Source organism: Cydia strobilella, chromosome Z (assembly GCF_947568885.1).
Source record: "Cydia strobilella chromosome Z, ilCydStro3.1, whole genome shotgun sequence".
Classification (NCBI taxonomy): domain Eukaryota; kingdom Metazoa; phylum Arthropoda; class Insecta; order Lepidoptera; family Tortricidae; genus Cydia; species Cydia strobilella.
This window is the reverse complement of record NC_086068.1, coordinates 54,103,488-54,175,576: the sequence shown is the minus strand read 5'-3', so window position 1 is coordinate 54,175,576 and position 72,089 is coordinate 54,103,488. Positions and strand designations below refer to the sequence as shown.

General features: G+C 36.6%; 2 protein-coding genes across 2 annotated transcripts; both read right to left on the bottom strand.

The window, feature by feature from the left end:
• Nucleotides 1-14,721: 14,721 nt before the first annotated feature.
• On the bottom strand, nt 14,722-16,518 carry LOC134753841 (sodium-dependent noradrenaline transporter-like). The gene has a single exon (XM_063689784.1). It carries the CDS (start codon nt 16,512-16,514, stop codon nt 14,736-14,738), a length of 1,779 nt encoding a protein of 592 aa, XP_063545854.1. The 5' UTR covers nt 16,515-16,518; the 3' UTR covers nt 14,722-14,735.
• Nucleotides 16,519-37,637: 21,119 nt separating this feature from the next.
• On the bottom strand, nt 37,638-48,367 carry LOC134755015 (uncharacterized). Its single transcript, XM_063691493.1, has 13 exons — nt 48,148-48,367; nt 47,670-47,900; nt 45,727-45,743; nt 45,113-45,292; nt 43,901-43,999; nt 42,738-42,811; nt 42,122-42,294; nt 41,626-41,636; nt 41,256-41,374; nt 40,862-40,966; nt 39,294-39,515; nt 38,154-38,281; nt 37,638-37,764 (listed from the first exon to the last, which is right to left on the bottom strand). The coding sequence occupies exons 1-13, from the start codon at nt 48,333-48,335 to the stop codon at nt 37,638-37,640; spliced, it is 1,674 nt and encodes a 557-aa protein (XP_063547563.1). The 5' UTR covers nt 48,336-48,367.
• Nucleotides 48,368-72,089: the final 23,722 nt, after the last annotated feature.

Here is a 72,089-nt window from a genome sequence, read left to right as displayed (position 1 = left end):
ACGTTTTAACATTTCATACAAGTTATATGGGTCGAAATGAAACTTTAATTTACGATTACTCCTGAGATATTCATTTTAATTGTATCTTGTAAGAGACCATTGTAATCTGTATGAAATGCTTAATAGAACTAACGTATTTAATTTGATAATTATTAATACTGTATCCGTGTAAATAGCTTTGCAAATACCACATACTATGAAATCTGTTTCTGTTTGTAGAAGATAAGAATGGGTATACTTAGTAAGTTATCCTTAAAAGATAGACATACATCATCGCGTGCCATCGCGGACTTTTTAGTAGGTAAACCAATGAAAGCTGACTTCATTAGCAAATATCTTCATATTTCAACCAATTTACACAAAACCTTAACAAACTATACGCCTTAACCACCCTTAACTTTCCTCGAGAATCACCCTACTTATTCATAGGTGAAAACCGCATAAAGGCTCCGTCACACACGCGCGTTTTGCGGGCGGAGCGTGAGCGGAGCGCAATGAAAGCGCTCCCGTCGCGCCGGCGTCCGCTCCGTCCGCAAAACGCGCGTGTGTGACGGAGCCTTTATAGTACATTTCGATGCTAGTGCGGAAAGTATGTCATTACGAGTACCGAGATATCTTGCCAAGAGCCGTAGGCGAGTGGCAAGACTCGGGACGAGTGAAGAATGACATTTCCGCACGTGTATCGAACGACGTTTTTAATACAGTTGCGATAAAATGTGACGTTTTCAACTAAAAGGTACCACATTGTCGGTTGTCGATAAGGTTGATTTCAAATTGAAGCTTTATAGGAAGAACCAACGTTATTGACAACCGACAATAACTACCCTTTTGGTTGAAAACGGCGCAAATAAGAAAAACAACAAGTAAGGAATAAAAACAATATCGCATGTTGCCTTTGGAAACAGTAAGAAAAAACGCTTCTTCTTTGACAGGCGTTTCGGCAGCTATTCCTACCTCTACCTTCCAGAGCTATTCCGTTCCATACAGACAACTTATTAAGAACGGTTTTTCAATTTTCAATATTAAAAAATAAACGTGTTATAATGATAAAGAGGTAAGTAATAAAATATGAAATATGTATATTTTTCGTATTCTTACATTAACAGTAGGTTTTTATGTTGGTTACGACGTAGGAAACTAATATTAACACTCATCAATAAGTAGTCATGAATTAAAACAAGTATTAATTTCAAAAATTGGAAAAGTAAAAAGCACTAGTTCGCGAAGCGAATACCAACTTTCCGCACGCTAAACAGCTACGTAAAGTAGCAGTTTTTGAGCAACTGTATTAAAAAATATATTATAGGGGTACGAGCTTAATAGACTGCGATCGGCATAAACTTCTAATGTCAACTCATGGTAGCCGCACTGAATAAGCCACAAAACACGCTTAGGTACCTAGTCCATAAAATCCATAAATCCTAAAAAAAAAAGTTTTCTGCGTTTCATTTTTTAATGCAATCTTAGAGTTACAACCACGCACCCGTTCGTCCAGTCGCCCAGCGAGAGCGAGAGCGGCAAGTGCGGCGAGGCCCGAGGCTAGCACAATATTCTATGGCGCGAGTCACGCTAATTGACTCTCGCGTGTCTACTGCACAAATTAGACGATGAAACGATGGGTAGGTACTAGGTAGTAGGTACCGACACCGACCGATAATTGGGGCATTTTCTATGAAAAGGGACCTTATTGTCGATGGCGCTTACGCCGCACAGCGTTGCGCGGCATTGCATTTATATCGGAGCATCGTTAATAATGGCGTAAGCGCCATCGACAATAAGGTCCCTTTTTATAGAAAATACCACAATTGTAATAGTAGCGAGCGGCCAGACTCACAGACTGCACAGACTATGCTCAGTTTGTTGTGTAAACTTCATGCTCGAATGACATTCACGTCATACGTACGCTCGTCTAACAAAAATTTATACCTAATTAAATTTAAAATGCCATATTGTGCAGTATTAAGCTGCAGAAATCACAGCGGTTTAAAAAAACCTTTCACGAGGAGGTATTTCCTATCACCGGTGGTTATTTCTTTCAATATAATCCGATAAATACGAAAAATCTGTTTATTTTGCATTATTTAAGAATGTTCGTTAAGTAAAACTATATTTTATTTGTTTGAACTTAGAGTTCATAATCCTTTGTCACTATTCTTTACGTTTATCTGGAATATTCGCTATCCTAAATGTCAAATAACTTCGCTACTTAAATGCTGCGCAATGTCGATATTTATATCGATAAAGTTAAAGCTTACTGTTACGATATTTCAAGTTTGATGTTTGGTTAGTAGGTAATAAATTATTATTTGGGATAATCAATGTCTATAAGTAAATATGGCAGCTCTGGTCATCAAGCACTAAGTTAAGTCGGGGTCATTTCATGGCAACCTTTCAAACCTTTGTATTCCTTTACATACATTTATTTGTTCTTGTTTTTTACACCCATCATATTTTCATCGTTAATATAATTAGACTAGGTACTTAATGTACTTATGCGTACAATGCATGCAACGTGCCATGAATAAACGATTTATATTTTCCATTTCTTTAAATGTTTAAATGTTTTAGATTTCCAAAAGATGCCGATATTAAAAATAAATGGATTAATGCTACTGGGCAAGGAAATTAGTTTCCCCAAAAATATAGCACCATTTGCTCGCAGCATTTCTTAGAGAAAGATTTCTGGGGATAAAATTGACACACATCTGATCTCATCTAGCGTCCACACGCCTAAAACTTAATTACTAATTTAGTAATTATTAGTGACATTCGGGCTCACTAAATTAATAAAAAGTGTTTCTTACCACGCAAACTAGCGTCAAATATTGGAATTTTGCAGCGCCCCTTCCTGATTTGATAGGCATGGGATCGATGATCCAGTTTAATGTTTGCTTACACACCATACAATTAATTTGACAATTGAATCAGGTTGTCCCGTCTAGATTGCGCTTAAATGCTGCTACAAATTATTAAAGACGAATACTGACATAGGTAATTGCAGATTTGTGATTACAAAATAACAACAATACCGAGTTAATAGACTTTAAAGAACTATGATTTTACCTATTTAACCTTAAGATATATTTAATGTTTACATTAACAACCTAGTTGGTCAATAAATAAGAAACAAATTTTTAGTTAGATATTTGTTGTACTGTACTACATATTATTTTTCATACAATCACGATTATTACTACCTATATTATAATCATAAATAAAATATAATCTAAATGTTATAAAACATACGGTAATGAAATATCAATTCCTAACCGAACACACAAATATCGATAAAACACTCGGATTACACTGTCCCCTCCCTACATCGAATAAAAGAAGTTCCCAACGGTTAGCTACTCGCAGGCGTGTAGAGATCTCGAAAACACCAGTGTAACGTGACCGTGAGATCCGTAACAAACCATGCGTAATTAGATCTTACTTATACTGGTTTGTTTAGCCCTTTTCTCGCCTATAATAAGTAAGTGATTTTAAAACTATAAAAAAATAGCGCCATCTGGTGTTCAGTAGTTGTATTAGGTGAACGTTGAGCGAGCTTTTGTGAGATGAATGAGATAATTAAAGAGTCGTATGTCTTATAACTTTGACATTATATCTTAGACCGTCGCTCGTGTAGCCTACAGTTGATAACCGTTCGAGAAATGTCAACCGGTAATAACCTATTGGTATGGAAAGTTGCTACGAATCAAAGCAATTTTGTAAGTGTGTAACGTATTTTAACGTGGCTATGAATGTGTGAGTTTAGCGACACTGGTTTTTATACTAAAAGCAGTCATTTCGCATCCACTAGTTTATTAATTAGTGTTTGTAACGAAACTTTGACGCCTTACTAAAGTACCCAATCAAACTTCAAAATCATGCAAATAAATTTTAATTTTGTCGCTGATATCTGAAACGCCATCTAGTAATAATTTACCTTTAAAGTGAATGTGACGTATTGGTTTATTGCGTGGAAGCTACAACAGATGTCGCAAGAGAGGTGTTTCAACGCATGTTAGTCGTAAGAGTTGTATTAGCTCCGTGCGCCATCTAGTTCGTTACTGTGAACTAAAAAATAGCCTACAAGTATATGCTACTTAGGACGGTGCGCTTTTTTAGTATGGGATTGGGTATCTGTACTAGTATAGTATTATATAATCTGTGGTTTCACTAAACACCCACATATTCGAATCCGGTATATTTATGTTTAAAATATATTCAATTTGATTAATTTACTAGCCTTTTAAAATATGTCTAAATACACAATTTTGAATCGTGGGCATTAGTGGCTGAATTCCGGTTTGGTTAGATGGGTGTGTGCCTTTGATGCCCAACTTGTCAGAAAATGACAATATGACGGACGAATGTCTGAAATGTCACCGTATTTAATTAAAAATTATTTTGCTTTTCTTCGTAAGTATGATGAAAAACATTGTGTGTATAACATATTTATACTGTGATTTCCCATTTTGTGAAACGTCCACTAAACTAGTTACTAGAACGTAACAAGTCACTACTAGTAGTGAATAAATGCTTTTTGGGGCGGACTGGAGTGAGGAGTGGACGCAAGGTGTTATTGCCGCGTGGAGTAGGTAGTAGTAATATTTAGTACACAAAATGTTGAATGAATTCATAATTATATGAATGAAAAAATTAACGTATCGATAAATGGTTAAGCAAAAACTTAGATTTACTTAAAAGCTATCGAATGAAGTAGGTTTAATTAATTTTCGTTGTAGCAGGTACTTTTAAAATAATGAAAAAACGACAATTATGCTTAAATAATTAAAAAAAAAAAATATCTACCGAGAAAATAATGAGCCATCGTGTTACTGACAAGTAGAAAACTAGTTCAAGGGGTGAAGTTATACATACTAGAAAATAATGCATGAAATCCTTGTAAAAGCCTGTAAATATGTTTTGAAAATAGCGCATTTTACTATACACCGCGCTCCGGAATTTAACTCCTCAACTTTACTTTATGTCAACTTAGCTCAGTCTTCTCTAACTAAATTTAAATTAAGTAACTTTATACATCATACCTACTCGTCGAGGCAAAGGGAAGGGAAAAAGTCCGTCACTTTAGTTTAAGTTCCCGGAGACTTGATTTTATAGTCTCTTCAAAACTTTAATTACGTTTATTCTGAACGTTACCCCTTTAAAGCGCCAAAGCAAAAAGAAGATAGACGACACGTTCACATTCTATTCAAAATCAAAGCTCGAAGGCATCCTTAAAAAAAGTACCTACACAAAGAAAATAAAATTACTTTATTCATTATATATGAGTTTGGCTGGTTAATGCCTATAAAGATGTATATATTTATCCATACATTGCGTTAGCTTGCAGCTCGCGGGCAAAGTATAGGACAGGCATGGCGTGGTGCCTGTGTCCTCTGTGAAAATAAATTTGAATTTTTGTCTCGCGCTGCCTAAGAGTTTGGGTCGGCAAATTAACGAGGTTTCCGCGTCATTAAGAAGAATCGATGAATACCTCGTTTGTCAAAATCCGGCGCCTGATACTTCCATCTATACGTACTCGTATTTCTCTATCGTTATTCGCTACACAATGAGCTCTTCGCTAGTGTACCTCAACGATAATGATGCATAAATGGAGATCAGCCTATAATAACAACGGTTGCTATGCAATGTGCGAGCTAAGCAATAGTATAAAGCTGAGGTGGATTTTATGGCAGGGGAGCCGGCGATGCTAAGTGTGTAGTTACTCGAGCGACGTAGAGACCTATTGGATTCGAAAGATTAGATGATAGGAAGAGAAAAAGGTTATGTCTATAATATTTTCTTTATTAGTGAGCAGAAAAGCGTCTACATCTACAGACTTTTTAAAAATTTAAAAATAAATCACCATGTGTCGCGCAACATGTCTCTGATAACAACATAACAAGGGTATGTTAACCTGCCGGTTTATGGTCATGTGCATGGTCAGGGACTCAGGGTGGTCATACGGAAGGGTAGAAAATTAGAAAAAAAATAACTCGAGCGCGTTAGAATTAAGCCACCATAAGGACTTTTTTTTAATTAATCCACCATATCTTAATCTGACGCGCTCGAGTATTTCAAGGTGGCGATTTTTTTTTACTATTCTGACGGGCTGTCCTGGACGCTCGGTCCGGTTTTCAGGACTCATACTTGGTGAAGGTACAAAATATCCCCCCTATCTTAATCTGACGTGCTCGATTATATAACTTCAAAAATCCCCTTTTGGGCTCCCCTACCATAATGCTAGGGCAGCTAGCCAATGTACGAAGATTTTGCACTATGGTTAAAAAAAAAAAAATGTTATGTATTAGGATCTTGTTACACCTTCCTAATTCTTAAATTAAGGAACTGACTAGTGGGATGCCGCTATATGTGAGACATGATAAGAGAAATAGATATATCCTATCGTGTGTCACGTATTGCAGCATCCCTCTCGTCAGTTACTAAATTTAGAAAGGTTAATAAGCTAAAACTTGACTCGTTCGACCAATGGGAACCTACGCCCTGACCCTATGGGAACAAATAAAGAACGAAATAGGTTTGTTTGCTTTGACGCACACACGCGCGTATTGTAGGTAAATAAACTAAAATGTACGTCAGGATGGTCACAAGTTTAGTTATTTTATCCACTTAAGACGAAAGGGGAGCGTAGGCCCCATTTCCCTCTATGGATATTAACGTTTTTGAAAATATTTTACACAAATCGATGCATTTTAATCATAGCTATGCCCGACCGTTTTTGTTTTTTTTTTCATTAGTATAAGGAGCATTAAAAAAATTGTATGATACCTGTTTTTAGCTTAATATTTAACATTTTATCGCTTAATATTAATTAATAAAACGAATAAAATGAAACGGCCCGACCGTTTGATTTTATTTATTTTAATAATTATTATATGCATGGTGGTATGTAGCATGTGTGTGACTGTCACTTTATTTATATCTCTTCTATTTTTTAAACAGCTTGGGTACAGTGACATATGTCATCTCCAAACTCTCGCAAAATTGTATTGAGACGACATCTGTCACTATACCCAAGCTGTTTGAAAAATACTATGGGCCACTTGCACGATTCAGTAACCCGGGGTTAACTGGTTAAATCTGAAGTTACCATTGGTTACCAATACAATTTGACTGGGTTACCGGTTTAACCGGTTAACCCCGGGTTACTGGGACGGTGCAAGTGGCGCTAAGTAGGTAATTCCAGGCAGTTAACCCTTTATATGGCACACTTAGATTTTATACGGCAAAAATAACATCCTATAAGTAGAATTTTTAGGATTTTAAAGAGGCAATTTTTTATTTAGGCAGTTGCAATAAGTGCAAACTAGCGACAATACTAAATGATTAAGTAGGAATACAATAAGCAAAGCAAACATAACGTTCGATAGAAAATAATCGAGAATACCACAACACAATTCGGTCTAAGCATATTGCATATTACCCCTTGTGTTGTGCCTTGGTGCTTCTTCTAAACACCAACGTATTTAGTCTTACTTATTTAAATAAAATATTGTGGTCTAGCTAACCAAACGTTCACACCCACATGATTATATTGCGATCAATTGCTCCCAGGGATTTCGTTTCAGTAAATAGTAAGATGTTGGCATTTCTGATATGCTGCAGTATTCGTTAAGCCGTCGTTATTGTCGTTTCGTATATTAACTCTGGTGCAGATCGAGGGTATATTATGACGTTTGTACAGTCACCATCAGATATATCGGAGCGGCCAAGGTGCTCACAAATATCTGAACACGCCTCTATTGTCAAGGCGTTAGAGTGAGTGTTCACATATTTTATATCACCTTGGCCGCTCCAATATATCTGATGGCGACTGTATCAGCGTGCTCGCCTGTACCGACTAGGCTAAGAAGGAGGCCGCTTGACAAGCATAATTTGATAAAAAAACCGGCCAAGTGTGAGTCGGAATCGCGCACCGACGGTTCCGTACTTTTTAGTATTTGTTTGTTATAGCGGCAACAGAAATACATCATCTGTGAAAATTTCAACTGTCTAGCTATCACGGATCATGAGTTACAGCCTGTTGACAGACAGACAGACAGACAGACAGACGGACAGACGGACAGCGGAGTCTTAGTAATAGGGTCCTGTTTTTACCCTTTGGGTACGGAACCCTAAAAAGAGTAGGTAACAATTAGGAATAATTAAATACGTTTTAAGCAAAGTTAAAACAATTCTTTTACTTAACTAAAATCTGTTTTCAAACATCACCAGGTAGGTAACCTGTATGAATTTCGATACACGGTACAATGCATTTCGCGGCTTGGCTTGTGATATTTTTAAATAAGCAGGAATTTTATTGTAAATCTTAATATCTCTGTAATAGAGGCGGTTTTAAATCTCCAGAGTTGATTCCGACAGTTCAAAATAAATACAGTTGACGTCTGGCATTTTGGCAAAATTTAAACAGATTTAGGTATATTTTAATAGTCATACGAATACGAATATCGTTTACGTTTGTATCGTAACGTAACGTAATTTGGTTGCGACGTTGGAGGAAAATAATATGTAAGTAATAACAAAACGCGTCAGAACCAAATCAACTTTCTGCAGTTATTTAGTCTTCGGCCACGTTAATTTATTGCACTTGGGCTCAGCACAACCATACAGAGTACAAGGAAGGCACGGAGCGACGAGCGACACAGCCTCCTCGTCTCATCGCTGGCACACGACTGCCGGCCACGAGGACGCTTTTTTCGAGCTACATAGGCCAAATGTTGAATAATATTCGATTTCTTAAAAAATATATATATTTTTTAATATTATGAAACGTTGCATTTGTAGTGCCTGTTAAAACATTTATGACAGTTTAAAAATAAATCTAATCGAAAAAACCGTTTAGCAGATATAAGCAGTTAGTCGCAAAACGGCCTGTCCTAATGTTCCTTTATGGAGAAACTATAAGTCACAGGGAAAAAGTCAAACGTTAGGAATGTTAAACATAAAATGTAGATTCATATATATTTTTTTCGTAATTTTTTGTTGAACCGTTAAGAAGATATATACTCTAGAAAGTAAGTTTACGGCCAAAAATAGCGACTTAGGGCCACTTGCACCAATCACTAACCCGGGGTTAACCGGTTAAACCTGGAGTTACCATGGTTACCAGTACAATTTGACATTGGGTTAACGGTTTAACCGGTTAACCCCGAGTTAGTGGGATGGTGCAAGTGACGCTTATTCTTTGCACGAGTTCCTATTCTGCATAAAAAAAGGCTAAGTAACTAAAAACAACTTCTAATATTATAAATATATAATTGAATCAGATTAGAGTCTGTGCAGAAAGAGAGGAGTCGTTGGAATATAAGGGAAAGGGAACTCCGCACAGACAGGCCCTTACTTAGAGTTCTGACCTAGGCTGACTATGTATATCCGCCCCCCGCTTGTCTCAACTCAGAACCGCCGCCGCGCCCCCTTGCGCGCCCCTTACGCCCTAGGCTTTAGCCTTAATATTAGCCCGTGGGTAAATCAGGCTCTGCGCACAGACTACCTGTTTAACATTCTAAGCTTCGCGCGCCGTATTTTAATTAGATCGCTATAGATGCACTTTGATGCACAATATGTACATCCTATTAAGGCTTTAAAGCAATCAGGCGGCAACGCTATTAGGTCTCGTCTCCGTCTTGAGTCAAATGAGAGAGAATTTATTCTGAGGCGAGATATATTATCATCGTTTATTTGATTAGAGCCGATGTACCTACATAGGTACTCTGCCTAACAAAAAAGTACGTAAAAACTAAAAAGAATATACGTTGTGTCGTTTTTATTTTACCGGACTATATGGTCTATCCAAGTTACTACTTCCTTCAATAACGTTTCTTGTTGCGACGAAAGTGTCGAAACCAATTTTGATAAACGAAGTCTCATTTTTTAGCTCTATTGACATGGACTACGTTTTACATACATCGAAAATATCTTAAACTTGATACTTGAACTTTTAATAAGTACTTTTACTATGGTTTGAAAGAGTTCAGACGGAGGAAACAATCTGGGTAAACCCGAATCGCAGAAGCGATCGGCATCTAACATAAATAAATATCATCTAACATTTTTAGAGAAAAAAAAAGACCTATGTCCATCAGTGGACGTCCTCTGGCTGATATGATGATGATATGTAGATATGACTATGTAGAATATCTAGATTATTCGATGTAATTAAGCTAATCGTAAGCATCTCGATTAGCGTTAGTGCCTAACCAAAAATGGATTATTGTATTTCAAGCTACATCAATTTTCAGATAGCCGGATGGCATAGATAAAAAAAAACAGAATCCAATACTTAACGCTAGTCTTTGAGCTCTTAATAAAAAAATATTTGGACACTTTTTTTCTCCTAGTACAACCGATAAGGCCAATGCCATTTTTATTTATATTATAATAACTTAATAAGGGATAGCAATAAAAAATGCTATAGTTAATTAATACGAGTATCAGAATTGAGATATGTACTTACCTGTCTAACTAGTAGGTATGTGTAGATATAACCTGGATAGTTCAATGAATAAATGAATAAAGGAACGTAAATTTACCTACTTATCTACTTTTTGCGTACTGAAAAAAGATGTGTGTGCAGTGTGTGGAAATTACAGTAGCGGCAAATAATCTATCATATTTTTCAGATATATTCCTTAACAATTTCTCAAAACTGCTCCAGCGATTTCGAAAAAATTTACAATATAAGGGCGTATGAAAACGACAACTCGATTAAGCTAGGGTTCACTTTGAAAATAATTAGTTGGCCCGAGATTTCGCGGTAACCCGGTGGGTACTAAAATGTAATGATGCGATTTAATTTTTAAACCAGAGGCTAACGAGGCAGAAAAATCGATCCATCTAAGTTTTATTATTGGTGAGATTCAATTTTAAGTGTTTTAAATAAAAAATACAATATCAATAAGTTTTATAACATACATCATACATTAATTGGGATGTGTGAAGTCCCCAATCCGCATTGTGCTAACGTGGTTGCCTACGTTGCCACGTGCAGTGGGACGTAAGTATGTATGTACTCGTATGGTCGTGATGATTATACACTCATTGTATACATGATATATAATAGTCTTATTTTCATGAATTTTCGAGTGAAAGCCTATAAAAAATAGCAATTATGATAGATTTTTGTCACTTCTGTAAGTAACATGTTTGGAATCAGTTTATTTCCGAGACAAGGAGTCTTTTAAATACATATTTTCATGTTCACACAGGTAACTTGTTATATTGAGAAAAACTTACAAGTAGGATGATACTTCTCATATTTTTGTATGGGAATCGAAATTTTCCTTTTGCAAAATTAAAGTTCATATGTTGTTAAATTCGGTTAAATTTTTTGTTAGACTACACTTAACATTAATAATAGTGTATGAAACAATCCGCCAAAATTGTTTGCCAACCTCGAATACTTTTCAAATAGAGATAGGTATATCTAATGCTTAAAAGAAGATCCCATCCCATGCTGTAAACTACTTGTAAAGAACCAATAAATATTTTTCCCCTCACTAGCTCGGAAAGCCGTCTTTTATCCTTTAAAACAAGCGGGGAAAAACGCATTTTATCCACTAGTGGGGAAAGTAACTTGACCTTGGATGGAGCGTGTTTAAGTAGCTTGACAAAAATAAAACGTAAAACGCTCATAATAATGGTTCGTTCGATATTAATTATCATTAAATAAATGGTTTGAGAATCTAATAAAAAATACCAGATTTAGCTTTATTTAATGATTTTAAGTCATAAACCTTAAAATTCCATAATAAACGTTTGTTTTTTAATAATTATGTTAAATATAATTCTGAACGCACAAGTTGTCGATGCAATTTCAAAACGCATCATTGACATTTCATACGTCAGAAATGTCAACATTGTCAACAAAATTTTTACTTAAAAACTTCTCACGTAAAAGTACAGAATTTCCAGAGTTTTTTGTTATAGTATCGTAAAAAAAAAGTGATACCAGTTGATGAAGATGATCTAACGCCTGTGGATGTTGCACTTTCCTCGCTATAGTGAGGGGAAAAGTTTTGTGTTACACACGGGTGCAAATGTATTTCACTTCTCGTGTGTTAAAACACTCGCTACGCTCAGGATTCTATTTTAGAACCACTCGCTTCGCTCGTGGTTCAACTATAGAATCCTTTCGCTTGCTCGTGTTTCAATTCTACACTCGCGGGTAAAATACAACTTTGCACCCTTGTATAACAAATAACTATTTTCATTTTCATTTATCATATAGGTATTCCGACGGTTCGCGTCCAAAAGTATCTACAACTGTTTAATAGAATAAAACAGTTTAAATAATAAATAGAGATATAATATACCTAATATATGTTCTTAAGCTATCAGGGAATGGTAGATACTTTTGACGCATAGAAGTGTACTGATTGTACACATATACCTATATACACATATGTACACCTACGTATTTTATTAAACAATGAACTTCAGGTTGTAAGACCTCCAGAAAACGAAACGATTTTGGAAAAACGATTGACGTCTTAACTTGGCTCCTAGGTTACGAGACCCTGGTTTGCTAAATAAATGACTCGCCTAAGTAATGAATACAAAGCCCTGTTCGTTACTCGGAAACTGCATATGGCAAAACAATATCGCAGTCAAAGGAAAAGCGAACTGACCTGTTTGAAGCAGACATCCTTTTAATATTCCTTTGGAACAAAGAGATTTTCAGATTTACCTGCGCTAGTTAACATAGCTTCGATAGCATATAAAAACCATTAACATTGGCTGAGCGAATATAAACCTTATGACGATAGCCTCTAGATTTTGTATGCATCTGTACCTGAAGGAGTATTGTGGTCCCGCTTAGAGCGCATGATAGGTATTGATATAGTGGTGATCTCATTCTAAATAAAAAAAACCGGCTAAGTGCGAGTCGGACTCGCGCACGAAGGGTTCCCGAAGCCCCCCTTAAATATTTATTTTATTCTGTTTTTTGTATTTCTTGTTATAGCGGCAACAGAAATACATCATGTGTGAAAATTTCAACAGTCTAGCTATCACGATTCATTAAAGTGCGTAGCTGCGTACGTATAACATAACAGTTATAATATTAACCTATGTAACTTGAAATCATGAAGGTTACAATGATAGCGTATGCCATAAGTAACACTTAATAACGTTCTTGGCGCTGTGGGTACGACTCGCGACGACTGCCTACAGTCGTCGTTTCTTATAAGCGTCCAAAGAGTTAAGCTTAAAACATTTTTAAATACAAAATGAATAAACGCAGCTGTTATAGTGTATAGTTAGGTAAAATCCATGGTATAGTACAGACGTTTGTAATGACTGGCTCGTAGATGCTTAAAGACAGGGGCGGTACCGTGCACTAACGCGTGAGCCTTAGGAAATCAGCCCCACCCCCACCATGTCACTGTATTAACTATAAAGCCCGTAAAAGAAATTGGAAAAATTCCTTACTCGTATATAGGTATATTATATACTCGTGCAATTATTTCCTAAATTAAACAAATTTTCTAATTGATGATGTTATGGCTGTTGCTATTATTAGGAGACGTAAGGTAGAATATAAGTATTTTCTATATACTTTGTTGACTTGGTAAGAATTTTATAACTGAACTAGCGACGCGCCTCGGCTTCGCACGGGTTACACAAAACCTTTACAATACACTAAGACCTTCCTCAAGAATTACTATTGATAGGTGAAAACCGCATCAAAATCCGTTGCGTAATAGTTTTAAGGATCTAAGCATACATAGGGACAAACCGTTAACTCAGTACTATTAGTTATTCTGTGACCCAGTGTCAAATTGTACTGATAACCATGGTAACTCCAGGTTTAACCGCTTAACCCCGGGTTAGTGGGATCGTGCAAGTGGCCCTAAGAATTTTTCATAGAGCGTGCTCGTGTCGCCGCCGGTACGATGTTACAAGAAGTTTTGTTTTATATCAGACTGCGGCGATTAAAAGTAATACAGTATTTCTTAGTTCAGAAATAACTCTCAACTCGTACCTATATTAGGTCAGCAAATTCTTCTCTATTGGTTTGATAGTGGCTACTGTATGAAGTGTACTAGGTACTACGTACTACCCATCTCCAGGGTCCATCATCAAATTATACCTGTTGCGTCGAATGATGGCCCCCTATGACCTAGGAGGATATAACCAGACGGAGTAGCTATTAACAGGCATTCCCCTCAGTCGAAAATAGTCGGCCAACGGGCATACACAATGTATGGACTGACGTTTATCTGACATGGCTATTTTGACGTTATGTATACATTTGACGTTCCCCTCCCGCGCAAAAATTGGCAGACTTTTGTACAGCAAATTACAGACGTGGCGGCTCCTTTTGGTTATATCCTCCTAGCCTATGACAGTTCCTTCAAGTATATTTTCTTTTGTTTAACTATAATTGAAAAAAATGTGTTTTTATCGCATTTTTATTACTTTGTTACATTAAAAAAAATAACAATATGACAAACTTCCGAAAAATGTCTACAATCATTGTACGTGACAGCTGCATCATATAAAAAAACTGCCATAGGGACCATCATTTTGACGCGAGAGGTATGGTACTATATGTTTCCTATATAAGCTTGGTAATGTAATTAAACACATAATTTTACTTTAATGAAAATGTATAATCTCTTTAGATTATTTTTCATAATGTACCTATTACGACATATTTGAAACAAAAGTGAAGTAAAAAATGTTTAAAGCGTTGAAACATACTAAAATATTATTTTCAGCTGTCAAATTTCAGTGTTAACAATACGTGTCCGGTTGGCTCTCTGCTGGCGAGCGAGGATGCCTGCCTGAAGATGGTACTGGCGGTAGAGGTACTCCTTGGTCATAGCCTGCGCAGTGAACATAGCGCGGCTGCGCTGCAGCAGCTCGCTACGCGGCCGCCACGCCGCGCTCAGCCGCAGCGTCGCACCCGGCTGCTTCCTACACCACCCCACCAAAACATTAACCGCCGCCAGCCCCACACCGTATAAAGCCACCACACCAAATATCGACATCCCTACAATAAACTCCACTGAACTAGCATTACATATAAGATCACGCAGTTCATAGAAGCATACGTACAATAACAGGATACTTGACACGATCCATGATAACTTCATCCAATTACTAGGGCGAAAGCCTTGCATAAAATGCACATCCTCGCAAAATCTTTCTAAACCGTAGCATATAATAAAAACAAAACATTCAATTACAACAACTAGCATAGGTACCAGCTGAATGCAACGCCTGTATGATTTAGACAGAAATATTTTTAACATGTTACCTAAAAAAGGCATCGTTACAAGAAATAAAATAACACCAGCACTAAATGTCACTATGCCGGGATACTTTGCAGCATTGGAGAATTTTTTACTAAAAACTTCTAATAAGTTATAGCAAATTACGATTGAGGTCCTTAATGCCAAACAAGCGTAGGAACTAAACGTTATGATCGTCCAAAAAGAGTTATTGTCGTATTCCCGGAGCATTGCCGGGATTCGTTCAAATATATGTGCTAGTCGAAGGTTTGCTGTTCGTTCCGGAGTCATGGCATGTGCAAAAGAGTAAGGGCAGATCATCAAAGCCATCGTGAGCACTAGAACTATGTGAAAGGCGATGTTAGCAGCCATGGTGATGATCGCATTCGAGTAGCAGGGGGCGCGAAAAGAGCAGCTCGCACCCACGTTCACGACCAGCCCCGTTCCCAACGACATGGTGTAGATCATCATTGTTAAGACATCAATTAAGTTAAATTTAGAGTTAAACTGTTCAAAATTGATATCCATAGCAACTTCATAGTGTAAAAGAATACCCTTCTGCACCATGGAGCCCAGCATGAGTAATACGAAACTAAATCCAGGGTAAAATGTAAGAACTCCTAAAAACCATTGCATAGAATATCTTCTTTTGAAACAGCTAAAGTATATCAATAAGCAGGATATCGCAGACGGCAGGCACAGGCGCCAGTCCACGCGGAGTTGGTTAAAGCCAGATCCAACCATTTTACCGTAATACTGAGTTTCCGGAAACGTCTTATACAGGTCTTCACAATAGCCATATTTGGGGCCCGATCTTATGCAATCTTGATTGATTGTGAAGTTGGTAACCGTGATGCCGCAGCTGCGGTTCGCCCACGGCCCGCAGGTGTAGTACAGCTTAGGATTTTCAAAGGACAAAAACAAATAGTGAATTACGAATGTGCAAGTCATGTGGTTAGTAATTAAAATTAATAATTGCCAAAATATGACTATGTGTCCCATGTGAGAGAGAAAAGGTCGAACGTTCCATATTTCGAGTGAGTTGAGAGCCGTGAATTGGCCGATGATCAATTCCATGTAAAGCAAAGGTATCCCCAGTATTATGCAGGTGAGCACATGACAGATCACGCTGCCCAATGGGCCGCATTTTATAGCGCTTCTTGGAATAATCGATGCCGCTGATAAACCAACACTTTGACTTATTAGTATCATTAAATGAAAGTTTCGTGATTGAAAGTTGGGTTTTTCTCGAGATTCAATTGACATTTTTATCATTTTGGTGAAAATCAAGTTGTCAAGTCGCGACCATATTGATTGTATAAATCTGCGCAATGCTCGGTAAGTTCGATGAGTGTACAACCCGGTCACAATATCTGTGCACCTGACCTCGTGACGTCATATCGGCGGTCTGGGTACGGTGTGAAAAAAAGTTTTTTCGAGAAATGTGGAGGTGTAGCGGCAACGAAGATGCTAACCGTACTGTCGCACCGGGGAGTGCGCGGAGAGGTGACAGGGGAAGCGGGAGAGGCGCCACATTCCAGCGAGGTGCACAGATATTGTGACCGGGTTGTATGTACATCACCATTAATGTTGCCATTGATTACTTATTAAAATCTTTATTTTTTTAATAAAAAAAAATATATATAAATAAATAAATAACCTGGGTTTGAATTAGTAAGTAATACATATTGTCTCCAAAAAGGTGGAGGTTCTTAATTTGTGGGAAGTTTCGATATTTTATGTATGTTTGTGTGACCGATAAAAGTGGCTGTCTTGTGTCGGAGGCCAAGTCTCATTTTGGGTCACTAAGCCAACGAAGTATGTAAGTATGATTTCCTATTTCACGTGGACGGTCGAACCGGTTAGATTTTTTTTTGTTTTCAAGTATACACCTATACTTCAGAGTTGGTGCAATTGCCACGACATTGGCACATCAGGACCTGAATATTCTTCGGGATCCCGGAGTACATACATACATACATACATACATATATAATCACGCCCATTTCCCGGAGGGGTAGGCAGAGACCACGGATTTCCACTTGCTACGATCCTGACATACCTCTTTCGCTTCCTTCACTTTCATAACATTCCTCATACACGCTCGCCGGTTTAGGGTGCTCTTGACCTGGCCTTTCTTCAGGATTTCCCCGATCTGATCAGAGAAAGTCCGCCGAGGTCTGCCCCTTCCAACTCCCGTTTCTACCTCTCCCTTATACACTCTCTTTGTTAGCCTTCTTTCACTCATCCCGGAGTAATTAAGGGAAATCATAAAATATTTTAAGGCCGCTCCACACTCGTGCGCGAATCTCGAACGCGAGTGTTGAGCGGGCGTCGCAGGTCTGCGAAATCGGCTCCAGTCCACACTCGCGTTCGCGGCTTCGCACGAGTGTGGTGGGGGCTATAGGCATAAATATTTGGGTATATTTTAAAGTAACTGGCAAACATAGCTCTCTACGATAATTAGTACCTGTAGATTCCTTGGTTATTGATCGACAAGAATATTCAGCCAATAGATATTCGTGACGTTATTATATTATGGGACGATATTACTGGCCTGAATTAGCTATGAATCGTTTCTTTATCTGTCATTTTGACTTATGTATTTGTAAGAAAGCGATAAAATTAAATTAGGCCCGTAAAGTTTTATGAATAAGGGTGTTACTGTTTACCACTGGACGTATACCGTAAGTTAATAACGACATGACCATTAGTCATCAAACGTGGCACTATAATAATGTAGTCCAGGCAAAACAAATCAGAGCAGCAACGCTCGTAAACGAAACACCATCGCCATAATTATGTACTACGGTACGAAATACGATACATTACATACGAGTAAATATGTGATGCGATGCGGGAACGGTTTATTCTCGCACGAGAAAAAGCGCCTGCGTTGAAAATGCGCCCAGAGAGGACGGGACATATATGACATATAGGACATATATGACACACCAAACATGATATGAATTTTTAGAAATTTACAACCGTCACGGAGTAAATTCAGTGACAATACACATTATTCTACACCCCTATAAGTAAGTTGACGAAGCATGGTTGCAGATTTTACCGCTGTATTGTTTTGTGACGAAGTCTGTAGCTGATCGTGAGTTTGTGTTCACCTGACGAAGCCTGCGTTGCTGCGTGTCTGAATAAATAATAGATTCTACACCTACGAAAGAGAGATGTGAACCGGAAAAAATATTCGTTGTTTAAAGGGGCCCACTGACTACCAGTCCGCCGGACGATATCGGCCTGTCAGTTGTTCGGAACTGTCAAATTTTTGTTCTAACTGACAGGCCGATATCGTCCGGCGGACTGAATAGTCAGTGGGCCCCTTAAATCGCTGAAACTATGTTTCAGGAAATATTGGCGCCTTGTTACAACATTTATAATTATAGCTGACTATAGAGTGTAGACTCTTCTTCTTTGTCGGTCCCTCATTACTGAGGTTCGTGACCACTTGGTTTTGCAGCTCCTGTGATTTTTCTCCATTTGATGGGGGCCATGAGGTGTTAGTGAGGTGGTGGTGAGGTGATTAGGTGGAGGTGAAGTGTAAAGAATACTTAATCCATAATAAACTAAAAATGGATGGATGAATGGATGGGGAAAGCTGGAAGATACTCCACCGATAAGAGAACAACTCTTAAGTTAATGATGATGATGATGAATAGTAGGTAAGTAGTTTGCCCCAAAAAGACCACACATAGACACTGCAATTTAACCCTGCAATTCCGTAACCCTAGCCTAACTAAACTTTTATTGATAAAAAAGTACTTTAGATATCGTCTAAAAACCATGGAACTTACAAACATGAAAAATGCACCCCTGGTTGTTCTGAAAACCTCAATTTCGGTAGAAAATACTTTACAAAACCGTTTGATATTAAGATTGTAACCATTTATGGCCACACACTTGACCAAACACTTGTCAATGTTATGGCTTTAATTTGAAGCCAGTAAAAGAAGAAAATCACTAAAGTTGTAAAGAGACTGATCTCTCCGACCGTTGCTGAGAAACAAAGTGCTTGGGGTTTTTATCATCTTATAGCCCACATGTACTTACAAGTGTAACACTTAAGGGCAATTAACAATGATAAGTGTAATTAATATACGTTTGCAGTCTACATATCATCGCAGGGAAATTACTAAAACATTCATGAAACTGCTTACGTGTCTATGATTGCCAAGAATACTAAGACACAGCCTTTTCAAGGTCGGACAGAATTGACGGATGAACGGATAGACGGTATAGGCTTAGTAATAAAGTTCCTCTGGCACCTGCATAACACCTAAGAAAGACCTTACTTTATTTAAAATTGGTAATAAAACTGTTCGGCATCGTCTTGACCTGTTGCGTTACATTACGAATGCATATTATACTAAGACTTTAAAAAGCATTAATCCTTCTAGTTGTTTTGTTAAACTACTTCTTATCAATGGTAGATAAGAGCTAATATGGTCTGCGTATGCGTTTTATTTACGTGTCATTTTGCTTAGGAAAGGTGAGAAGGAACGGTACACGTTGTGGTTTGTGGTGTTTACACTTGACTCGTGTCGTCGTACGGTGCCTAATGCGTTATTCTGAAAGCCGGGATGTAGTGTTTGCAACTAAGTGTAGTTTTATGTTCCAAGCAGTATCTCTACGACCAGTTCCTATAAATTTTAACCGGATTGCCGAAGTAAGGATTATGTTTTTATGTATTGATTAGTAAATAAATTAATAAAAGGTACGAGAAGTTAATATAAAGCTTTTTTTTAACAAAAGGTGTTTGGAACGAGACTAGATTATTAGCTACAAGCTTGCATGAAGTGGGCCCCTACCACCATTATCTACCATAATGTTATCGGTTGTATAAACTTGAATATAGGCCAAGCAATAAGAAGGTATAGAGGGAAATGCTAGGAACACAATTTTTAACTTCATAGCTTTGTTTGGACTAGTTAGGAGATGAACATATCAAAAGTCCCTGACCGTAACCCTGGTGCTGGGGGGGAGAGGGGGGTTTGAAGATTCGGTTCATTTTTCGGTTTTTCGATTATATCTCGGAAACTATGCGTCTGAGCGACTTGGCCACTTATACAAAATGAGAAGAGATCTAATTTGTTACAAGTTTTATTAGGTAAATTTTTCGATATCTTGTATAGTTTTTGAGATATTCGCTCTTGAAGGTTTATTTAGGGCTCTCATTTTTATCTTGATTATCTACATCAATACAGCTGCTAGGCCGGGTTTGGTAACGTTTTCGTATAAATCGGGGGTGTTAAATTAAATTAACTAAGTATAGTATGGTGAGGTGAGTAGAGGCCGACACACAAACACAATATTCATATTATTGTGTATAAGTATAATATATGGATTTTTAGGGTTCCATGTTTAAATAGGGTTCTAGTTGACCGGTTAGTCAACGATAGACAATGGATACTTATTGAAAATATGACATATCGGCTCGGCCCGTCTCGCCATAATAGAACAAAAGCGTGCTGTGATCACTTTGCATGCCTATAGAACTCGATGCACACTGGCTTGCCTAATTTGGAACAATAGAGTTACTTATGCGTCAAGGCTCTGGACACGCCTGGCGGCTTAAACCGGTAAATTGAAATTGCCTCGAATTACATGGGTTGTTTAATGCTCTCGCTGGTAAAGTGTATTTAAGAAAGTTTCTAATTCGAATTTGTGTCCTGTACATTATCACGAATTGGTGATGCACCATTTTAGTTCAGATTTAGTTTATCTGACTGACTAATATTACCCACCCTGTAGTGTTTATTTGAGTGTACCGTACATGAGTTTAAGTAGGTTTTTTGGGTTAGTTATTAAGTAAGGTATTTTTAGACTTGATTCTTTTAAGTCACATAGGTTACAAAACTTGCAAATTGTTTTATATTTATTTGTTACGAGTAGGGTCCGTTGTCGCTTCGCTAGGCGCGCCGCATATGCATACGTGTATAAAATTATAGATTGTTAATCTAGAGATGAAAGTGATCAAAGGTGCAAGGTGCCCGGCATATTCACGGAGTCAGTCAGCCAGTGTGTTAGAAGCGCAATGCAACTTTCGTCTCTAAGTCAACAATGACTTAATGTTATTCTCTTTGACGAAATCTTCATTTACATAACTACAGTCCGAGAGCTCTGAGGGGTCGTCCTAATACAACGCGACTACGCGATTGTCAATTAGGGCACCTAATAGAGTTCAAAACGTTTGATCGCGCGTTCGCACAAGTAAAATTTGCGCGAATGTGCGATAATCGTGTAGTCGAGTTGTATTAGGAGATAAACTTATGTTTTAATAAAAATAGAATAGAAATATAAATATTTGACTACCTGACCGAAAGGCCGCATTCCTTTAGTAATTTAGCTATATGCAATCAAGTATCATATACATAATAATAATAAGTTCGTGGTCGCGTATAGTACGTCGGTTCTCGGTTCCTTACTCTGCGGCCACCGACAGCTTGGGCTCTGCCCTGCTGCTGGCGACACCCTAGGTTAGGTTTTTTTATGTGTTTATATATTTTTTGCAAGTGTTTTTATATTTTATTTTTATATTTATATTAAAAAATAAGAAGGATGATGAATAAAATAATATAATAATAATAAAAATTATTTATTGTGCATTAGTTATTGTGTGCAAAGAAAAGTTCATAATACAAACAAAGACAGGACTTAAATGACATACACATATGCAATGACAATGCCATATACATATACAGGTATCTAAAGTTACCTACTTACTTGCATATCTTGAAATTAAATTATGCGTAAAAATTATATTTTCCGGCACAGTAAAACTTAGTCTGGAAGTGAGTTTGATAAGTTACGGAATGTAATTAGGTAGGTATTTCTTAGACCAACAACAGAATTGATTTTCTGCAGGTATATCTTTGTTACTGCTGGTATCAGAATTCAAAAGAGGTCAATATGAAGTAGGCATACCTATACGTTAGTACATATCATCTAATTCATAATTTCAAATATAAATTAAATTGGAAAGACTTCTCAAAAGTTTACTGCGGGAAGAATTTAAAACAAAATAAGTCATTTTTAGGGTTCCGCACCCAAAGGGTAAAAGCGGGACCCTATTACTAAGACTTCGCTGTCCGTCTGTCACCAGGCTCATGAACCGTGACAGCTAGACAGTTGAAATTTTCACAGATGATGTATTTCTGTTGTCGCTCGGCTATAACAACAAATACTAAAAACAGAATAAAATAAATATTTAAGTGGGGCTCCCATACAACAAACAAGTTTTTTTTGCCGTTTTTGAAATGAAAAATCTTTATTTCCAGGCAACTATGGGACCTTAAAACTAGCATACATATTATTATAAAATATATCTTAAAACTAAAAACACACAATTATGGCTGCGATGCAGTTCGCAAGTCGCAACCCCGCAGTGTCATGGAGCCGGCCCCGGAACCGCCGGAACTTGACACTCTTCGGCCAAAACTCCTTGCACTCGTGCGCGAGTCCGACTAGCACTTGGCTGGTTTTTACTGCTACTAGCTCGCGCTGGCACTGAATATAGATTTAATGAGCTTACCAGGCCAATTCTAACGTACACTGACAAACGGATCCGTGTTATATATATTAAGAAGTTTTTTGGATCTTAACTTACACTTAATTATGACCCCGTAATTTATTTATTAAAATTTAAATATTCTTTTAAATATTAGCCCGTATTGAATTTACACACTGTATCTTATCTTATCTTATGGTTTCGGGGGCCCTTGCGGATACACTTCGACCCATAGGGATCTTTTGTGCAGTTACCCGCTAGGAAAGACCCGTCCGTTACTCAAGAGCTTTTCCCACCATCTCCATATGCTGGATGATGGATCTCATGGGTAGCGTTTTGAATTCCTTTGGTTCCAGATAGCCTGTTCCAAATACACACAATATAATATACACTGTATACTCGTAACAAGTAGGGAAAAACTATGCTAACGGCTGCATTATACAGGTAGGAGCATATTTATATTTTAGTTTTTAAGTTTGTATTTTAATTATTTTAATTTTTTATGTTTTAGTTTTTCTGAGCCATGTTGTTGCTTGAATTAAAAATTAATACAATACAATACAATTATTTTATTTAGCAGCGTTGAATGAATTAAACGTTTGAAGACACAACTTTGCTACAAAGTGCTACGTCATAGTCCCAATCTCATTACGCTGCGTCTTACGTAAGCGAACTACCAGCGAACGCGAAGCGAAGCGGCGAGGCGCGGCGGGTCCACGGCGCCGACGCGTCGCTTCGCTTCGCGTTCGCGTGTTGTTTGCCTCGGGCAGTGTGAAGTGTTGGCTGTCCTCCAAAAGTAGGGACCAATGAACAGTTTTTTATTCCATTAGTTACGGATACGGGACTAAAACTGAATTATGCGCGTTTAAGTCCCGTTTTCGTAAATAATAATGTATACAAAATCGTGAGTTTAAATCAATCAGTAGTATTAGTTTAGTTTAGTAATCTTACAATGCTAAAACCTTTTTGCTAGGCTCGGTTTTGCGCTAGCCGAGTAAAAATAAAAAAGTAAATCGTGTTACCTAGGTTTTATATTTGCTCTAAGCTTCTCTGCGCTAGAAATTTATTTAAACAGGGAGCTTATCCCGATAGGTAACCTAATATGTGACCGAAAAACCTTTTAGGAGTTGGCTTAAAATTATCAAAAGCAGTTTCATGCAAAAATGAGTAAATCCTGGTCAAACTCCCATCGACAGTAATCATTAATCATGGAGTAATCCGGAGCCCCACCTGGGGCCGAGTTCTGACAGAGAAACGTGTGATATAAAGACAGTTAATGTTCATAAAAAGTTTTGAATAAATTGAAAGAGGTGCACCTTAGACCATAATAACACAATCGGATTAAGTTTAACCTCGAAATCCTTCCAAAGTTATGAAATTTGGTATGTATGTTAATTAAAGGTCTCTTTTTCAAGTCCACACTATTTGACATTTGGGGACCTCGAGGAATCGCAACCATCTTGGAAAATGTGTACCATCCTGGAGAAATTTGCGTTTTACTCTAAATATACGTTCTCTATGAAAATATGGTGTAAGCCAACATTAAAGCTTATTAAATTCTACAAAAAAGTCCTAGATAACTTTGCGGAAAAAATACCTCTTGTTATAGAAAATAATAGCTGAATTCAGATTTAGCGCTTATACTCTTTCAGGGGATATTCTCTTAATATGAAACTTGGAGGAATATGAATTCCATTTTTGTCTATACATTTGTAGACGTTCTACTCCAATATCAACATTTTACTCGACTGCGACAAACAGAAAGTAGGGTTATGGGTTTAAATACTGAAAATCAGTACACCCTGTAGCTCAGGATACTGGACGGATTTTTTAAAATGACATATCGGTAGATTCCTCTTGCCCTTCACAACCTGTTTACACCTGTTTTATTAAAGAAAAATTAGTACAGCCGCCTTGAGAGGACGCCGAATAGTAAATCATATTTTTACTTCTAGCGCCTACACTATTGAGTGGATTTCAATAAAATAGACATCAGTAGATCCACAATTGGTACTACACGAGTGCTATGCAATACAAATTTACTAAAATAAATGGAGGAAAAATGTTTAGGACTTAAAAATGTGACTGCAAAAACAGATTTTAGGTCTTAAGAGCCAACAGGAGCCGAGCTCAAACTCAATTTTGAGATTTGAAAGAGAATATCGTCGTCGCGCTGACGGGGGCGGTACCGCGTACCGAGGGACTATCACAGTGTGTGTGGTGCACGCACACCGACGCGCACGTTATTTGCGCTCCTCGCCGGCCTCAAGCCGCTCGCGTTTTTAGTAACTAAATTCAATATCCTTCTACAACCTGCAATCTAATTAACATTTCGAGTTACAGAATAGTAAAAAAACATAACATAACATGGACATACAAGAAAACATTGTTGTATAAAAACATACAAGATAACGGCTGTTAAATTAATCCAATTAAATATTTTTAAATATGATAAACAAAAATATTAAATTATAGTCGTGAGTATTTTAAAAGTAAAACTCCCTTATACCTTGATTTTAAACAAAGTATTTTACTTATAACTTACTTGGTTCGTATGAATTAGTGACATACCTAATTAAAAAAGAAAGCTATAACTCCCGCGGGAACAATATAGGCCTTTTCCCTTCAGTACACCTGCATGAAATAAGATCTTTTCGAGCAAGCGTCTAGAAAAACAAATTTGCCGCTCTCCGGCTCAGTTGAATAGAAAAAAAGAAAGCCTCAGGTTAGATAAAATTATCATAATAAAGAAACATGTGACATGTGATATTTCTTACTTTGATGTAATTATACAGTTTTATTGATGGTCCGTTTTTTTATTTATGAGTCAGATTTTGATAAAAATAGGTATAAATTGAAGAGCTCCTAATTCTGATCGGAATAAATATGAAACCCAATAAATAAATAAATAATAATAAATATTAAATCAATATTATAGGACATTCTTACACAGATTGACTAAGTCCCACGGTAAGCCCAAGGAGGCTTGTGTTATGGGTACTCAGACAACGATATACATAATATATAAATACTTAAATACAAATAGAAAACACCCAAGACTCGGGAACAAATATCTGTGCTCATCATACAAATAAATGCTCTTACCGGGATTCGAACCCAGGACCATCGGCTTCACAGGCAGGGTCACTACCTCCTAGGCCAGACCGGTCGTCGCCCAATATTTTGGGACAATAGTCTAGTCTACAAAAGGTTCAAGGTGGTGAAAAAAATAGTGTAAGCTGTTCGCATAAAAAAACCGCAAATCGATGTACAGGTTAGCCGTTTGGTACACGTATATACTAGTCAAAACAAAAATTTTGACCCGCAGTTCCTAAAAAAAATTCCCTTAGGAGGGGAGTGCTGAAACCTTTTTTTTGTATAAAAAAAAAAATTTAAACCTATCGTATACTTCTCATCTATCATACGAAAGGGCTTTTTGAAGCGATTCTGAAAATATACCACATCATTGCATTTTAGCCAATTTTAGGGTTCCGTAGCCAAATGGCAAAAAACGGAACCCTTATGGATTCGTCATGTCTGTCTGTCTGTCGTCCGTCCGTATGTCACAGCCACTTCTTTCCGAAACTATAAGAACTGTTGAAACTTAGTAAGTAGATGTATTCTGTGAACCGCATTAAGATTTTCACTCAAAAATAGGAAAAAAAAATTTTTTTTTTTCGTCAAACCCATACGTGTGTGGTATCTATGGATAGGTCTTCAAAAATGATATTGAGGTTTCTAATATATTTTTTTTCTAAACTGAATAGTTTGCGCGAGACCGAGAGACACTTCCAAAGTGGTAAAATGTGTAACCCCCCCTCTAACTTCTAAAATAAGAGAATGATAAAACTGAAAAAATATATGATGTACATTACCTTGCCAACTTTTACCGAGAACTGGTTTGAACGAGATCTAGTTAGTAGTTTTTTTTTAATACGTTATAAATCGTAAACCGCAATTTACCTTTCACTCACGTTTCACATAAAAATACATAAACAATGTATTTTTATGTGAAACGGGTAATTCAAACAGAATTGTGTAATGTACGGAACCCTCGGCGCCCGATTCCGATTCGCACTTGGCCGGTGTTTTCTTAAATTGAAAGAAAAAGAATTTTCAAAACATACCAAGTTTGGGCTCCTCCAGATACGATATGGCTGATTTTTTTTTGTACAAATGATACGTGATATCCTCATATGTAACCCCAAAAAAGCAATAAAAAATTTATTTAGTTTTTTTTTTTCAATACAAAGTGACACAGTTCTACTTCAATACCTATTTAAGAGACTTATGGAACTGTACTGCAGATACGGTACATAATAATCATACAATGATACGTAATATCCATATATCCAACGGGAAATACCTCCTTAACCCTTTAACTTGACCCCAAACTTGGTGTGTTTTGAAAATTCTATTTGTTTTAATTTACAAAAAAAATGGCTAAAATGTAATGATGTGGTATAATTTTAGAATCGCCTCAAAAAGCCCTTTCGTATGATACCACACACGATAGGTTTTTGAAAAAAAAATGTTTTTTTTTTCATACAAAAAAAATGTTTCAGCATACCCCTCCTAAGGGATTTTTTTTAGAAACTGCGGGTCAAAAATTTTGTTTTGACCTCTTAGTATGCGTGTGCCAAACGGCTAACCTGTACATCGATTTGCGGTTTTTCTTTGAAATTGGGCTTGTACGGCTGCCACTAATAGAGATACTAACTCCTAAAAATACGTATAATACCTCATTGGATTCAGAATGATGTCTAGAAAAATGTAGTCGAAGCGTTTATTCCCACATAAAAAAAGTTCAAAAGCTATTAACAAAAAACGGCCAAATGCGAGTCGGTTCCGTACCATTACGCAGAAAACGGCAAAAAATCCCGTTTGTTGTTTGGGAGCCCCACTTAAAAAAATATTTTATTCTGTTTTTAGTATTTGTTGTTATAGCGGCAACAGAAATACATCATCCGTAAATATTGCAACTTTCTAGCTATCACGGTTCACGAGATACAGCCTGGTGACAGACGGACAGGCAGATTGACAGACAGACAGACAGATATTATTTTAAAGGTATTAAATATTCTTTTAAAAATTAGGAAATAATATGGTGTATTTAAAACATATCATGGAATATACTACGGTTATAAATTGATATTATTTAAAGTAATTTTTTCAACAAGTTAGGCAATTATTAAGTAACCATATTTCCAACCATATTTTTCTCGAACTTTCGTCTTTGTTGTAAATTAAAAAAAAAAAGAAAATAATTGGCGTAAAAAGTATTTCGCCTCGTGGAGCCCTTTTCATGTACATACTTAACAAGATCACGTCACAAAAGTTTTAATAAAATTAATACTTTGTTTAAAATAAATTTTTGAATAATAGTGAAAATTGTAAAATATAAAGCAATATAATAATACGTACTTAGAACTGATACTTTTCTAAATAAAGAATGAATAAACTAAATTGTGTAATTAATTTTTAGTGCAAATCACCACAATTTGCTTCTAAAGAGCAAATCTGTGACCAAAAATTATATATAGTTTTAATTTTTCGTTCGTATATTCAGATTTGTGTATGAAAATGTGAAACTATTATTTCTAAAATAAATTATTCGTCCCTAATTTACACAAAAATTATACCAAATTTGATCTCATAGCAACGGATAGGTAGAAATAGAGGCAAACTGGACCGCAGGAGCCAACTTTTCCCCTCCCTTTTTGGGGGGTAGCTAGGACTTAATCTCGTAGCTAGTGTGTCAGCTCAGCTTTGTATGAACCAAGGAATAATAAATAGTGTTACGATATCCCCTGGGGCCAAAGTGCATACTCACTTTACATACTTCGCCTACTAAGAGGAAAATCGCGACTTTGTTATGGTTTATCGATAACTTATCACATCACTAGATTATCGACATTCAATGTCGACTATTGCCCATCACTTTTCTGTCTGTGTACGTATTTAGAAACTTGACCCCGCCCCTAAAATTAGTGCGATAAGACCAACTGCAGCTTAGGCGAAAAATCCTGCGTAAAAATCTCAAAAATCGAGGTTTCGTACTCGACTGTTTCCTCCTCCAAAACTTAACCAATCGTAACCAAATTTGGAAATCTAAATAAGTATGAAATTGTCTGTGTCGGACTGTTTTGATTTTTTGGCTAATTGATATCAGTTTTGAATACCACGCCTATCATTGCGGCATAGTCAGTGAGGCCATTTTTCTCCATGTTTGAAGGGCTCTAGCGCCTTAAAAAAGAAAAATATCAAAAAAAGCAAAACAGTCCGACACAGATATTGACAATATTAATCTGTGTTAAAAAAATCATTCCTCTAGCTTCAAAAACCACGGAGGAAACAGTCGAGTACGTTTGTATGGAGAAATGACCACTCCTGTTGGCTCTTAAATGGGGTTTAAACAATAGTGACAGTAATGAAATTTGACACCTACAATTTCACGGATCCCTGTTTGCCTGTTATAAAATTGGAGCTTCGGGGACCACGGGGATCAAACGCCATCTTGAAAAGTATAAGTCTTTTTTGGTTTTTCTGTTTTTCTCGGAATATCTGTGTTTAATGTGAATACTGTGTATGGCGAAACAAAAGCTTTTTCCATCAAAATTCCATAAATCAAAAGGAATCTAACAATAGGTCATTTGTAGAAATCCCTCCAGTATACTAAGCTACAGGTTGTCCTAAATCATCAGGTCTTAAAATCAGTACCCTTCTTTTTGCTTTAAGCACGGTTAAGGAAAACATTGATATTGGAGTATCTCGTGTTAGAATGCATAAATGTGTGGGTTTCGTGTTCTTCCCACTATCATATTAAGAGAATCCGCCCTGGGCGCGTAGCCAACGTGCCCATCGTTAATGCTACGTAGCGTATCGTAGTCATCTCTAATATCTCTATCAGTCTTCCCCACTAGTGCGACAGTGACAGTTGTGTTTCGTTCGCTACGGAGAAGGGATTGACGAAACAACCTCGCTTGTTTAAAGTTTTCTCTATGAGAGTTTATTTTTTCCAAAAAGGTATGCAGTACTTTTTTGTGTAGTTAATCATAATAATCATAATCATAATCTTTATTGTCTGTGAGAAATGGGTACATTGCACAGTAATTACTAATGTAACAATTTTATGTGGACTCACCAAGACTCTACCTTTACAGGTGTACAAACAAACATTTCCTATGCTACTCTTACATGAATGATGTCAAGCATTAATATTAATACAACCATAAATCATAATCAAAAATCTTACCTAATACATCATGCAGTAACAGAATGAAATAAAATAAAATAATATAAAATCGAAGTCAAACACAATAAAATCCCATTAAATCATTATTTCATTATTTAAAAATTCACTAATACTATAAAAACATCTCTGTATTAACCAAACATGTACTTGTGATTTAAATATATTCAAATTATTATTCTTAAAAATGTCAGGTAATTTATTATAAATACGAATGCACATAATATAAGAGTTTCTCGAGGAAAGTGCCAAATTAACAGAAGGTCTATGTAACGTAAACTTATACTGTGTTCTTGTCGCGCGGGGACCCATTGTTTGGAATTCCACAAACAAGTATTTATATTTGTGTACGAAAACACACACTTCAAAAATGTACATACTAGGGAAAGTGAGTATGTTGTTTTCTATAAAATAAGAGCGACATGAGCCCATATAGTGTAAGGCAAATATGGCTCTGATACAACGCTTCTGTGTTATAAATATTGCGTCTTTGTCAATACAGTTTCCCCAAACTACAAGTCCATATCGCAAGAGAGAATTTACGTAGCCATTATAAGCGAGTAGCGCTGCTTGGGTCGAAACCGTTTGGCTAATTCGTCTTAGTGCAATAATAAGTTTAATAAATAATAAGCTTTAATGTTGCCCTAGACCATATTTTCATACAGTGCGTATATAGATTCATAGTACCTAAAAGGCGAATTTAAAAAGGATGAAACACATTTTAAACAGAATGAGTGAAATTTGAATAATTGATTGATGTATGACGTAAAATTGGCTCTATTAAGAACCATTTTTCATTTAGTACTTATTTGGAATGGAGTACCTACAGTGGGAAATATCCAGTACCTAAACCAAGCGATACGATACTTATGTATTTTTACTTGTATTAAGCACCGGACTATAGTTTACATATCAACCTTCATCCAATTATAAACAAACAAGACCACTATATGACATCTATCCGCCATTAGCGCCTCGCAGGGTCAAACCCGGTGTCAATCGAACTTTACCGATTAAATACCCATCGTAATAAAATGAGACGCTAGTTTTCAAAGAGGTAATTGCATTGGAAACTTGTACTCTAAATTCAACTTTATGTGCATATTAATAACGTTCACTTCCAGAAACTAAAATATGATATTATAAGCTTTTTGGGAACGATGAGTCACAAATGGAAAATGGTCGGCACGCCCGGTGTGCGTCGTGTTGGCTGTTGGCGACTAGTGTTGTGATGAGTATTGGGGGTCATTTCACGTACTGGAATTTTAGTAGAGGTGAAGGGAACGGCACACTTTATTGCTTATTAACTAAGTTAGAGAGTATAATCGAGGCATAATAATTATTGGGGAATAAATTTAGTAGAGTAGGTATGTATAATGAAAGTGGCCAACAATTTAATCATTTGGATTTATTATGTGTTGCTACATAAGTATATTTATAAGTATGAAATTTATATGTATGTTAGTCTATAAGGTATATGTAATATGGGCCTTGTTGCCTAAATTAAATTTTAAAATAAAATAAATAAATAAGTCAATAGGTATACCTTTTTTTTTCAGTCATATACTTATACTTCAAGGTTATGTTATGACTAATGTTTTCTCTCCGTTTTCGAACTTATCAATCACTATGGTGACAAATAAGAATAAATGGTGACGCTATAGCGCTAATTTAGAACGAAATTATAAGTAAGTTACTTATTTTTGCTGTAAGTAACGATAGAATTTGATATCTGAATGCTGTTGCTCTGCTCGCCGCGGCCATCAGTGGACCTTATTAATATTAAGTATATGTAAATGCCAAAGTACCTCTGTCTGTCTGGCCGTTTCCTCTTCACGCTTAAACTGCTGAACTAATTTAGATGACATATGGCATGGAGATAGTTAGAGACCCGGGGAAGGACATAGGACATTTTGTATCAATCAATAACATCATTCCACGCAAGAATAAAGTTGTGTCCAGATTGTTTTAAAAGTCTCGCGCTCTTAGTTTCTGCTGCTGACTATATACTCCATTAACTATGACCTATATTATTTGTGTTATCGATACATCACAATATCGAGTGTTTCAAGGGGTCTATTCGGATGTCGCTCTTCCCTATCCCGACCGGATATGGCGACAGAATTGGGCCTGTCGACTAGCCGCTGTTCGTATATTATAGCCAACTTTTTTTTTCATGGTATCGGAGGCAAACATCATACAGCCCGCTTGATGGTAAGCGGTTTACACACACTTGCAATTTTATTCCGGACGGACGCTTGCAATTCCGCAGATGAATCTCTGATGGGTTAATAGATCTTTGTCAACCGTTTATAAACCTGTTAGTGACTACTACTACCAGGAGACTGCCTATTATTTATTTAATAATCTAATATTGTAATATTGTTATATTGTAGTCTATTGAGAACACCTTCACAAAGCATACAGCTAAACCAGGGGGCCCATTTTTGAATATAGACCTCTCGATTTCGTGTATTTCGTTCAATAAAATCTCCACTATTAGGCATTTAAATTCTACTAATAGAATTGAAAACGATTAGTCAATACCAGTAGATTCCCAATTTCTATCGCTCGTATTTCGAAAATTTGCATTTCGCCGTTTTCCACCGATTTTCAAGTGACGATATCGAGCGATCGAAATGCAAAAATCGCCTCCCAGGTCTTGAATTATTTTCTAAATGGGCATTAACAAAAATATCTACGTCACGTTTTTTTAAATTGGGAAAATTTTATGCTTTTTCTACCTACACAAAATTACATTTTTTTTCGATTTTTAAAGGAAAAACTGAACAGTCGATCATATTATCATAGAGTTAAACCAAGACAAGTCTGCAACGATTTTAATAGCACACGTAGTGCAAGTGTTATTTTAAACGTCAAATTTCTTTGAAATTACGGCGTATTTATAAATATAAATAACACTTACACTGCGTGTGCTATCAAAATCGTTGCAGACTTATCTTGGTCTAACTCTATTAATTTCTCACGGTACGTAAAATCCTTTCATCGGCACGGTCGAATTTTCAGGAGCAAAGAGCAATGTTTGTTTGTTTAGAAAGCTACGAGTAGGCGAGGATGGATTGGTGACATTTCAAATGCGTACGAATGAACCGTTCTATTTAGTTTGAACTTTTTCACGTTTTTGTTTGTAAAGCACTTGTTTGAAAACGTTCGTTCGTCGTCGTCGAATGCCTGAATGTTGTGTGCGTTAGTTATACCTACCATAGTTCCATAATATTAAAATTGCAAGATTGTTTGAAATCATAAAAACCTGCAGTAAAACGGAAAATGTTTTTACATTCTGGAGAAGGTTTTAGTATACACGGATGGTTTAAAAAGTCAATTGCACCTGGTAGGTGGTGCTCCTATCGATATACTTATCGTCAAATTCGATTTGCTGAAACCGATTTAGATGAAATTTTGTGTTTAGATGAAATAGTGGGAGTGGGATTGAGAGTGGGAGTCGGGGTGGGGGTGGGGCTGGGGGTGGGAGTGGAAGTGGGAGTGGCAGTGACAGTGGCAGTGGCAGAATCTATAAAATTATAAGCTCAGTTGCTTCTTAATTGGACCTATCTTGCACTAGCACTTAAAATATCAACACTTTATTGTTCACTATTTTTGAACCGAGTAAGCCACTTAATGTATTTAGAGTCACGTCTTACGTACCGTCGGCGTCGCGTCGTTTGGATGCCGTGGTAGGTTCCCGAAAGTACTCGAGCTTATGCAGCGAAGGTGTGATTAATTGTGGCTTTTCTTGTGCAGTAATTCTATCAGAATTTCTGTTGGAATTTCAGATAAAAACCGGCCAAGTGCGAGTCGGACTCGCGTTCCAAGGGTTCCGTGCATTACACAATTTAAACAATGTATTTTTTATGTGAAATGTCTTCAAAAAACCCGTAGGGGCTACAGTATGGGGTTCTTCAAAAAAGGAGTGTACAGGTTTTTAAAGGGTCGGCAACGCGCGTGTAATATCTCCGGTCTTGCAGGCGTCTATAGGCTACGGTAACTGCTTACCATCAGGCGGGCCGTATGCTTGATTGCCACCGACGTGGTATAAAAAAAAAACAAAAACTAAGTAATTAAGTCCGACTCACGCTTGACTGCACATTTCTAATAGGTTTTCCGGTGATCTTTAGGTAAAGATCTATTTTGTGTATTTTTTTCAAAATTATTGAAGCAGTACTTTCAGATAAAGGGGGGGGGGGGGGTAATGGTCATTTTTTGCCTATTTCCTTGAATATCTTCTAACCTCTCTCTCATTTGATATGTAACACAATATAGTTTAACAAACTTTATTTTTTAATTTTCTCATTTACCCCCCAAAAGTGGCCCCCGTGGGTAAAATTAATTTGTTTACGTTACATGTCCATCTTTGGGTCACAAACTTACATATGTGTACCAAATTTCAACTTAATTGGTCCAGTAGTTTCGGAGAAAATAGGCTGTGACAGACGGACAGACAGACAGACAGACAGACGCACGAGTGATCCTATAAGGGTTCCGTTTTTTCCTTTTGAGGTACGGAACCCTAAAAAGGACCTTATTGCCCTTGAAGCATAAGGACCCTTCTGTAATGGAAAGCCACATTTGATCAAGAGCGGGCCGAGGTGGGGCGGCGGGGCCTTGGCGACGCCCGTGGATGTGATGATGGCGTATGATACCCTTTGTGTTTCACATCTATAAGGGAAAAATAAATAGTAATATTACCTATCTACCAAGAACTTTTATGAATTAACGTTACATTTACATATTTACTTACGTTGGTTTTATGATTTTCCACTTAAATCTGTCTAATTCAAATATGTTCTTTCAACCTACTGTCATTTTACTCTTCTTAATTATGTTAGTAAAGGTTAGGAGAGATACGAGTAGGTAGGTACATAAATAACCCACAAGTTTATTATAGCCATAAATAAACACGAAAGGCTGGTCAAAGGTTTCTGGCTGATCCATGGTGCCCTTCATCTATGTGGATAGATACGTAATAAATAAATATTGCTATTGTATTGGCTATCACCACAAACTTATTATGGCTCAGTTCTACTATTTGTACACCATAAAACTCATTGCAGCTTACTTACTACACATATATTTTCGGCCGATTACACCAAAACCGTTTATCAAAGTCCTTAAAATGTACTTGTGTGAAAAGTTTGACAGTTACTTATGAAATGCAAAGATAGATATAACTCCGTAATAGATGGATACAGTCTAAGGAAAAAACGTGCCTCGAAAATCAAGAAAATTTGATTCTCGATCAGATGGCGCCACTAGTTTTGGCCTACACTCGTATAGAGGGCGTTGACTGTTTTTTTTGTTATTTATAATTTTAACGCATACCAGTGAAAGAACATGGAATAAAACATATAAAAATAATTAATGCAAATAAAAAAATCATTTATCCATATTTAAATAAATTTTATCGTATTTTTATAAATATTTATTTTTAGTTTTAAAGTGTGTCGACAGATGGCAGTGAATTTACTGGGGTTACAAAATTTACTATGACAGTACCGCTCTATCTAATTATATCCTCATTGTGAAATGGGATGAAAGCTGCCGCCGCCATATTTGATGTTGATCAGTTTGTAATACTAGTTTGTAGATTGTGCGTGCTGTAACCCGCTTTTAGTAGATACATAAAGTGTCATACATCAATTATACATATATGTTGTCACTTCCTAGTAGGGGTCCATGTCTGTGCTGACTAAACATAAGAACATCTTGTATATAATACCATAGTTCTAATGAATGATTATGATTACATCAAAATCGCTCGTTATTCATCTCTCTTTTAATTGTTCTTTAGTCTCGTTTCACCCTAAGGCTTAAAAAAATGATTGGCTATTGGCTCTAGTCACACCTGATGGAAAGTGAAGACAGAGCCTAAGATGGAGCTCACCGGTTCAGTAATTACCTAATATAATAATATTAAAATTTCATCTCAATTGAAAATAAGATACCAGACCAAACTGGCAGCCAATGTATATAGGAAAAGTATTAACCAATCTAGTCTAACCGACGTTGTTTTAAATGATAAAGGATCCTCCTTTAAATTAAAGGAATGGTCGGAGGCTGAACCCCCGGATTTGTAGAAGGTAATCCGGATGGGACTCCCGGCTAATTGGTATGTATACACTCAATTTTACTAGATGTCAGGAGCTAGGGATTGCAATCCAGCACCTTTTCAATTCAGCTGGATATTTGCTGGATCGAACCGAATCCATCTGGTTCCAGCATGGATACAACAGTTATCGTTTTGCTATGATTTTTTTAAATAAATAAATTAAATTATTAATGAAATAGTACTATAAAAAAATGGAAAAATTGTATTATTAAGAGTCACTGCCACACATTACTTGGAATAACGGGGGGGGGGGGGGATTTGGACTTGTTTTTAATTTCACGCGCCCTCAGCTACCTCGGTTTTTGGATGTAGCCAAATACAGAGACCCGGCCAGGTAACAAAATATTCAAAAAGACGTGGTTTTTGACATAAAACAACCCATTTAGAATATCGTGATTTGTCACCTAAAAAGAAACGAAATAATGATGTAGGTATTTAGTTCAGGTATATATTCAATTAAGCACTAAATCATTTTTACCTAGAAAAGGTTTAGAATCGGAGGTTTATGCATCATTATTTAACAAACAATATATCTACATGCGGATCCGCAATGCTGGATCCAGCAATTGCGATCCCTAGTCAGGTCGCACTTACAGCAGTTTATCCACTGCTATTCGGGCTCGGGGTTAGAGTCTCACCACATTTATCATTTTAATTAAAATATCACATAATACATTTATACATTTCATAATAACCCCTTTTGAAAAAGTTATAAACTATCAGTTGACAATCGATTTAGCCCACAGTTGCGAGTATACGGAGCTGATGGTCATGGGTTCTAGTGCTAGTAATAGTAAATTATTGCAGAGGCTGGTGAGAATTGACAATTCGTGGATGAGATTCGATTGTCGATTTTTGGACAAAGAAGACGAATTCACGAATTTCTATTCCTGCCAGGGCATATAAGGGTAAAATAAAATCAGTTATGGATTTTCGTACAACTTCCCATCCGCTAAAACAATAGGTAATGATTTTGATTTGTTTTGTGACTTTGACCAAAATGAAGAACTTCCCGTGTTCCCGTACAATTTTGCTATACAAAAAGGTAGGCTAGGCTACGGTAACAGCTTACCATCAGGCGGGCCTTATGCTTGACTCCCACCGACGTGGTATAAAAAAAAAGGTAAGTACTTCCGAGTATAATTATGGAGAAAAGGAAATTTAATTTTCGTTGAATGGCATATCTTTGAGGGTAAGATATCGCAAACCTTGCCCTACCTGCGGGTGTTAATGGATTCATTTTTGCCTCAGTGCTCAAGACTAACCTTATAAAACAAAGTCCCCCGCCGCGTCCGTGTGTTATATGTTCCCGATAAACTCAAAAACCACTGAACGGATTTTCATGCAATTTTCACCTATCGATAGAGTGATATTTGAGGAAGGTTTAAGTGTATAATTTGTTAATCCGTGCGAAGCCGGGCCGGGTAGCTAGTAATACTAAGAAGTGTAAATTTGGACGGTTTTGCAGTAGATAGGTACTTACTCGTCCTAATTATCCTCCGTGGGAGATCCTTCACGGAGGATTAGCTCGTCAATGTGCGTGATCTCTGTGAAGCGCTTGAATGTCTCCTTCTTGATACGGTCGAGCAATGAAGTGTTCAGCTTGGCGAGCTCTCTGAAATGTTGGAAACTATTCACTGCACTTCACACACGTATGTACTTAGATATCCGAATTTTAGATCAGTTTTAGTTAAGTAAGTAAAAATATTTACAGTGGAATCAGAATTAAAATTTGAGTGCTAACGGAAAATAAATCTGTTAAACCTACTAGTAAATTATAACATATTAATTTTGTCTATTTTACATTGATATAAACTAACACGATTTTCACTCATATTTTTTGTCTATTTTGTTATGTTTTAATGTTATGTTATGTATATGTTTTAAATGTATTTGCTTTTCTACATCATAACACAAACCAATTGTTATAGTTTTGGGTATTAGTCATAAATGTCCTAAATAGACTCAAACTACTAATGGAACTATGAGCATTTCAGTAATCACCTCAAATGCTCGAAGCTCAGTCGATAGGTGTGCGTGATTTCAATGGCCACAAGTGTAGTGACGCGTCTGGTGCTCAACGTCAGCAGCGACACCCCGCCGACAAAGTCGCCGTCATCAAAGTGCATTGCCTACACGAATATACGAGTAATTATAAGATATAGCTAACTGCACAAATTGCAGTGACAGACTGTAGATGTTCTACCATTACAATCAAATTCCTATGAAAGTATATTATCTCTCTAGATCATTTATTGATAAAAAATATTTTGACATGTCATTATGCCTTTAATACTTAAAATCAGTACTTAGAGTCTCAGTACTTAAAATCTATTACAATATTCATTATTTGAAAACTATTTGGTTAACTAATCAGTTTCTATTTGTCATAAGGATAAATTTTTATTACTTAGTCTGGCACTCGAAAATAGGCATCCTACGAGTAGTAGGCCTCACCCACTAGTTTATTTTAAGTTTATTTTTAAACGAGCAGTAGCTTGTAGCATTTCTTATCTCGTGTTGCAATGCATTGTATATCTGTGTAGACATTTTCTCGATTTGGCAAGCCGTGTTCGAGGAGGTCGCAGTTCGTCGCACCTCCGCTATTCGCCCCTCGCGTGTCACCACGTGTAGGAAAGTGCGAAAGATTACGTCGCACGTACTTTGCCACCTCGAGAATGTATACACACGGTAAGGTGAGTATTTTTTTGGCTCTTGAGCCGGATGATCCCATGGGACGCCTGATATACAACGGATCGCGCGTTTCTGCATAAGGAATGGTCTCATTCGGTCAGCGGCATCCCCCCACAGGTCAGCACCATATGTAAGTAAGGAATGGGCGTAGCCAAAATAGGCTTTCCTGACATTGGCCGGGTCAAGACTAGGTCGCAGTCTACCTAGTGGGAAGCAGGTAGATGACAGGCGGTCACATAACCAGTCTATGTGTGGACTCCATGATAGTTTGCTATCTATAACAAGACCGAGGTATTTTACTTGATCGACCTGTGGGACAAGCTGGCCGTTGCACGTGATAAGCAGCGGTTGGTCCTTTTTACCACGCAAACAGAAATGAACTACTTATATTCGTTTTATCTACATTATCATACCGTTGACTGAAAACCCAGATGCTACTTGGTTCATTACCTTGGTTAGTTTTGTTCCAAGTAGGTCTTGGCTGTCAGCCGCAAGGATCACACAACCGTCGTCGGCGAACATCACGATCTCGGCATCGTCCGGTCGTGAAATCGCGTTCATTAGTATTGATAACAGATTATTTCCAATCACGTAACCCTGGGGCACCGCAATGTCTACTAACTCGAGAAGGTCGGACTTTGCACCGCGGACAGACGGCTGCTGTTTACGTCCCTTTAAAAAGGAGGCGATTACATATGAGAAGCTGCCGGTGACACCATAGTGTTCAAGCTTGGCTAGAATAAGCTCTCTTTCTTCTTCGTCGGTCCCTCATTACTGAGGATCGTGACCACTTGGTTTTGCAGCTCCTGTGATTTGTCTCCATCGGTCTCGATCTTCCGTAGCCCTCAACGCTTGATGGAGTTTCCCTGTGGTGGCCTTCTTAACTTGGTCGGACCATCTAGTTGGTGGGGGGCTTTGCGATCTTTCGCCTTCCACATTAGTTAGCTTAGACTGACTTTATATCCCTTATTTATAAAACTTAGCAAACCTTTATTACATTTTGTCTCTTTCTAATAACCTCAAATGTCAAAATGACAGATAGGGACCAACGATATCAACAGCTTGTTAGATTTGATAGACGTTTATGAATAACGCCATAGTTTTTGAATAGCCCGAGCCCGAGAAAAAGATTTTAACCACGCATTTCTGAGACAAAGAGAAGGAAACAAAAATGATAAGTATAATATTATGAGTTTAGGTCATCATCATCATCATCTCAGCCGAAAGACGTCCACTGCTGGACAAAGGCCTCCCCCAAGAATCTCCACAACGAAAAGTCATTCGCAGCCCTCAACCAACGGTTTCCCGCGAGTTTAGGTCAATTTCGGCAAAAAAAATTTTTTAAATTGTTGTATGTATTTGTCTTTGTACATAAAATGTAAATTCTATTTGTAAAACTGTCACTCAAAAATAATTTTTACTTTTTTTGTAAAACCTAGTTTATGCAGTGTTACTTGTCACTTTATGACATCTATCAATAACGTTATATGAGTCGCTTAACTTCAAACTCGGGTACATCCATCTGTCAGATTATGCGATTTTGGTATTAAGAAAAGGTAATAGGGTAGATATTTGCTGAGAGGGTCGAATGGATTTACCCGAGTTTGAAGTTACAGCGACACATACATATTTGGACTACTAGGTCACATAGTGGCTACATCACAAAGGCGTTTTACACTAAATTCACAATAAAAAGATGTTTTTTTTTTAAACTGGTTTCAACTCTGAAGCTAGGCAATTTCCAAAAAACTATAGGACATTGTAGTCTTTAAATATGATCAGAAATATACTGTTAAAATCTCTCAAGTTCCTCGTGGGCACGTGGTATATGGGCAAGCTGCCCATAAAGGGCGACTAGTTGCTGTAAGTGTTGAGTTGATATTTTTTCTTGTATTTATATATTTTCAGTAGTTTCAGTTGTTATTTATGATTTATGAAATTATGATATACCTTTTAGCGGCCACATTTTAAAATATTGGACGTATCTCGTAACATTTAATGTATAAGCATGTGTTTACCTCAACTCCTTTCACGGTATAAAGAGCCAGGGTCCCCGTGCAAACGAAGTATACGTGCTTGCATAAGTCACCGACATGGAAGACAAGGTCGTCAGGTAAGAATATCTTTAAAAAAAAAACATAAAATTCTATTAGCGATACTTACACGTAGTAGTGAAACAGGCGTCGGTGAATCGTTAGGGAGCAAAGCGGTGCGAGAAGGAAAATATACCAAGAGAGAGAATCCTCGAACCACTCGGTGATCTCGCTTTTGCTCTGATGGATGCTTACTCTAAAGACAAACTAAACAAAATGCACAAATGCCCTCACTCACGTCTCCCAAATTGCTTCGCTAGGCCGATAAGTTCAACTGAAACTGTTTGTGCTTGGTACGGTGAGTTATTGGAGTACTTACCTCGAGCTCAAGATAGCCCATGACTCTGCCCAAAAATGCCGGCGGCAGATTCTTAAGGACCGCCACTTTGTCTGCCAAAATCTGGTAAGTATTGAGATGGATCTCATCCCGAAGTTGTGCTGGAATTAAAATTTTGGTTGTTTTAGACAAAATAATCGTGTCCGATCTAAGTTTCTAATGCCGACCGACATTGTCTGTTAACTGAACATTCTTAAACCTTGTTGCTATCACATAAGGTCTACCAAAGATAAGTTAATTGATATTTAAAGTAGTCACCGCAATATTGCGGTTCGTACTTTTATAGGTATTGTAAACAATGTGCGTGGTACGGAAACTAAAGCGATTATCATAACGTGACTAAAATATGAACTTTCCACAAATCTACAATGACACATACGCTTAAAGATAATTGAAGTGTGCAAAAGGGAAGCCATCATGAAAGGTAAGGGGGTAAGACTAACATAGTTCATTTTACTCGGGGCAAGACAAACAGTATGATGATTCCATACAAGTGATAGTCTTAGTCCGGTGATAGCCCACTTACCTTATATGTACATTTCATGAGTGCGAAAGAGGCAGACTACAAAAGAAACACGTGACCACTTTTAGGTTGCATAACTAAACGTACCTAAGGTTAGCGGAGTGGAAAATACGAAAAGCTGAATTCAGGAGATACAATAAGTGATTGTATCTTAGAATATACTGTTGCAAAAGCAAATAATTTACGAAATCATGTATTATTTCTGAATTCAATACTTCCAATGGCATTTGACATTCGCTTTTGTTTTGACAGGCAATCTTTAACATAGTACATGGTTGCGCTGTAGCACACATACAATCAATATGCAGTCAACCACTGTAACTACTTAAGTGGACGCTTGTAATAAGGACATTTTCTAGGATCAGTCACGACGGACGCACCTGAGAGGTAGCCGAGAGCTACTGATTCCTTATAATAGTTCTCCTGGAAGCGATATCCGTAGTAGTCACGCAAACGCCTCATTAATGGTCCAGGAAACTGGTGGTGACTCATGAATTTCTGTACAAGATAGTCTAGTTATTATGTAATAATTGTAGGTACGCATTTTTCTTGCTCTTCGTATATATGTAGGTATACAACTGGTTAGGGTCTTATACATAGATATTTTTGTGTAATTAAATGCGTATTCTATAAAGATTATGACTAAGCTAAATGGTTGGCTAACTCAGCTAGCTGTAATTTTATTTTACTTAATGTATCGGGTTTTTCACTTTACCTGTTTAATGTTACATAAACACATTATCCGACGCGAAATTATATGTTTAAAACATTAGCGAGACATACCGTGAGCAAACCCCAACTGCCACTACTAATTAAACAAAAAACACAACAACTATTTAATTGAATTTACATTTATCGCCTCCCATATAAAAGTTGAACAGTGAACACTATCTGCTATTGAACGATTAGCAGATGTTTAAGTGTTTTGTTTTTGGACTAACCTCAACTTGATCCAGTAGCTCCTGGTACCGCAAAGTCGAGTTGTACACGGTCATGTACGTTTGCAGCCAGTACACTACAAAAATATTATATTTACATGTATTAGATTTAGTAGTCAGTCGTCTATACTTGTACCTACTTTAACTAAATACTAAATTTTTTTTTAAAGGTTCTAAAACTATTAGATGTACAGAGACAATTCTAGTCTCGTATTGTTGCAAATTTAGTCTACTTTAAAAACGTCCTGAGAAGGTACTATGAAAAACTAGTCCTTTAAGGTTATAATCGCCAAAATAAAAAAAATAAAAACTGTAAAGCCTTTCAAACGTAAGGTACTAAAGGTAAGGTAAGGTAACAGCAATACACTAAATTTGATTGCCATACAACAAGTTAATTTGGTAAAACATGTATTGTAGCAATCTTGTCAGTCCAATTCACACGAACTATATATTAAAATAAAGATAAACGATCCAGCTTTTGGATTATGCAAGATTCAAGGATGTTAAAAAAGAAAAATAAATAAATATGAACCAATATCACCTTGAACAGGGAGCGTATTTTTTGCATGTTTTTAGGGTTCCGTACCCAAAGGGTAAAAACGGGACCCTATTACTAAGACTCCGCTGTCCGTCTGTCCGTCCGTCTGTCCATATGTCCGTCTGTCTGTCTGTCACCAGGCTGTATCTCATGAACCGTGATAGCTAGACAGTTGAAATTTTCACAGATTATGTATTTCTGTTGCCGCTATAACAACAAATACTAAAGTACGGAACCCTCGGTGCGCGAGTCCGACTCGCACTAGGCCGGTTTTTCACAACATTTATCCGAGTATTAAATAGACTCATGCAAAACTGAGAAAGAAAATTACGTTAAATTACATTGTAGGTAAGTAATTCAGCATTAAATAAGCTTTCAAACCATCTACCTGAATAATAAGGGATCTGTACCTATAACTTCTTTATCAGTAGTAACCTTTGTGACATAACTTATGGCCTAAGTAAAGGGGGCGCAGTCTAGTCATAGTGACTCGTGTTAGGGGCCAAATTTTATTTACGAGTAGGGTTACTGAGCCAATAAAAGAAATGACCTATTAGTATTAATAGGTAATGGTTTTGCCGCACGGGAAAATAAGTGGTAGGATAAAACAGTAAGTAACGTCACTTACCAACTGAGTACATCTTGAACATGGCTCCCAATAACATTATAAATGAGTTGACTACTATCTCGGTCTCATGATAAGTCTTGAACATGTTAAATCCAGTACCTGTAGACGAAATTAGTTTCACAATCTTAAGGACTGACCATACTGGCAGGAGTGGCAGGTGAAAAGCCAGATTTTGGTTCAGGATTTAGAGATGCATTTTGATTCTACATAATTTTGAAATGTGTCGGACGTACGGTCGGAGAAGCATTAAAAATTTTTTATTCACTCATGTTCAGTATGCCATACTCTACCTCAAATTAACACGGAAAATTGGTTTAAAACACATATTTTCTCAGCAAACACGAAAAAATTAAAAAGGCTTGTAAAAATGAACTTACTAAAAAACGCAGAAGCGGCTACAAACATGCCTTTTACGTAGCGTTCCTTGCTCGACACGTCATAAAAAACACGCGAAACGTTTTGTGTATCGAGGAACCCCGTGAATCCAATTGGAACTTTCCCGGTCACTGCCAAGAATGTGTTAAATGAGCTAAACATTTAAACATGTATCTTATTGCTTGGTAACCAAGGATGTCATTAAATAACACCTTACCATAATGTTCCAAACACGAGGGTACATAGAAAAAACAGGTAAAGCAATGTATGGCAAGTATGACAAGAAGTACGTGCCGGATAACTCGGTACCAGAGGTGCGAAGTAGTCAACATCTGCCAAACAAACAGTTTAATTATCTAAAATCATTATGAGTCACTGACTTTTGAGTTGATTCACCAAAGGTAGCGTGAGCAAGTGAGTGAAATAAGTCATAAATATTATAATGTAGTTCATTAAATTGGCAAAAATACTGGAAAAATTGTTTTTATATAGTCTTTGCTACATTGCCGGTTTTGACAAGGTTGATTTGTAAAATAAAACTTCTAGTTAATACCTAAACTTTGTTGGGTAACAACTGTCAATTATTTAAGAACAATACTCCTCGAAAATGACACATATTTATCCTTCAGGAACATAATGTTGGATTCTCGAAATGTTGGATTCTCAAAATGTTGAATCTCAAAATGTTGAATTCTCAAAATGTTGAATTCTCAAAATGTCCGATTCCCAAAATGTTGAATTAGTTAACTAGACGGAGCCCAGCGAAGTTATCTTTATCTTTATAGCGAACCTGTAAGAGAGTCTTAATGTCATCCAGAATAGTAAATATCCTCATGCCGCGAGCTAAAGGCAGGATGTCTGGGATCAACATGTCTTTGCGACTCCTTTCTCCTATCATAAGCAAAACGAAGGATACCGGAGTCGATGATATCAGATCTGGTAAGAAGTAGCTAAAAACGTATGCCCTGTAAAATAGAATAGCGGTCAGCGCACGTATCCTGATGAACGCCGATTCGTCTTAACTTAACTGGAGGTACGAAACACAAAATTGTTGTTTATATATTGTATTTTTCACGTGGTTATCAAGGGCAAATGCAGGGCAGACTCCAACCAAACCCTTAGATTAAAGGTGGATCGATTTTTCGTGTTATAGTTTTATGCGGTGACATGTAGGCCACAAAACGAAGGAAAAATGGAGGAAATAATTCGTGTATATTTTGGCATAGTTGTAGGGAATGGTGTATTAAACAACATACTAAAGGTACCGGAGGGTGGGAGTGAAGCTAACGAGTAGGGGAGGATTTAAAGGCCCTTTTTTATAGTTTTTCGTAAATAACTCGTAAACGGTATCCCATAGCAAAAAATAGTCTTATAGGTACGTAAATAATCTGTATACAATTTCGTACAAAATAGATATACAGGCTGTCCCAAAGATAGCACGTCAAACTGACACTGGAGGTAGGACACCCTAAAAGGATCATCCAAACCAGCTTAACATGACCCCAGTAAAAGCTGCACGGTTTACGAATTATTATAACCGAATTATAATATTAGATGAATACCTGTTAATTATACTTCATGTTTAAGGCAACGATGTATGTGAAGCATAATATCAACATAAAACACTATGTAATCTTAGTTATGTGGCTAAAACTACAGTCAGACGGATGCAAGGCGAAAAAATCAAAGATATATACCAAATATATCTTGAAAATTTATGTAATACATTGATAAACTATATGTGTAAAATATACGACACGTGTGATAAAGATAGGTATGGGTGGTAGTTATATTTTGTGCCTCGTTTACTTTTAGTTTCTTTAGAAATAAAACTTTAATTTCGTGGAGATTTCTTTATTTATTTCATTGCATGTTTAAGAAAAGCACTATACATATATCGGCGTGAAAAGGGGTTGTCGGCCTCATAACTCCGCATTCGGCCGGCAACCCCTTACTTCCCAGCCTCTGTAGTAATGTACTATTAATAAGTATTTTAATATATCATGTATTATGTAACTCTGCATCGGAAGCTTTAATATGCGACAAAGTACTAGAAACAAATCAATGCCCGTATTTTTTGAAAAAATATTGATAACGAGCATTAACTTTTTTGATTTAAAGGGGTGTTTTGCCAATAATAGTGATTATTAATTATTTCTAACCTAGGAGGATATAACCAAACGGAGCCCCCACGTCTGTAATTTGCTGTACAAAAAAGTCTACCAATTTTTGCGGGAGAGGGAAACGTCAAATACGTAACGTCGAAATAGCCATGTCAGATAAACGTCAGTCCATACATTGTGTATGACCATTGACCGACTATTTTCGACAGAGGGGAATGCCTGTTAATGGCTACTCCGTTTGGTTATATCCTCCTAGTTTCTAACACATGTAAAAAAAAAACTTTTATTTGCATAAAATATGGCACAACAAGGTGATATTGGAAAGGTTTTCCCGTACAGTGACATATTTTGCTAGTTAAGCATGCAAGTGTTATCTTAAAGCTATACGTAGGTCTTAATCTATTACATTGTTTACTTAAAACTATAATTTCTATTTAATATTACTATATTTGGAGGAACTCATTTAAAGAGTACAATACCTGTTTTTTGAGCCAAGTATATAGTTGGGCTTTGAATGGATTTAGAGGCAGGGGTTTGATATTTTCAGGAAGGGCATTAAATATTTTCATACATAAATAATAGCTATTTTTCATAAAAAGTGAACTGTTCGGAACGAAGTCTAATATATGTTTGTTAGGATATCTTGTATTTCTATGGTAAACATCTATGGCCTTTTTAAAAAGATCTGGGTATTTTTTTACTAAAACTGCTGCCTCGAAAATGTACATGCATGGTAGTGTCAAAATTTCATGTTTTTCGAATAAAGGTTTACATGAGTCCCGCGGACCAATCCCACACATTAAATACCACACACAGGTATTAAATCACATTTACAACCGGGTCTGTCAGGATCAGAAATCTGGGTGCCGTTTGATGTCACGTTGCATATACGATAATTGTAACTGATTACTTTGATGTTTAGTTGATACAGCAAAAAATAAGCAAAAAAAACTGTGTCAAAGATCAAAAGTTGGGGAATAAGTAGGACAACAATATTAATATACTATTAATTAATATAATATATACTTTATACAGAAATTATTAATTCGTTTATTAGAAAACACAATTACCCTAATAACGAGGGCGCCACTGGACGGTCGACGCAGTCTTAACAACATTAATTATTAAGTAAGTCGAAGGCAAAAATATCGATCCAGACAAGTGACTCAAAAAATTTATTGTCTATAAGGCGTAAGAGCGTACACATATTTATTAAACTTCGGGAATGTATATAAATTTATGCCCTTGACTGTACTTAAGTAAAATCTCACCTTGCAATTCTTCTACGGTCAAGTACTATCAACGCTGATTTGCTCTTCAAAATACCGATGTTAAAACATATTATTATGTCGATAAGGCATATAACTTGGATAACCATGAGAACTATGTCGCAATTTTCGACATATAACATGTTGAAAGCATCTGTTATGATACAAAATCGCAGGGTCGACGCTACTATATGAGCAAGGTTAACGAATACCATTAAGCTTTTCCAAAAAAGACTGCAATGAAAAAAGCGGCATTAAAATTAAAGCTTATTGAGTCGTAATAAAACAGCATATTTATTTCTAAATATAAATAAAATTTTGACAGACAATGCACGGCCTAAACTGTTGAAGGTTGCACCGCTACCAAAGGTTTTGAAAGTGTACCTCCTAGGAGGGTGGAAATGGGGTTAAAATTAAAAGTTTTGACGACTTCCACGCGGAACAATTCTCAAGCGGAGGCTAGTACAGTGTACTTCCAAACCTGAACATGCTAAGCGGATGGATGACACTCCTGCCTTCCAGAAAGTAACGCCGGCGCTCTTCCACCAGAGCGAGGTAGCTCCGTAAATAATCGAAGATAAGAGGGTGGCGTTCGGATATCAAAAACTGCTTGTGAACCTCTCTGCACACGCGACTACACCAGCTCGCGTTCGGTTTTTTGATAAGCATACTCTCGGACCCTGAATATAATTTCAATAGCAATTACATAAAAGGTGCCCATATATTTTCGTATTTTTATTTTATTAGATCGTTTAATAAATTAATATTACCGAGCCCTAAGGCGCACTTGTGATTTCTTTTCAAGGCCATACTTGCTAGAAGAAAATAGACCCGCTGCGCTGTTCTTGAAAAGTTTAGGACGAATGGGAATGTAATGTAACGATGTAACAAATGTCAAGTAACGTCATTATTTTTGCACATTGTCAAAAGAATGTCAAAACTGTCAAAAGCCAGTCCATGGAGAGTCATAGACATAGTATAGTAGTTATAGACATGAAACCGAGCGACCAGGGGTAAGAGAAAGACATATTCATGTATTGACAGGTTAATGTATGGCAGCATAATCCTTTTTCTCTTTCACTCTTATAAATTTCGGTATTTCGCCATCGCCTCCTGCCTATGCTGCCATAACCCGACCATGAAAATAAAGCCGGTCGGTGATAAGGACAAAGCATGGAACTATTTTCTCTTTCCTCTTATATGAATCGCAATAGGACTATCTTTCTCTATCAAAGAGTGTCAGGCCCTTGATGGAGAGTTCATGATAAGCATTTTTTTTATAATAGGTATATTATTGTGACAAGTTATGTTTGCCAGACTACTTTGTTCGTTCGGTGATCACCTCCCTCCAAAGAGTAGTATAATATAATATAGTATAATATATGCCTCCCTCCCATAAATAGGTATCTATGTTTAATGTGTTGGTAATCTGGTTTATGCCGGCTACACACGTAACTATACATGTGTACATGTGTATAAAGCAAGTATAAAGTCTGTCAAGCCTCAAGCCATTTCCGTCAGTGGAAAAAAGCGGCAAAAAATGTTAGCACGAAGGGTAATCGTCCCATAGAAAATTTAAATTTCGCGCCTTTTTCTACTAAAAAAAATGTTCGGCCGGCTATATCAAACGGATTTGCCCAAATTTATCGATCGTGTGTATGACAAATCGTTGTAGATTAGTTCATCGGTGGCAGGTTTTCCCGAGGGGCTACAGTATGGGGTTCTTCAAAAAAGGAGTGTACAGATTTTTAAAGGGTCGGCAACGCGCGTGTAATATCTCCGGTGTTGCAGGCGTCCATAGGCTACGGTAACTGCTTACCATCAGGCGGGCCGTATGCTTGATTGCCACCGACGTGGTGTAAAAAAAAAGTTTCAAATTATATTAAACCCATATTAAATTACATTTACAGTCGGGTCTATCGCGAATTTATGTTAAACCTTCGATTTATCTGCACAGTCTGAAATATATATACTTACTATACTCTTTGCTGAAATCACTAGGATATATCGAGCGATATATAGATAAAGCATAGATAAAGAGAATCTTGAATTGCAAGGACTCGCATCCGTCAATAATGTAAAAAAAGCTCTATGCGCATATGTCAGTGAGTTTGAGAAATATTTTTAGTGATTTCTTATATATTAATAATAACAAAAATCTTCGTTTTAAATGAGTGATTACTACAAAACGGTATAGTATATTTACTTTGTTAGAATAATATGCCATAGGTTTATGCCATTAGGTAGGCTGTTACTAGGCAGATGGTTAAATTGACACGCGAGATTGTTGTACAAACAACAGCACTCCTAACTGTACATTGGTGGACATTATTACAAAAGGCATAAGGTCCACTGATGTACAGTTAACAGTGTGGGCAATTGTACCTGTTGTACCCTTCCTCCAAACTATGACTGTGTAGTCAAGTACATATTACAGATGTAGTGCATAATTGTTTGCCATCGTATTTTCTCGGAAACGTTCGTATTTGTCATGCTACTTCTGTCAACCTCAGTACTTATTGTACTGAGACTGACTTAAATAGCATAACACGCTCCTTTTCTAATAAGTGAAATTAGAAAAGGGATTCCGCTTGTAATATTATAGCACAATCGGATTAAGTCTAACCTCGAAATCTTTCCAAAGATATAAAATTTGGTATGTATGTTAATTAAAGGTCTCTTTTTCATGTCCACACTATTTGACATTTGGGGACCTCGAGGAATCGCAGCCATCTTGGAAAATGTGTACCATCCTGGAGAAATTTGATTCGATTGTGCTATTAGTTCTAGTTTATTATGCAGCACGGCCCTGTACTTGTATGCCATGTTTACATAATATCATTGTAGTTTAATTACATTTAGTACTCGTATCTTATTAAGGGTCCCCGGCAAGCTTGGTTCTCCATACAAACGTAGTTACGCTCTCATTTTAAAACGTGAGGCTAGTTTGCTCTGAAACTTTGTATTTACAATAGGATAAGGTACCTACTGTTCGCGCGTGAATTCCGTGCACGGCTGAGGAATGTTAGGAATGTTTGACGTCATGACAGAGTAGTGTCATTTTGTACGTACGGGCGCGGCGCACTCCCCCCCCACTTCCTCGACCTCCGAATGCACGGAATTGGCGCGCAGACAGTATATATATGTCTGTAATTAGTTTACTTTTACAGACATATATATACTACTTTAGCTTCACATACCATAGTTAAAAAAATACAGCAAATTTGTTTTTCATACAAAACTTGTTTTTGCTCTGGGTTCGTTTGATTTATAAACTGGGGCTATATAAACTAATTATAGACTTAGATATCAGCGGTGAATCAGTTGTTCAGATTATAAAACTCTGTACTTTATCAATCACCATAAATATTCTCCCTTAGAGTCCACATTATGAAGAATACTCGATGAGTAGGTACGTTTTGTGCGAGGTGTTATACGTATATATATATATATATAGAAGTAATACTCCACCTTACCTCCTCACTCCTCACCTCGCGCTTACCGCAGGCAATTCATGGAAAGTTGAAATATTTTCTGTGGCACACAGGTTATATACATTAGCGCAACTAAACTTCAGAATAAGTAATAGTATTTCATACAAATGGCCACGCACAACAAATATGCCACCATCACGGTTAGTGATTTATGATTGACGCACAGGTTTATTCATTTAGGGATTAGATTTCAGACACCGTTTACCGTTTAAGAAGGGTGCTACGTTACTACACCAGCTATGTATACACGCTTGTATACATATGCGTAGTAGGGTGTCACTTTTGTATAAAGAAAAAAAAAACTTTTTACCAAAAGTTGGATTGAGGTTAAAACGAACGAAATTTGTTAAACAAAGTACGGTTCTCACATACTTTTAGGTTGCTCAAACGACATAAAAAATAGTTCATACAAACACTAAATTTTAGTCATTAGTATTGTACTCAATAAGTCATTAAAAAAATATTTGTAAGTACCTATAATAGGTAATGTTATACACCAAAAATTTTAATTTAGTATAAAGTACAAAAATTATTTTTTTCTTTATTTTGGAAAATGCCACACCTAGTGTAGGTACGTTTTTACTTTTGAAATAATACGTCGCGAGTAGCACTATTGTATGTCTGTATTGCAATCTATACCATTTTATACTACAATAGCCCGTTAATGCTTACCCCTAGATCTGTTTTTCATTTCGTGAACTCCTGAGCACCTACGTGTGGTCACCGTGAGTTGATATACTCGTATATGCTACATCCAGTAGGTAACATCCATAATACCATCTGTGTTACAGGTATACCGTGTATATATGGTACTCGCGTGAGAAAGCGCGTTAGCTATGATAATTTGATTGGTGCCTACGATATGATCTGAATGATGATTGATTTTTACATTTATTTTTGCTGTGCTCTTAACTTGCGTCGTGTATAGGTACTTGAATTTGCTGTAAATATTGTGTAACAGTGAGACCTTGAATTTGAATGCGAACTTTGGATTTTTTTTTATTGGAAAAAGGTAATAATAGCACAATCGGAATAGGACAAACCTCGAAATCTCTTGGACAGTTGTGAAGTTTGGTAAATATGTTAACTAAAGGTCCCTTTTTCATGTCCACACCATTTAACATTTGGGGACCTCGAGGAACCACAGGCATCTTGGAAAATGTGTGCCTTCCCTAAAAAATGGCATTTTGCTCTGAATCTACGTATTCTATAGACATATGGTGTAAGGCAAGATTAAAGCTTATTAAATTCTGCACAAAACAATCTTATATACCTTTGCGGAAAAATTAAATATTATTGTAGAAAAAACTTGCTGAATCCAGATTGAGCGCTTATACTTTTCCAGAGGACATTCTCTTGATATGAAACTTGGATGAATGATGAACATTTGTACGTGATTTACCCCAATACATTTTACTCGACTGCGACCTAACCAGAAAGTCGGTTTCAGTACTGATGATTCTCTACACCCTGAAGCCCAGGATACTGGACGGATTTCTTCAAATGACGTATAGATAGATTCTTCTTAAAGTTCACAACCTATTATACTTGTTTTATTAAAGAAAAAACAATACAGCCGACTTGAGAGGATGCTGGAAAGTGAAATCATATTTTTCCTTCAAGTGCTTAAACTATTGAGGAGATTTCATTACGTTACAACAGTAGGTCACTAATTGATACACCAGTGCTATACAATACAAATTTACTAAAATTAAGGGGTAGAAACACCTAGAGCTAAATAACGTGACGGCAAAAACAGATTTTAGGTCTTAAATGGGGTTTAAATAATAACTAAGTATATCAAACAATTGTATAAAACCAATTAGCATAAGTTTTAAATGAATAAATATTATTATTATCTTATCTTATCTTAATTGTTTTTGGAGACCCGTATTAGTTTTGAAAGACCCGTATTCGTTGTGAAAGGCCTATCCAACGATACCCCACACTATTGAAACAAAGCAAAAAAAAAAACATTTTGTATGGAAGGTACCCTAATTTTTTTTATATTATACTTTTAATGTTACCGCAATGCATGATTTATGTATCCATTTTCATAGAGAACGAATATTTAGAGTAAAACGCGAATTTCTCCAGGATGGTACACATTTTCCAAGATGGCTGCGATTTTTCGTAGTTCCCCAAATGTCAAATGGTGTAGACATGAAAAAGGGGCCTATAATTTATATACATACCAAATTTCAGGACTGTTCCAGAGATTTCGAGGTTAGTCCTAATCCGATTGTGCTAATAAGGGTTTGTCCACAATCTCAAGTGATGGTAAGTGCCGATGCAGTCTAGGATGGAACATGCTTACCTAAAAGTTGTCTATTCAGTCTCGATTTAAAAAGGTCAAGTTATAGTGGACCGGGAATAGATTTACAGGAAGTGGATTCCACTCCTTAGCCGTTCGCATGATAAAGCTGGATGCATAGCGTTTAGTGCGAATCAGTAACGACGTAAGGATGAAACGCAAGTCCGCGTCTAGTACCACGGTGGCAGAACGAAGATGGGGGAATTAGATCATGTAATCCCATCGCACATTCCGCAAATTTTTAATCAGTGTGAACGAAATCCCTTCTAATTTAACACGAATTGCAGTGCACCAAAATGCGCGAGCAGTCGTATCATAATCATAACAATATCAAAACAAAACCATAACAGATATGAAATCTGAATACCGCTCCATAGCAGGTGGACTGGACATGTCAGGACGTCACGGAGCTCCCTAGGGCCTATATAATTGACCGAGATTCAGCTTTGATCACACGAACTCACAGCCAGCTGCTGGATTATCTCAGATGAAACGTTGCAATTCCCATGTTGAATATTACATTTCAATATACTTCGGTTGGTCAAAGGCGTAAAGCTTAATCAAATATTAATAAGTAAATTGGATATTGCTACAAAATTACTGACACTAAACGTGGCTATGGATATATCCGTGCATCGTGCATATTCGAGATTTACTAAAGAAAAATTACGAAATTTTTACATAATATTAACAGTATCAAAAATATTGCATGAAAAATCACCTCTCTTTCTCTTAATCTAAAAAGGAGGATGTTTTTCGATTGGCTTGGCTACTACTACTAGCTAGCCTTGGCTATGTAACGTTCAAAGGTTCAACTGCAATAGCAATTAAGCTGGCAAATGTTAATTTTATAGGTGTCATTTATTCGGAGTTTGTAATTGTAACGACGGCGCCCATTATAGAAGTTGGCAGCCGGTAGAAGATACTTGGTTGATTGGCTAGTGCACGCTATCGATACACAGATTACTTCACTCATTCAATTGCCACTTTTTTATACCACGTCATTGGCAAAAAAACATACGGCCCCCCTGATGATAAGCAATCACCTTAGCCCACGGCCGCCTGCAATTTCAGGGGTATTCCATACGAGTTGTCTGGAAAAACCTGTACACTCTATGTTTGAAGCAGCCCATACTATAGTCCCTCAAAAGATCCTCGACATCCCTATCTCATTCGACAGCGCACAGTGCGCGACCATTTAGGTTCCAGGGTATGAGAGTAATAAAATAACATAGGAATCCTGGTATGCATCGAAAATGCTTCGTAGAGGCAAAATGACAATGTGTCATGATTAGCGCTGAATAGGTTAATCTGTTAGCAGGGACGGCTGCAGCCTCAACAGCAGTACCTGTTGATGGAACTGTAAGTGGTACAGGCCTCATAAAATGGATTGCCACTAGGTTTGAAGATTTTTGAGTGTCGACATCACACTCGAAATCATCTCAATAAGGTAGACCGCCGACGATGATGATTGCATCTTTATGTCTAATGCGCCCGATCAGGGGTTGTGTTGTAACATTTGGTTGTTGACATTTTGAGAAACAGCATTAATGGACGTCTTTCGGCGGGTATGAGATTAGATGAGTACTTATACCTAATACTAAATTAGTCCCTAAACAAAAATTTCGTGAGCATTTTACCATGTGGCCAGGCGTGAGCGTATACAGCAAAACTTGTTGACTTAACTAGATGACGAGATGATAGAGTAGATGACGACGATATGACGTGATGAGTGAAGTATCTACTATAGTATCAAGTATCAAGTAATCTATGCTAGAGTGTTGTGATTTTTGTAGTCATAAAGTGTTTAATTTTGAATGAAAGAGAACTTAATGTTTCGGTCTGACTATATAATAGCAGGGTAAAGTCTTGTACAGTCAAGTGTAAAAATATGGGTGTAGACAACTTACTCAAAAATATGTCCCATAGTTCTTAATTCGCTGACATAAAAGCTCGGTGTGCTCAACAGATCGAGACAGTATTTCACGCCGGCCCACCGCCTACAGCTGTATAAAGCGCAGGTTCGCCCACACATGGAATACTGTTCTCATCTATGGGCAGGGGCACCCCAATACCAGCTTCTCCCTCTGGACCGCATCCAGCGAAGAGCGGCTCGAATTGTCGACTGCCAGCGTATTTCGGAAATGCGTAGAGATGTGGCCTCGCTCTGCATTTTCTATCGCGTGTAAATGGGGAGTGCTCCGAGGAATTGTTCGGATTAATCCCTGCCGCTTCTTTTCGCCATTGCCCTACACGACAACATTACCATCCTCACCACTTAGATGGTTGGCAGTCCTCAACTGTGCGTTTCTCTAGAAACTTCCTGCCTCGCACAGCTAAACTGTGGAATGAACTGTCGCCTGCGGTATTTCCGGCCCGATATGACCTTCAAACCTTCAAGAAAAGAGCGTATTCCCATCTTAAAGGCCGGCAACGCACATACAACCCCTCTGGTGTTGCGGGTGTCCATGGGCGGCGGTAATCGCTTACCATCAGGTGATCCGTCTGCTCGTTTGCCTCCTATTTCATAAAAAAAAAAGAGCTATGGGACATATTTTTTAGTATGATTTGTGCACCCATATTTTTACACTTGACTGTACACCTACAAACGAGTATAAATCCGACAAAAATTACAAAAAATCCAAAGTCAAGTTAATTTTAAAGGCACATCGATCTCAAGCTTTTAAAAAGTTTTAAACAACGCGAAGAAAGAGAAAGTGAGGGCGAAGTTATCAGTGGATGGTGCTAATGATCGGAGCGAGCCCACACGCAAAGGCTAGATTAGAATCGCCCCCTCTTGGGGTGCAATTTCCGCCCCATAGCCGATACTGACTTTTTCACCTAGCGACGGTAAAGTTAAAGGCCTTTATTGTTACCAATAGGCATAGCAATTGAGACTACAACCATAGCAAAACTCAAAGCATAACCTAGAATCGGCATTGGTATATAAATAATTATATATCTAATATGATTTAAAAATGTTTGTTGCTCGTAAGTAAATAGTACCTAGTTTGCATGATTAAGAATTATAGCGAAAAATCGGGCTATGATTATTAGCTAACTGGCAATACTTACAAAAAATCCTTTACCAGTACCATTTGAGTTTAACACGCCATTATGTAACGTTTTCAAATAAAAGGTACCACATTGTTGGTTGCCGATTAGATTGATTTAGATTTGAAGCTTTATGGAATAGCGTCTTATTTACAACCGAGAATAAGTACCCATTTGGTTGAAAACGACACATTTATTCTTATTACAACTGTAAATATTCGATATCTGACACTGACTCTCTCAAAAATGTAATAAAATTACATACAATAATAATACAGCTAATTTTGGACAAATAAATGTGATTTTTTAAATTATAGCTGACTCGCTATTAAAATTTCACGGGGCAATTAATGAAAAACAAAACGCGGAACATGTTTAAGCGATAGTGATACACCCATTTCCTCTTATCTTTCTGGTTTTGATCGATGTGCTAAGGTTTATTTTCTGTCGTGTATTATTTAGGGTTGTCACATAAAAAAATTAAATATCTTTGCGAGTCCGGACATCATCCTAAAAATCCCGACATTTCCTCGTCGGTAATTTCTCCAAAAAATCGACCCTCCTTCCTAACAGAGAAACAAGCGTAGGTAGTGACTGGTAGTGAGATAATTTTATTGGGCGCTTTTATACTTAAAAAGTCGCGGTCGTCCACAGCAACGACACAATTTATCGTCACTTCGTCCCTCCGCCTTCTACTATATCCTCTTGAATATATTATATCAGTAAAAGGCTGTCATCTCGATTAAATTTTTAATGTGTGGGGCATCAAAAAACGTGCCCCACCGGTGCCAATGCGGAGTTACTGTGGATAATCTGGGCCACCACGGCCTCTCATGCAGTGAGAATCACTCGGCACGCCAGCATCAACGACGTCATCCAAAGGGCCCTTGTTAGTGCCAAGGTGCCGGCCATCCTCGAGCCCAACGGCCTGGCCAGGGTCGATGGCAAGAGGCCTGACGGAATGACGCTGGTGTCTTGGAGTATGGGTCGGCCGTTTGTGGTGCTTAAGCTACCTGCGTAGACAGCATGTACTGGCGCCGTCCCATATTCCAAGCACCAAAGTTGGCACTGGTGCATCCTCGGCTGAAAACTTCAAATGTCGTATGTCACCCTCGGTATTAGCTACATATTTGCGGCGTTCATCTATCATTTTGGCATTTTCTTTGACGTTGTTCTGATTATGAACAACTAAAAATAAAACAATAATATCGAGAGAACAGCCTTAGTGAACGTACCTAACGTTCAGCATTTTAACAAGTTGTCACCGCAGATCAGCGAGCTAATTACATTTTGAAAGCGAAGCTTAGAAAGCTACACACTGAACCGTATGATTAAGTGAGCTCATGAGACGTAGCGTTTATGCCTTTGGTGCACATCTAGACGTACGGTAAAGTGCTTGCATCAAAGTACGTGGAGTGTTATCCAGAATATTTCGGGCCACTTTCTACCTTTAAAAAAACATATTTTTCTTATAGTAGGAGATACCTTAGATTTAAGAAATATATACCCTCATCTGTTATTTATTTGCGATAAGAAATAAATAATAGATAATATTCACATTGACACATTGCAAATAGGTTGCCTAGTCGTCCAAACTAGTCGATTTACTAAGCGTGGAGGGCGTAGGATGTTAGATATTCTAGTGCCCGGAATTACCCATGTCCGTGTTTATCCCACCTTTCCTTATACGGCATTTCTTTTAATTCTTACTTAAAGAAATACCGATACTATAATATTATGTTATTATGTAACACGGCTCCTCAACTTAAAAATATTATTAGGCCAGACCAAACTTTACCTGAAAATCAATATTAATTTTGCTGACTAAAATATTTCAAATAAGTGAAATAACCTTTACGGTAGGTAATGCATTCGTTGTTCGTGGAATAAATTTATGCAATTAGAGTCAGTTCATGATCGCGTGAGTTCTGTGCGAGTATGAGCACATCATATCATAGTTCCCTTAAATACGCTATTGAAATTCGAAATCTCCTTAGCCTTGTTAAATGACTAATTGCCTTTACAGATTCTCCGAATGCGTGAGTATACATAGCTTCGATAAAGGTCTTAAATTTTGAAATTGGATGTGCTTTTACCGTAGCGCGTTAACAAACCTTTCTCTAGTCGAACTCCCTTGACATGTTGAAATTTTTGCGACTTCCTTGTAAATGAAATTTACCTGGCTTTCGAATGCGGAGAGCGGCTAGTGAAGTAAGCATAGCGGGTAACGACGCCCCTGAGACAGAGACGCGACGAAGCACAGTTTGGGAACTCCTGGTAATACATTGCAAAGAGTAAGAGGTACAAAACAACCTTCAAAATAATTGTTACTAACTTGTTACTACATATTTTTAAAATTACCAATTGCTTTTCGGTTTAGAAAAATATCGTAAGGAAGTTTCTTCTCTTGGCTGAAAGGTCAGATTGCGGTCGCTTTCTGAAAAACTTATGCTTGTGCCAATTCTTGGGGTAGATTGCTTTTAGAATGCAACCCGGAATATGCAAAGATGTGGAGATCAAAAAGTGATTTCGGTGTTAAGGAATTTTTAATACAGCACATATAAAATATACAATTGACACGGACTGATGAACATGTACAACTATTGGTATATTATAAAGATCCAAGTTTACCTTTCATTAATTCGTTCGTTTTAGTATAAATACATTAATTCGCTCACAGTCATTCTGATGTAGATATTCTTGCCTCACTTTAATATAGAGCGTTGACCAGTCAACACGCATTTTAACTTGGCCGACCATAATACCTATACCTGTAATAACGAAAATATAGGGGTTCCGTTCTTGCTAATTCCATTTTAACCTCAGTAGTATTATTCATATTTAGACGTTGACAGCATCGTTCTTTTTAATCATAATAACATACTTACTTACCTACATCGACTTGTAAAGCCTGACAAGATTCTATTTAGCCCTGAGATTGTGTCGCTACAAGCAGCTTACAGATGGCAATAATGTACGACGTACATACATTATTGCCATATGTAAGCTGCTTGGTATGTATGGTCAAGTAAAATGTTAGTACCCGCCATGTCAACGACTAATTTCAAAGCATTATTTTTTAGAATGTTACGCAATTTTCGTCCTTTTATTGATGTAAATGTTATTGTACCTATTCAAAACATTTTTTCTGGCAATTTTGACAATATTTTTTGACATTTTGTGGCCTAGTTTAATGTAGTGTTTAAGATTGGTGACGAAGCTTGCGTTGCTGATCACGAATTATGAATGGACTTGTTTTTTGCTGAACAATTAAAGAATAGTGTGGTAAAATCATTTATGTTTAATTGCAACATCCTTTTTTCCTGTTTACATCGGTGACATTCGAGGACTTTCAACCATGGAGACTATATAAAGGAGCCAAATCTCTATGTATGAAAAGTGTCCATCAAAAAACAGTAATTAGGCGGCGCCACCATACACCGAAATACTACCAAAAACAACCTACGTAATTTGGTCGGGTTATTTGTTGGTTCATGTTATACTCATGTCCCAGAGCCTAACTAGCGCCACCGGAGAGATTAGGAACTATTATTTAAAGCTGAAAGCGGTCACTTTTGCAACAATTCTGCCATAAGAGATTGGCATCCTTTCTATACCATCCATACTTTCAACGTCCGTTGACAAAGAGTCTCCTTGCCAGTAAAATAAATTATCGTGGTATGCAAATCCATTATAAAAACCAGTCGTTCCTTTTTTTCGTCATATAGGTAAGTAGTTAAATACTGACCACATGGACTTTTGAAGCGTAGTGAACACCGTCCGCAACTCCGCAGATTACATCGCAGTGAATGCACCCAGTGTCCATAGTTTTAATCGAAATGAACCATTCGCCATGCACTTTTGCTGCTGGCTGTAGATACAACAGTTTTGTTGTAAAAAAAGTCTGTTTTTTTATTCCGTAGACTAAAATGACAACCACAAATGTCAAATGCAGAAATAATGTGACCAGCTTAAAACAAACAGTGCTGATCTTTGATTTCGGTTTGCGGTTTGGTAACTGATAAATATTAAATTAATTTTAGATTCAAAATAAACAATAAATGAAATCTACTCGCTACATGATAGGAAATAAACAATAAATCAAATGTAGTCACTAATAATCTACTCAAACATTAAAAAAATGATATTGACGTATCGTCGACCTGACGCAACGCCATTTTGGTATTTTTGGTTTACGTATTCGATATTCGTTACTTTACTTGTATAATGATCGGATGTATTCAGTGCATATTCTCTCGTCTTCATGAACCAATATAAGTACCTCCCAATAGTTTATTTTCGTTTAGTACCGGTTGTAGCACATCACTATTTATAAGACGTGAAAAAATAGCAACACATGAAATGTTATTTTAGTCTACGGAATAAAAAAACAGACTATATGTACTCGTAAAGTTTACTATATTCGAGTATAATAAAGAATGAGGCTGCTTGTATGCATTATACTGGTACAAGATCATATTTCCACTCCTCAATTGTTTGTTCTACGCGCAAACTCCAGAGTATATGGAAGTAAGCGACTTCTATCAGCACGATCCGTACTTTATCAGAGAGCGCCCGTAAATGGTACGCATAAGCCAAGACTGCGAAGTATTTAAACGCTATGTTAAATCCTTTAAACTGCGAATACCGGACCTCGCATTCACCGCTTTAACGAGTAGGCTAACGTGATTCATTCCCATCACTGCTATTTATACCTATGCTCTATTGAATTGCGATGCAATATAAAACTAGTCGATGAAAAGGAATTGAAATTACTTTCCAAGAAGGACATTTCGTTCTGAAAAATTAGTACCTAGGTAAGGAGTAGGTAGGTTTTCATTCTGACCATTGTACAGTATCTGTAGATATTGACTGCTTGACTGTCTACATTGTTTCCATTGCTTCCCCACCACGCATAACAGTCATAGGTAAAAGCGAATTGAATCGGAACTTTGCTCGGAAAACATATAACAGCTCAAAAGTGCGCATTTTTCTAGAGATAATACCTACCTACCTAGATCGATTTTTCTACCCCAAAAACCCCCATATAGCAAATTTAATCGAAATTGTTAGATCCCCAAAATATATATATGTACTATCGACCCACCCCGGCTTCGCACGGGTTACACAAATCCTTAACAAAATATACACCTGGAACTTCCTCAAGAATTTCATCTCATTTTATTTCATTTATTCCTTGCCTAATGTGTGTACAAAAGATCTTATGCAGAAATCATTAAATGTCTCAATGGCAATACATTTAAGAGCTAAGGACTAAAGTACCTATACATAATAAATAACATTTAATGTACAAACGTAATAAGTAAGGCATTAGAAAATACATTTTAAATTAATGTAAAAATATGATAAAATATAATTTAAATATTTCTTAGGCAATTGTTAGGCATTAAAATATAATTTCAATTGATTTATAATTATTTTATATAAGAATATAATGCCATTAAGAGAGGCGACAATCTGACAACATCTATGACCAGTTTCAATATCTTGGCTCATCATTTTGTAGATATTCCGCGACGGTATAGTAGGTTTTTTCCACAAGAAATTGTTTTAAAATACGTATAAATTTGTTTAGTCAGGTTCAGTTTTTATGTGGTTCGGTAATTTGTTAAAAATCCTTATTGACGTGGGATAAGGTCCATTTTTATGTATCGCTAAATTAGATGATAATTGTATTAAATTACTTTTGGAACTAGATTCAAAACGACGAGGTGATTTTAGTGACCATTTCTGGGTGACTTTTTACAAATTTACATGATTCTAAAATATAGATACAAGGTAAGGTTAGGATACCAAGGTTTTTAAAATATGCAGCTTTCTGGGTGTTTTCAGATTTTTTGTAAAATGAATAAATCTGGTTCGTCAGTGCCCCATAAGATCATGGCATGGCTAAGCCATGCGTGCGCGAAGGCGTAATACCCCGATAAGGTTGTCTGTAGGTCAGTGGTCCTTTTTTAGTTGTCAATAGAATCACTCTATTGATCGGTGAAACCCGCGTGAAAATCCGTTTAGTAGTTTTTGAGTTTATCGCGAACATACATACACACAAACAGACAGACGCGACGGGGGACTTTATTTTATAAGGTGTAGTGGTACAAGAATTGCTTGCTTAAAAGTATAATAATATCTAGATGGTTTGCTATTTATTTCTGCTTTTTGTTATTTTGAGTTCATGCTTCGTATTTGACACAGTACTATACACTAAATATAACTACGGTGGTGTTGGTCTTGTAAGTTATATTCTATTAAAAGGTATGATCCAGTATTTGTAATTTTCTTTTCATATTGCTTATGACATCTAACGCTATGGGCTATTTGAGCTACACTATGTTGCTTCCATAGTGTAGCTCAAATAGCCTGACAATATTATTTTAGATTGCGTCCACACTTTCGTGCCAACTTCATACGAGTAAGTTCATAACATTAAAGTTGCACTCAGTAGTCGAGAGTCAGTGTGAAGGTAAACAAACTAATTAAACGTCCTCCGGTCTGTGGTTACGGGCGCAGAACCAAAACGCCCCATGTAAACTTACGTTTAAGTAACTTTTATGTCCTTTTTATCTATTAGGCCATGCGGGTTATAATGAGTTTTAAAAAGGGCCCAAGTGCAGCACTTACTTGAAATACTTGTATCCTTTTAAAATAAGCGGAACAAGTAAGTCTCGTTTAAGCTGTAAAAAGCCGAAGGAACAGAGATATTCAGGAAATGAGCTGTACTGTCACTCATTTTAAACTAATTAGGTAATAGTGTTTGAATAAAAGTGGCATGTACTGTAATGCACAATGTTGCAGAACGTGATTATTAGCATAAATAGCTTTAGCCACTTTAAAGTGTTATTCAACGCTCAACACAATGTTATAGGCACAACCACACATTATTAGCTACCGTCAACCGGGATGAATAGGGATGGTGCGATTGGTGGGATGAATAACGGATAAAAACTCGGAGTAACCTGATAATTTATTTAAAATTTATGCAAAATTTGCTATTATTTTTGATCGCATGATACGATTTGTAAAGGTAGTTTTTTTAATTATCAGGAAAATAGCATTCCCTGTTTTCATCCCTATTCACCCCCGTTATCGGCACTGAAAAAGTTGCACACCTCAAATGATTTGGGCAAAGTCTCACGGACTTTCCCTTTTCGTATTTACAGCATAGACATATATATATATGTCGACGCGCAGGTGATATAATTAGTATACATTTAAATAATGGTCGATTATATGACATACTTACTATAATATATCATAAAAACTTGTAGCTGACTCTTATGTTAAGTGCCATAAAGCTGTCGTTCATGTAATATGGGAACGTATTAGATATAAAATAATAACGCCTGAATGTGTTCTCAAAATTGCTCTGTTTGGTAATAAATTAGCTCATGGTGTTTGTAGACGTGAGTGAGGGTGCAGCTCATGGGAGCTGGGACACTCGGTGATTGAACGTGGTTCTGTTCGGACAGTAGCAATAAAGGGACTGCATTACGCCTCGCGTACGAGTTCTCACGTTAAATATCTACGCCTTCGGAATGTACTATATACCTAGTACATCTAGCCATTCCTGAATAGCCTAAAACCTACATTATACTCTGATATATATGTCTATGATTTACTGACATTAAGCCCGCAGCCACTACGGTTGGCAGTGCCACCATATACGATTAAAAGGCCAATTCGAACGTACACTGACGAATGATACTTGAAAAACGGAAGAAAGTACAGTTTTTTTAAAGTTTTAACGCTACAAATCAATGTAGCTCAAGAGAGCTCTGACAATGAAAAACCAACGGATGCCATTTTCCAATGGAAGCACGGTCATTGAAAATGCCCTGCGATTATTTTTGGCGCGTGCGGAAGGGATGGGGCGGAGGGCTGGGCCCGGCCCGCGTTCAGTGTGGGATGCGACCTGTTGAAGGACGGTTGCCAGCGTGGCCCCGCACTATTACTTAAGTTGTACCGAGTCTAACTAGCAAAGAAATAAATCACAATACCAATTAAATCAATATATTAGACAAAAGCATATATAGTCGATATTTATTTTGGAATGTGATTTGTTTCCAAATTCAAACTTGACTCGATGCGCGCGTTGTCTAAAGTATTTAGTATTTTTTTTAGCTAGCACTGCCAAGGAAAGTAATAATTATTTATAGTGTAATTAAATTTAAATTTTCGAGTGTGGAGCGACTTTACAATAATATACGTAAGTTTATCTTGTAATTGAATGTCGCTATGCGTATAGTTATTGTTGTTTTATGTATTACTCTTTTACTGTTTAGAATACCTTAATATACTATACTACAATATCATATATTTTTGAGCATAACTTAAATTTATTTATTATGCTTATATTTTTGTTATTTTTTGTGTATTTATTTAAATATTCAAATTTATAAATAACTATGGAGAAGTATGGAGATAATATTTAAGCTACATACATAAAATGTAGTTAAAAATGGTCTGAAATAGAAAAAAATAAACGAGCATTACATACTTATCCATAATCACCATAAAATAAAATATAAAAAACAAAGAACCACATCTCTGCCGAATTATAAATATAAATTGAAATCACTTTGATTTTATTAATATTTATGGCAATCATGGCAAATATGTATTAGTAAAAAAATGGCAAGTGCCTAGTAAAATTAAAAACACATCTAATATAATACAAGTAGGTATAATTAACAACACAACAAAGGCTAAACTTTTAACTCGGTAAAAAAACAATTTTGTTTTCGTGATGATATAAAAAGAGTTATAGCTTTTTAGTATTGTACCTATTAATATAAAAAAATACATACACCAAAACAACAAAACACTTATGTTAGTATAAAATGGAGCAATAGCGGATTGAATTTTCAAACCAACTAAAAGCATTGTAAATAAAATAAATCTATTGTAGCGCTCGCCGACGGCACTTTGAAAAGTGCTCGCGTTGAAATCTTTTCAAAAGCCAAACTAACCGCTTACACCCAAAATAAAATTTTCGCTATTTTGTCATTATAAGTTAGAACAACAATGCTGCTCTAAAATTTTAATTCTCTTCACAAGACCGTTACAACCGAAAACAAAAGCACTCAATCTCAAGTACGGCTCACGAGAATAAAACGATTTTCATTGAATTTCCCAAAAACGCTGACTTTTTGCAATGAAAATTAACATGGACAAGGCTTTAGAAGGTTCTTGAGAACACGTTGGTGCAACATTTAACAAGCTTTATTGCTTTACAATAAAAGGTGTTTAAAAATGTATGACGCCAGGGATATAAATTTGCATTCAACTCGTTTTCGACGGAACGATATCAAGGAGATAATGCTTCAAGACGTTTTATAATATCGTTGCCTATGTTTGTTCAGAATACGAGTAACGCAGCCTAAACGCAAGTACCTACTGTTTCGTACTGTCGATGTTCGAAATGATATTGATATGTCATAACTAGTTATCAATTGTTTGGTTGATTTTAATATAATGTCTATGTTTTTCAATATAATGCCTGTGTATTTAATTATTTTATACGAAAATCTAGAATAATTATGCGAGCCATACGCCGAAGTTAACGGAAATTTAATAAACACACCGTGTATATTATGCCGCCATGCTTATTTTAGTTTGTTTCTTTAGTTTTTCTTTATAAACTAAAGAAAAACTAGGGTTTCATGTTACGCTGAGCCAGTTTCATGTGGTAGATATAACAAAGAGCGACACCATTTTTAAGAGAGATCTTCGCTGAAAATTAAATTCTGAATTTGTTATCAAATATCCAGTCAATACTTTGTTATTAGCTATCTAGTATAAACTGTATTTTTAAAAGACTTTTCAGATATATAAGTAAAACAAGTCATAATAACTTTTCAGTTTGCTCTATATTCAGTCATTAAATTTTAGTAAGAGTTTAGTTTCTTGATAAAAACACGCGGATATGATTTTATTGTCACAATTTGTGTTATATAAATAAATACTTCAGTAATAATCAAAGAGAAATAATTTTAATATAGTGCTAAAGTCTAAGAAAAAAACGGGCCCCTTAGTTTGATCTGAATTGTCAAACGTCAACTTTTGATAATCAGGTTACCGCAAAATGTATGGACCTGTACAGCGTCATCTCATTTACCTGTCAAATTCGAAGCATGAAATTGTCTTAGATTTTACGCATCTTACTCAATCAATGTATCTTTGGTAATGATTTACGCTAATAGATGCCTCATAGCTCATTCTTATTTTGTAACACAATAAGTAAAATATTATTATGACGACGATATATGCAAAAAAGAATTGGCTTTATCAACTTTAAATTGGCTTTTATTAATTGGTGTATGTTTTAAAGTACTTACTAAAGCGAACTGCCAACCTTTGCAAAGCGAACTGGGACTATTTCGTTGATTTATTACGAAATTTCAAGTAATTGACTGATGACCTAATACTTATACACTCGTAAGCAAGCTACTCGTAGTCTTTGTACCCAAAATATATAAATAAAATACAGCGTTTACAAACTTTGCAATAAAACAAATACATTTATTACCTTCCTACAGTCATTCTCATTTATATCCATAAACATGCCTTAAATTCAGGCAACATTTACGTTGAAATTAAAATGAACTTCCTAGGCACTGACAGTCGCTACCCCATTTACATACTATCACTGTAAGCACTCGAGCGATAGCTTATCGTAGATTAACAGCAAGATTTATTGATATACTTGCGTCATTATTTAACTTTACTGATTGTGGAACAACTGGCAACTAAAATATTCTGTTAGGGGAGAATGTGTTAAAAATTCTGTATTTTTAGTTTGTTTGCCTCCATACGCTAGTCTAGCTAGTCGGCAATGTCCCTGCTTAAGAAGTATGATGGGCAAGGATATTTGTCTATGACTTGCGTCATGTTGAGGTCTTGTGTGTATTTATCTACTAGCTTTTGCCCGCGACTTCGTCTGCGTCGTCGTTGTGTGGACTTTTAAATCCATCCTTTTTTTCACCCCCAAATTGGTCCACTATATAAATTTCCACTCCATTTTTTACACTCTTAAGGGATGATTTCGGCGATAAAAATTATTCTATATCCTTCCATTACGCCATGCTCTCTGGAACCCCACACTGCGTTTTGGCATTTTCTATTATATGCGGATTTATCACATAGGGGTGGCTGGAAGGATGCTCTACAGCAATTTCAACTTCATTTGGCTTGTACTTCCAAACTAAAGAGGTACATTTTTTTTTCAATATAGTACAAGTTAAGTGCCAATTGTGTACTGAATCCTCAGGTAAAAAAAATGCCAAAACGCAATGTGGGGTTGCCATAGAGCATGGCGTCAAAGATTAATAGAATAGTATCCTTTTTTCCGGATAAGAGTTCAATTAGAAAATTAAGCTTTATAGCCCTTAACACATTGCGTATCGGGAACCCGGCATATATATCGGTGGGTTCGCTGTTCGTAGTCGCTTTCCTCTACAAAGCGGGAAAACGCTGGGATCGGCTACGAGCGTAGCGCTACGAAAACGTTGGCAGTGTGTGTGTTAACTTTAGGTGAGTCCTATAGTGTATGGAGAAAAAAACATAAGTGCCACACATTCTGTTGACTCGGATAAAAAGTTTTGCGTGATAATCGTATGCTCAGTGTCCTAGAAAATGTGCAGGTATGTTACTGGGTAGAAAGATGCTTCGCTGCATTTTAAGGGTCCCCGGCAAGCTCGGTTCTCCATACAAACGTAGTTACGCTCTCATTTTAAAACGAGTAGCTAGTTTGCTCTGAAACTTTGTACTTACAATAGGATAAGGTATATCTATGTCTGTAATTAGTTTATGTAGCTTCAGATACCATAGTTAAAAAATACAGCGAATTTAAGTTTTTCATACAAAATTGGATTGTTTTATAAACTGGAGCTACATAAACTAATTACAGACCTAGATATACCTCATGTCATTGTATGTGCAAAGTTTAATTACAATCCAACACGTAGTTTTAAATTGAGAAGAAACTCCGTTTGTATGGGAAGGTGAAATTCGGCCGATCTTGCCGGGGACTCTTAAAAGGTTTTGATAAGGTTATGTCTAGGTAGGTGAATTAAAGTATAAAATATTCTACACTTATTTAAACAATATGCTCCAAGTTACTATCTATAAATAAATAATAAATAAACAAATATTAGGACATCATTACACAAACTGACGTCGATTGAAGTCCCACAGTAAGCTCAATAAGGCTTAAGTTGTGGGTACTTAGACAACGATATATATAATATAAAAAATCTTAAATACATAGAAAACAACCATGACTCCGGAACAAATATCCATGCTCATTATACAAATAAATGCCCTTACCAGGATTTGAACACGGGACCATCGGCTTCATAGGCAGGGTCACTACTCACTAGGCCACATAGGTCGTCGAGTAGTATAAGTAGTTATATAGTCTATATATTCAGAATAACTATATTATAGATAAACCATTTACTTAACATTGTCTAATACCCTCCCTTGTATGGCTAAAATAAAATTGTTAACGAGTCAGTAGAAACCCGATGCCCGAAGGGCCCGCCCGCCCGCGGTAATACCGCCCGCGGTACACACGTTTTTCATCACATTAGTGAAGATTAAATTAAATTGTAATATCATTATAGATTTATATTGATAGCAATAATATAAGATACATTCGATTTTAGTTATAAAAAAAGACGAGAGATAAAAAAATACTAGGACGATTGAATCTTTTTACATATCTTGAATTTTGCCTTTTTTTTTCTTAGCAGTATTATTTACCTTACTAAAAATGCACATTAGTTATAATTACCAATTTTTTTTAAAGTTTATATTAGAAGTTTCAAAAAAACCGTTCATATACGTCTCAATTTGGATTTGGTAAATAATAGAACACCTATACAATACAATTTTTTTTTCAGATACCAAAAAATACGCAAAATTCAAGTACAAAATAGAACATTTTTAACCCTTAAATGCATAATGATGTATATATGCATCGTATATTTGATGGTCCGTGGCTCAATATGCAGCTATCCAAAATATTATTCCCTCAATCTATACAACATGACACATCTATTTCAATTTATTAAAAAGTTATACATAAAATCATGCATTTAAGGGTTAAATTGTAAGTTACACTTCTACGTGTGAAACCAAAAAGCTCCAATCAATTCTGGTTTATTGTCCATACTTCACCGCGCTCGTAACCGATAAGAATATTTAATCGTGTTTTTTCCTCTGGGTCTATTTTGTTCATTATTTTTGCATGAGAGCGTAATTATGTACGTCGTTGTTTGTGATAGAAAATACGGATAAAACGTGAACGTGAACTCGAAAACAAAAAAACCGGCCAAGTGCGAGTCGGACTCGCGCACCGAGGGTTCCGTACATGACATAATTTTAACAATGTATTTTTTATGCGAAACGTGAGTGGATAGTAAATTGCGGTTTACGATTTGACGTATTAAAAAAACTGGTAGTGGTAATGTACATCATATATTTTTTTCATTTTTATCATTCTCTTATTTTAGAAGTTACAGGGGGGGGGGGGCACACATTTTACCACTTTGGAAGTGTCTCTCGCACAAACAATTCAGTTTAGAAAAAAATGATAATAAAAACCTCAATATCATTTTTGAAGACCTGTCCATAGACACGTATGGGTTTGATGAAAAAATAAATTTTGAGATTTTTTTTTTTTTGTGTGAAAATCTTAATGCGGTTCACAGAATACATCTACTTACCAAGTTTCAACAGTATAGTTCTTATAGTTTCAGAGAAAAGTGGCTGTGACATACGGACGGACAGACAGACAGACAGACATGACGAATCTATAAGGGTTCCGTTTTTTGCCATTTGGTTACGGAACCCTAAAAAGGGGCTTGGGAGAGGATTTTAATATTTTAGGTAGATATGTAAATTTAGCTATCTACCCAGATTTCTTATCTTAAGAAATTGACTACCATGATCTTTCAACCCAAATTGGAATAAATGTTTCACTAAGATTCCTTCACCACAGAGCACAATTAGTAATGTCAATCTAAATATATTTCGTAGGTCGCCGGCATTTCGACCTACGACTTGCGGTTTGAATCCTGTTTGGCCTACTGCTCAGCTCCCGCTAAGTTAGGCTAGGCGCTCAGCGAGCTATTTAATTTCTCACATGATCCTACATTATAATAAAACACATTAGACAAACTAATGGAGGTAGGACCCTGTCCGCCGCCGATATGTTCCACACATATTAGTCCTGCGGTCCGTTTATCTGCTAGGGTTGGCCAAGTATTTGTCCCGGTCTGAACCTTCGAAGTTTCTTACTACCACAAATTCCGCTGTGTCGCTTGCATGAGGGCTACATAATGATTAACTGACCCGTAGGACAATGTAGCATGAGCCAGCCGGATTGTAAAATAAACAATTGTCTTTTTTTCGAGGTCTTAATTAATTAAGCACGGGTTTTTATTAAGCTTATAAAATAAACCATTAAAAGAATCCAGTTTCTAAAAGGATAAACTAAAATAATATATTTTCCCTTTTATACGCGCTACCAACTGATATGTTTTATGGTGGTTGCAAGCTAAATCTTAAAAGTGTCAGTACACTGTCAAACCGAATACCGACCCTGTAGTGGTTGGTTAAGAAAAAAAAGGAAGCTGTCCATTAGTTGTCTAGGGTTATTTTATCCAGAAAAATTTGGAGTTTCACTTCGGAATGAGAGTTAATAAGCTGGAAACTCGTATACACCTTCATCATGGTGTTCTAGTTTTCTTAAAAGTCGGCGTACATATCGTGTGCGCGTTGGAAGTTATTCAGGGTCAAATGTCATAAAAATTGGTTTTTGGCTGATATCAAAGTTTCTATAGCTCCAATGTGGTTTTTATCTACATAGGTAAGAATTGAAGGACATAAAATTTGCTACAAGTTAATAACTGTTTTAAACATGTTTGCATCCGAGAGAACCTTAAGAACGCCACAATGAAGGTGTATACGAGTTTCCAGCTTATTATCTCTCATTCTGTTTGATACCCTTATTGAGCTTAAGATGACTGGGCAATATTATTGATCAGTATTCTAAGTATTTGGCTTGATACCGAATTAAAACATATCAGTTGTTAGTTTGAAGTCGGCTTTCTCTTTTGGTTTGAAGGTTAATTTTATTTATCCATTTTCATTTTTAATTCTTTGTCATCAATATTTGAGGTGCTCCCTCAATTCATCATGGTTTACATAATACTTTAAACTCTCTCGTTTTGTAGGTACACATATTTAATGTCATTAACGCGAGTAAATTTCATTCCGTGACCACAGCTAGTGCAACCTGGCTGAAACGTCGGACAAAAAGTAAAATAATGAATTTTAATCGCGTTAGACCCGTTAATGACATTAAATATGTCATCATTATGGTTTGGTATTTATACTTTGTAAATCTGTTATTGACTTTTCTTTTGTGGTGCAATAAAGTGTATTTAGTTACTTACTTACTTACTATTTCATGCCATATTTCCTCTAATAATTTACTGGGTGTGGTTTTTGCAACTTAATTAGGAATAGGAAATT

Coding starts and splice junctions, on each gene's coding strand:
- LOC134755015 (XM_063691493.1), bottom strand. CDS start 48,335: ATGCTTATCAAAAAACCGAACGCGAGCTGGTGTAGTCGCGTGTGCAGA. Junction 40,967..41,255: donor TGGGCTATCTTGAGCTCGAG/GTAAGTACTCCA, acceptor TTTTTTTTAAAG/ATATTCTTACCTGACGACCT. Junction 38,282..39,293: donor TTGGAACAAAACTAACCAAG/GTAATGAACCAA, acceptor ATATTCGTGTAG/GCAATGCACTTTGATGACGG.
- LOC134753841 (XM_063689784.1), bottom strand. CDS start 16,514: ATGTCAATTGAATCTCGAGAAAAACCCAACTTTCAATCACGAAACTTT.